Raw genomic sequence first — 72,089 nt, 5'->3', positions numbered from 1 at the left:
GCATGAAGGCTAGAATATTAGGGATATTGTGGGACAAAAAAGGGATGTAAGAACGAGGAGACATATTGTGCAGCTCAGATTGAGTGTGATATTCCAAGTGTCATGGAGGTAGAGATCCTTTTGTGTTTCACTTTCAGTTCATGCCCTTAAATGGCCACCTTGATGGGGTGTCATTTCGCACTTGCTCAAAAACATACTGTCTTCAGAGCTTTCCAAATTCTTAGGATCATCTTCTCGTGACATGTCACATTTTTCCAGCCTTTGGGAAGCTCAGTCGGATCTGTTTATCAACATGTCATAATGTCCTACAGTTTGCCTGAGTGAGCATGCCTGTGATTGCTAAACATTGGTTTCTCCTGGGATTACGACTATGTGAATAAATTAGACTTAACCACAGATCACCTGAGATTCTGCTTTATTCAGGGTTTTCCAATTTACGGGATCACTCACGAGATTCAGGCAATCGAGTTCAGTAAATTCACCTATCTATTTAAGGGTCTTGATTCTTGAGCAGTCACTGGAATTGTTCATAGAGGGTGGAGAGTGGTACCTTTTTACTGTTTGAGAGTGGAGCTTTTTACTTTACTAAAGGCTTTCATATTGATTTTAAGGGTGATATATCACAGAAAGGCAGGTTAGCCTGTCCTTGCAATGGCTTTCGGGTGTTGTTTGACAAAGAATTCACTTTGCATGCCAGGTGCATCACTAAGTGGCTGACATCATTTGCAATGGTGTGGCTTGATTGAATGCTTTCACAAATAACTCTGTAGTGATATATGTATGGGCCACTCTTAAAATAGGGATTTCATTCCCTCCCCAATCAAAAGCGCCACAAATAATACACCAATGATGTGATTCAATCTAGCCCTATGTATAACCCATCTAGAGCCACATAGATCGCTCCTCCTGTGCCACAGATAAACCAAGAACCAGGCCGGTGCACAGAGAGAATATATATATTTATTAAATGATATGTCCAATTCATATTTACACATAACAAAGCTTTAATACCAGGAACTCACTTTTTAGGAATATACATTAAGTAAAGATCTGAAATTACACCACATGTGCGTTTTCACTTTTGAGTATCATGTAAATAGAACACAGGTCAAATAAACAGTTCAAACCTTCTATCACACAAAAAATCCCTTAATAACAGCTATGATGTAGCACCTTAACACATGACAAGATCACACGTTTGATATTATACTGTTATGAATCTAGGTTTAAATAAAATGCAACATGTTTTGTATTTGTCAAAAACAATTTTACACATGCAGTCCTCTTTACTTATAATCTCCCTGCGTGTGTGTCAATGCTAGCAATGTAAAAGCTCAACAGCCTTTTAGTACAGCACTTTTTATATGGGTAGAACCCTTCATCCTACACCCCTGTGCAATGCAGAATCTCTATTCTATTAGGAGTCATTTTCTCACTCTCAGTAGAGAGTATGCTTTCAATTAGGGACTTCACTTTATTTAATGTAGGCAAAAAATGTTTCTCCTCCAGCACAAAAACCCAGACATTGGGCCTCATCACACGGACGGCGGTGGACCAAGGTGCTATTAGCACCTTGGTCCATGCCGGTAAAATACCGGCACCGCCTTGGAGGAAAGGGGAATTACCGCCCTATTCCAAGGTTGGTGGGGCGGTAATTCCCCCTTCCCTCATTGCCCTTCCCCATTCCCATTTTTGCCCCATAGGGCATAATGGGAATGGGGAAGGTGCTAATTACGGCACCGCAAATTGCGGTACCGTAATTAGCTCCCTGGTCTCTTTGCGGGTTGGTTTTTAATGCCTGCAAAAAGGGGACATCGTAGCAAGGCGCTAAGGGTTAGCGGTCACCAGTACCATTAACGGTGACCGTTAACCCTTACCGCCGTCCATGTAATGAGGCCCATTCAGTTACATTCAGCACCCCTCTGCTTTTCAGGCAAGTTCTGAGGAATGGTGAACAGTTATGAATTTCTTTTTTTTTTTACTAGGGCTTTTGGGGTGCGCAATTCAATATAGGAATATCCACATACTATGTGGGAGTTAATACAATTATTATTTTGTAAAAAGCTAAGGGTCTGCTCAGTTTGCCCCCACCCACTAATTAAGGGGAAGGGATTCACTCAAACAGATCGTCCGTCTGCACATTTGGTTCTATTGGACACATTTCTTAAATAGAATGTCTCTGCTTTTGGTGTTCAGGAAAGACATCAGCATTTCTGGACCCTTTTTTGGAAAAAACAGGGATCTGGTCACGCACCTCAGTCATGGATAGCCACCAGCATTCATTCCTCTATTTGGCTTTCCTTGCAAAGATTGCAGCCTCTCTGTTTCCTGGTTTCCCAAATCTTGTTTCCCAGGCAATATTAATTCTGCATCCATTTTTCAGTAGTTCCACCCAGATGACTTTAGGCAGCTCTTTTTTTTCTTTCCCATTGTGCAACACCTTATAAAGCGATAATCACACATCACATTATTAAAACTAGGAGTTGCCAGCTTATTGGCTCTTATTTGGGATTGGAACCTATGGTTCTCTCCTCCCCCAAGGCCTAGACCCTCTCCCCTCTCTGTGGATATGCTCCTGCAGTTATTAAGCTTAAATTGTGGGAGGAATCAGTCCACCCACTTGAACTGACATGTTTAGGCAATGTAACGGTTGAACCAAAATCCACAATGTGAAAAAAAAATGTATTTGCAAATAAGCCTGACAATATAAATATGGTTATGTTTGTCTCATCATGCCACACTTAATGAAATGACTCCCATTTTGGCACAAGGTTGCAGGTTCAAACAGTAGTTCTTCCTGAATTACGCACAGATAAAAGTCACTGTCTCACAATTTTACATACTGTTAACTAACTCACAAGGCTACTACCTCCCAACATTTCTGCCTTATGACATTTTTTGGGGAGCCATAAACACATTTTAGGTTGTAGCTCTTGGTTCCCAAGGTCAAATCTTGATGAGAGTTGAATCAACGGAAAGTCCTTGTTATGTTATGTTAAAGTTTGTTATATCTTGCACTGTCACCAGCTGCGTGGTCCCTTGCCACTCTGGTGGAACTGTAAAGCAAGAGGGTAAGGGGGTATAAGTTAGTAGGAATGAGCAGGAGAAATAGCAAGGGAGCTGTGATGTGCTGTTGGCAGCTTCAGTTCGGTTTAGACTGTTCACTGAGCGTAGGTGTATTTTTGTGGTTGGTAGCCGTCATGTGCTGTTGTAGATTGTTTTGTTGGTGTGGTGTGGTGAAGTGCAAGCATTTTGTTGTGCTGTAGAGATATGATTGTGTTTAGTTCAGAGTTTGAGAGGTGTATGCGAAAGGGTGACATTTTCTAGTAGGGTTGGTTAGTGGCGGTACCCTATCCTATGCCTATACCTATCCTTTGCCAACTGTTTTGATTGGCTGTGGCCTGTGTCCCTTCCCCTGTTGTGTATGCTGGTGTGCTACACTTACCACTCCTATGTTGTGTGCAGAAGAGTGGATCCTCAATGGGCTATTCAATGGTGGTACCTTTCCATCCCCAGCGTTTAGACCAAGTGCTGCCCATATCCTTTCTCGCTTAGCTCAAGCTGGTGCGCAACAACCACCACACCCCATGGGACCTCCAAGGGAGGGTGCCCCCTTACACCTCCCCCCTTCATTCTCCCACATCTTCCTAATCATCTACAGACCCCCTGGCTATGATAGACACTTCTCAAACAACCTCTGCGACTCTATTGCCACCATCCAACTAAACCATCCCACCCTCACCCTTCTAGGAGACTTCAACATATGGCTTGACATCCCCACCAAACCTATGACCCACTCTCTGGTTGACGGCCTAGACTCGATTAAACTCCAGACCCACATAAATGTGCTGACTTACTATAAAGGACACACACTTGATGCCATCTTCAGTTCCCACAACCTGATACATTTAAACCCCCCCACCGCTATCATCTGGTCTGATCACTTCATTGTTTCTTTCACCATTCGCTCACCCAACCCGCTCCCATTACCAGAACCAGAACCTCCGATTCTACGCAAATGCTGGAAGAAACTGAAAATCCTTCCAGACCTAGCAGACGCACTCCTTCAGTCTCCTCCACCTACCCGCCTACCCAAAGAACCACTAACCTCTGACGCCTTTGACTCATGGCTCAACACCTCACTAATTCCACTTACCCCCTCCTGCAAACCATCAGCTCACCATGGCCTTTTTGCTAGATGGTTCACACCAGAACTGAAGACAACTAAACAGCTATATAAATTCCTAGAACGCAAATGGCGGAAAGACAAAACTGCCCTGAGCAGATCCTCCTTGGCCCGGCACCATCGCCTCTACAAGGCTGAAATCCGGAAAGCTAAAAAAGCCCACTACAACTCCCAAATCTTAAACTGTAAAAACCCCAGCAAAGAACTTCACAAAATCATCGCCAAATTCACCAATCCATCATGTACCACCACCCTCCCCACCCCCTCACAACCACTGTGCGACTCACTCTCTCTACACTTCTACACCACAGCTCTCGAAAGAACAAACTCCCTAACCAACAAACTAGATCTTCTACACCCACCACGCAAGCCACCCACACTACCTGCCATCCCACCGCCTGCAACTGCTACCCAACCAACCTTCAACTCATTCACTCCAATATCAACTGACCAATTTCTCAAACTTCTCTCTTCTGAGGTGTGGAGAGGGTGTGGAGTGGATGAAGAGTGTGGAGCGGATGAAAAGTGCGGAGCGGATGAAGAGTGCGGAGCGGATGAAGAGTGTGGAGCGGATGAAGAGTGTGGAGTGGATGAAGAGTTTGGACGGATGGAGAATGTGGAGCGGATGGAGAGTGTGGAGCGGATGGAGAGTGTGGAATGGATGAAGAGTGTGGAGCAGATGGAGAGTGTGGATCCCTCGGCCCTCTCGAGCCCAAAAACTACTGCCCCATCTCAAACACCAGGTTCCTTGCCAAACTCATTGACCAAACCGCCTACTCCCAACTAAATGCCTTCATCGAAGCCAACCCCTCTCAATCAGGTTTCAGAACCCGACAAGGAACCGAAAACACCCTAACCTCAATCTGGGATGACCTTAAAAACACTGCTGATTCTGCCGGATGCGCCGCACTAATCCTTCTCGACCTATCAGCCGCCTTCGACACAATCAACCACTCAATCCTCCTTGACGCCTCCACTCCCTGGGAATCTGTGGAAACGCTCTCAAAAGGATAGCATCCTTCCTCGACAATAGGAACCAAATAACCCTACTCTCCACCTTTGCTTCACATGCCCGACCAGTCAACACTGGAGTTCCACAAGGAGCATGCCTATCAGCCCTCCTGTTTAACCTCTATATGTTCACCCTCCCACAAATAATCCACTCACACCATATCCTGTGCTATAACTACGCTGATGACACACAACTAATCCTAAAACTCCTGAATTCAAAACCCAACTGCCAACCCGACCTTGCTTCCTGCCTCCTCGACTTAGATCACTGGATGACCACAAACCACCGCTTGCTAAACCCCTCCAAAACTGAAATCATAGTATATGGCAACACCAAACTTCTTCCACACCCACTACCCTGGCCATCTGCCGTGGGCAATTCCCTGACACCCTCAAATTCAGTAAAAAACCTTGGATGCAACCTAGACTCAGACCTAACCCTCTCGCTCCAAGTCAACAATGTCCTCCCACTACCACCTTAAAACTCTTAGGTGCATTTTTCCATACCTATCCTTTCCCAACAGACTCTCCGCAGTTCAATCGATTGTTATGTCAAGACTGGAGTATGCTAACCCCCTCTACCTCAGAGTCAACACGTACCAACTGACTAAACTACAAAGAGCACAAAACGCTGCAGCCAAACTGCTACTAGCTCTTGGCCCAAGAGACCACACTTCCCCAGCCCTCAAAACTCTGCACTGGCTTCTGGTTGCCTGAAGGGTGACCTTCAAAACCTTATGCATATCCCAACAAGCAATGCATAAAACCGGACCTCAATATTTTGAAGACAAACTAAAACCCTACCATCTTCCACGCACTCTAAGATCAAGCTCTGCCAGCCTCCTGGTCCTACCTAAAACCAACTCAGTCAGGTTAGGTGGATCATCATTCTCAGCCCTGGCCCCCACTCTGTGGAATACACTTCCACCCCACACCCGACTCACTAAGGACCTCATGTCTTTCCACAAATTACTGAAAATATTGCTCTTCCCCTACAATCGACTCCTAACTAAAACTGGATAACAGCAATCAATGACCTTAGCCCAAAGCTGCCTTATCATAAATAACAGTCCAGCATCATGATCCGAGCGAGAAATCGAAAACTAATAACCACCAACCACAAATGTGAATTGAAACGGGTAAACTGAAAAGCACGAGTGAAGTGGACGAAATTATTAAAGTAGATAAAGGAATAAACTCGATGAAAGCAGTGAAGTGGATGAAATAAAGGAAATGGATGATATCAATGAAACAGAAGAGAGGATCGAAGTGGACGAGAGGAATAAAGTGGACATGAGGATGGAAAGGATGAGTACAGAATACGGATGGTATGCACGGAATAGATAGAGTGCATGGAACCGATTCCTGGAATGAACGGAACAATTAGAATAGATAAATCAAGTGCATGACATGGATGGAGTGCATGGGACGGATGGAGTGCATGGGACGGAAGGAGTGCATGGGACGGATGTGGTGCATGGGACGGATGGGGTGCATGGGACGGATGGAGTGCATGGGATGAATGGAGTGCATGGACGAATGGAGAGCGTGTGACGGATTACGTGGGTAGAACAAATGAAGTGGGTGGAACGGGTGAAGTGGGTGGAACAGATAAAGAGTTGTGGAGCGGATAAGGAGTCGTGGTGTGGATTGCGTGTGACGGATGACGTGGGTAGAACAAATGAAATGGGTGGAACGGGTGAACTGGGTGGAATGAATAAAGAGTTGTGGAGCGGATAAGGAGCTGTAGAGCGGATAAAGGGTGTGGAGAGGATGAAGGATGTGGAGCGGATGAAAAGTGCGGAGCGGATGAAGAGTGCGGAGCGGATGAAGAGTGCAGAGCGGATGAAGAGTGTGGAGCGGATGAAGAGTGTGGAGTGGACGGAATGCGTGGATCAGACAAAATGGTGGATCTGATTGAACAGATGGAGTGCATAGAACTGATATGATATGATATGATTTGGCATTTGTAATGCGCCTATACACAAGTGTTTCAAGGCGCGACAAGGCAAGGGGGGGAAACAAAGGGAGACAGACAACAATCCTACTAGGCCAGGCGTCATTCAGATCGCGCAAGTGCAAGGGTAGAGGGGAAAGGGAGATGTGCAAGGGGGAAAGGGAGAGGGGAAAGTACATTACAGGGTCAATAGCATACAGGAAATAACAAGTGCCAACTAGTGGCAGTGCGAGTAAGTGCAGATAAGTGCTGGGAAGGGGGGGCTGTGGGATACAGACACAGTCCCGTAGTGCAGGTGGTGCCAGGGAGGCAGTGCAGGGGAGAGTGGCTGGGCCAAGGACCGAGAACACCGAGTGGCCCAGTTGCAGATTCAGTGCAGTTTCAGTAACTTTAGCAGGGGAGAGGGGGAGAGAAAGTGGAGGCGAAGAGGACGTTTTTGAGGTGCTTCCGGAACCGGAGATGGTTCTCCTCAAGTTTCAGGGAGGCAGGAAGGCTGTTCCAGAGGGAAGCCCCTGCAGCGGAGAGAGATCTGCCACCAACCCGTTGTTTGGAGAAGCAGCTGACCCTGAGGGAGTTGGAGGCGGATGAGCGAAGAGCTCGAGAAGGAAGATATTTAGGAAGAGAGTGAAGTGAGTACATGCGACAAATGGAATGCTTGGAACAGTTAGGGGACACGGAATGGACATTGTACAAGAATGGTTGGAGTGCATGGAACGGTTGGAGTGCATGGAACTGTTGGAGTGCATGGAATGGTTGGATTGCATGGAACGGTTGGAGTGCATGGATCGGTTGGAGTGCATGGAACGGCTGGAGTGCACGGAACAGTTGGAGTGCATGGAATGCATATAGCATGGAGCAGAGCATGAAGACGCTCGATCTCAAGCACCTACTGAAAACCACCATATCACATCACCAAGCTTACTCTCTTCTATACACCACCACTCAACTAAAACACAGTGATACTATGACACATTCGGTATAGCTGTTCTCATACCAACACCTGCCACATACTGACCATCATCCTAACTAAACACAGCGGGCTGCACACCCGCCAGCCTACGCGTTCTCTTCAGGCCTAACACAGCCCGAATCAGTCTAGTATCACCCTGTCAGAATGAACACATACTCTTGATCTCCCAACCACCACACCTACCGCTAAGAAGCAGCTATCATACGAATGCCACACCTGCTGCACACATATCCAGTGCACACACGCACCTTATGGCTCTCTCTCTCGCTCTACTGACTCGAACTACGGTTCCCGAGGACGTTCAACCTACCAGCGCCTTGAGATCATACCATTGGTACATAAGGCGCTATATTTATAATGCAAAGTAACATAACATAACATAACATACAATGTCAGTCTTTTGTATTACATAAATAAACCCATTGGCTATCTTTTGGCATCTTTCCTTGACCCCTGCTTTCAGGTGACAGTGGCTGGACATGAACAATAGGAAAGCACATTAAGAAGATAGCCAAAAGGGGCTTGCAAAATAATTTGCTTATACAATAAAGGTACTAAGGACAGTGGATAATTGATAATTGAGCGTCCCCAACAGTCAGTCAGAACTTTAGCAGCATTTATGTATGCAGCTATCAACATTCTACAATTCACCCAGCCACTGTGCCATCAGAAAGATTTTTTTAGTGCTAGTGCTTGTATCTCTGACCACATGATGAAGAACTGACATTCATTAACAAGCATTGGCAATGCCAACAGGTTAGGCTTTTGTGTATGCATGGGAAAGGCACTTGTCAGCACTACCATACTGGTATTAGCTGGGCAATGTTGGAAGCAAGTGCAAAATGGTGCGAGTACCGGGGCATCTAAGAGCAGTGCCTGCAAAATGCCTAATACTTATTCACAAGCCAAAACTGTTGGCTTTGCCAATGCTTCTTTTTAACAGGACTTCAGTGAAGGTACTCACGTAGTGCATATAAATTGAGAGGGTGAAGGCAGACCTGTTGGCAGACCTGTTTAAGACAAGTTTGTTGACAACTCCATTTAAGTTTTTAACTCTCAGAAGACTGCTTTTTTTGATAACACATTTTATTACATTTTGTGCAATAATACAACAACTTACTAACTACAACCGTAAAGGTTTGCATACAGGTGGAAGAGCAGCAGCGCGAAAGGACATAATTGAGCAAGTTGAAATGTAAGCAACCAGAGGGACACACACGCTATAAGGTATATTGGCAGTGATTACAGCAAGCAGTTGCAAATCCTGGTATTACTCGGGACGCCCCAAGGGTTGGTATTGTCACATACAGTTTAACAGGGTTACATGATGGTACACAATAATCATATTACAACAGTGTTATAATGTCTGTTCCCATTTTCCCCAGATCTTGTCTGCTTTGCCTGGGCAGCCTCTAGCTTGATAGACTCGGCGTTCCATTAGGATGACAGTGTCTATATCAGTTTCCCAGTGATCATATTTCGGGGTGTTTTCAGAGCCCCACAATTGCGCAATGTTCCTTTTGGCAATTCCGGTGGCAGTCGAGACAAGTAGTTTTTCAAAGCGTGACAGTTCCACTGTGCTGTCAATCCCCAAGAGGAAGAGTTTAGGGTCTGTCGGGATTGAGCGATATAAGACTTTGGAGAGCCTTGCGCTACATTTATGCCAGAAGCGTTTGAATACGTGTGCACTGCCAGAGAATGTGATAGAAGGTTCCCTCCTCCTGTTTGCAGCGTAGGCATCTGGGGTCGGTCGCTCTGCTCCAATTATACAGGGCTATTCGGGGATAATAAATCCTATGAAGTATCTTGAGTTGAACCAGTCTGATCCGAGCAGAGATTGCACATTCTCTAGGATACATTAGAGTCACAATCCAGTCTTCAGGTTCTATAGGGCCAATATCATTTGCCCATTTTGTCTTCAGAGATAGAAGTTCCTTCGTGGCAAATGAGGAAATAGCGTTGTACATGGTGGATGTGACTTTTTTAGTTACACTGCCAATAACTATATTCCTTTCTATGGGCGTGCATTCCGAGCTGGGCTCTGTGCATAGTGATTGCGTGCTGTAACTGTCTGTAGTGATAATGTTCAGACTCAGGGAGGTTGTGTGCTGCAACAAGCTCGGGAAACTGAATCAGTCGATCATTCACGATTATCTGCTGAATTAGCTGTATCCCAGCTGTAGCCCAGTTTGGCCACTTCGGAAGATTGCATAAGTTTGGGAGGTGAGCATTGTTCCAGATGGGCTTGACTGGGGTAATTTTATTGTCCCAGCCTAGGTGTTTGTGTACTTCTCTCCATATCCGGACTATGTGTGATGCTATTGTGCATTCTGATGAGCGGGTCTGTTTACAATAAAGGCTTTCAATGGGGGACATCCCATGCCTCGCAGCTAGTTCAGCTCTTATATGAGGGGTTAACGGGTCTCCGTGCAATATGTCGTTGACTGTTGCCATCTGTGTCGCCCAATAGTAGATCTGTATGTTCGGAAGTCCTATTCCTCCCTCCCAAACCGAGCGTTGTAGGGTTTTGAGGGCAATTCTCGGGCGTTTCCCACCCCATAGGAGTGTGCGTGTTGTGCCATCTATTCTATGAAACTCTGCGGAGGGGATGTGAAGAGGGGCGTTTTGGAAGACACATAGAAATCGGGGTAAAACCACATCTTGAAGAGTGCCGCCTTTCCTAGCAATGTCATTGGTAGTGTATCCCAGTGGGCTGCGTCCTGCTCGTATCTTTTAACTAGTGGGTGCAGATTTTGTTTTACGTAGTTATCTAGTCCATTGGTGATTAGGATGCCCAGGTATCGAAACTGCGTGTTTTCAACCATATATGGGGATCCTGTCGCCGGTATGCAGTCCACACCTTTTACCGGGAACAGCACAGATTTGGACCAGTTTACTTTTAGTCCGCTAAAGTTCCATATTCTATTAGAATTTGGGTGACCACAGAGCAGGATGTCGCTGGGTCGCCCAGATACACCAGGAGATCGTCTGCATATAGGGATACTCTGTCTTCCCAGTTTGGCCCCCATCTGAAGCCAGACCATGTGGTAGAGTTCCTCAAGAGGACTGCCAGTGGTTCTATAATTAGCGCAAACACCATCGCCGATAGCGGGCAGCCCTGTCTGGTTCCCTTCCCTAAACTGAAAGTGCGCGATGACCACCCATTTACTTTAACCTCTGCTACTGGATTATTGTATAGGAGTTGCACCCATTTTATGAATGGTTCCCCGAAATGCATCCTACACATTATGGCCCATAATGCCTCCCAGTGAACTGAATCGAAAGCTTTTTCAAAGTCTACGGCCAATAGAGCTAGTGATTGCTGCAGGGTTGGTGCTCTCTCCAGCGCCAGGTGCAGTCTACGAATATTCATTCTGGTCGACCTTTGGGGCATGAAGTCACATTGGTCCGGGTGGATTAACGATGTGATGACTTCTTGTAATCTATTGGCCAGTATTTTGGCTAGTATTTTGGCTTCACTATTGATGAGGGATATGGGACGATAGGAGGTGCATTCCTCTGGGGGTTTATCTTTTTTGGGAATCACTATAAAGGTGGCTTTGCGGAGATCTGGTGGAAGCTCGCCTTGATTTAGGGAATGCTCAAACACGGCGAGTAAGTGAACTGGAATATCTAGATGATTTAGCTTTTTCCAGATGTCAAGTGGGAAGCCATTCGGGCCTGGAGTTTTGCCTGTCTGGAGTTGCGCAATGGCAGTCGATATTTCGTCAGTAGTTATTTTGCTGTCTAAAGTACTGGCTTGCTCTGCGGTGAGAGTTGGAAGGGCCATATCAGCTAATAAGGCGCTATTTATGGCATCAGCAGGGGGTTTATATAGGTCCTCATAGAATTCAGCAAAGCGGTCCGCAGTCTCAGCATCGATGTGGACAAGGTTAGTGTTCAGAGTTCTAATGCATTTCACCTTCTGTTGTCCTTCGTCACGCTTTTCTAGCCACGCAAGCATTCTGCCCGCTTTGTCTCCTGTTTTGTAAACACATGCCTTCATGGCAGCATGTGCTTTTTGGGCACAGTCTAGGCTAAGATTGTGCAACTTCTTCTGTGCCAACACCAAGTCTCTATTCGTCTCCGGAGTGTCGCTGGTGATGTGCGTCAGCTCTTTGGACATGACTTCACTTTTCGATTTCGTTAATTTTCTCTCGATGCTCCTTCTTCTTGTGGGATGTCCAAGATATGATTGCCTCCCATAGTGTACTGGGATTATCAACTCAATCTGCATTAAGTTCAAAGTAGTTGACATTGGTTGTCTCCAGCAATTCTTGGAATTCCGGGAAGCCCAAGTAATAGGAGTTCAGCCTCCATGAGGGGGGGGGTCGCGGTCTCTCCGTTTCCAGTTCTAGCAACAATGGGGAGTGGTCGGAGATTCCTCGTGGAAGGAAGGAAGCATTGCTTATTTTATGAATGATTTGGTTTGGCAGGAAGAAGTAGTCTATTCGTGACATCGAGGCATGGGCTCCCGAGTGGAAAGAGTATTGTCGAGACTCAGCATGAAGGGCCCTCCATGCGTTACATAGGCCTAGCGCTGACGCAAAGGAAGCCAATTTGGTCGTGATGGAGGGGTTCCTGGCTCTCAGGTGTGTGCGGTCAAGGGTATTATCCATGACCTTGTTAAAGTCTCCCCCCAACACCCAGGTATCTGCCGGTCTTGCTGCCAGGATGGGGGAAATTTCATTTAGCAGGTCATTGAGGAGGGTTGGCAGGGAGTATACTGCCATGAGTGCCAGTGTTTGGTTCCAAAGAGTTGCTTGAATATGTACAAATCGGCCTCCTCTGTCTTGTATGGTATGGGTGATCACCAGCGGAAGTCTTTTGTGAATTAGACGAGGACTCCCCTCGCTCCCATGGAGAAGCCAGCGTGTACCGCGGTGTGGTAGTTTGATCTTTGGAAGAATTTGCATTGATTTCCAGCTAAGTGCGTTTCGGTCAGAAGGGCTATATCTGGGGAATGTCTATTTAGATGTTGGAGAACCAGTCGTCTCTTGATGCTGGCACCAAGTCCATTCACAATCCAAGCCAGAAGTTTGAGCTTTCTTTGGGACGGAGCGGTCTCAGCTGCCATTGACATTTTGGGATTTACTTTCGCAGGTGTGTGTCCCCTGTTGCACACGCGGAGGTCCGGGAAGAAAGCAATTCTAGATCCATTGTACGTAACTGTTCCCTAAGATCTTGCTAATTGCAGTACTGTATCTCTATCTCTGTAGTTTAGGAACCTTGCAATGACTGTACGTGGCGGTGCCCCTGATACGATCTTGCCTGTGGGGATGCGATGGGCTCGCTCAATAGAAAAAAACTTAGAGAAGGACTGTGAATTGTATATGTCCGCAAGCCAACTCTCAAGGAACAGCTCCATACAATCTCCTTCTGCTTTTTCTGGAAGACCGATTATGCGGACGTTGTTGCATCTCGATCTACCCTCACTATCATCTGCTCTTGATTCCAGGAGCTTTATGCGTGCCATCATGCCAGACATCTGACGGTTCACCCCGCAAAGATTATCAGAGATCCGCATCTCCGCTTCCCCTGTGCGTGAGGTCAGCTTCTGCAGGTCATGTCTTAGCAAGGATACATCTGCACCTATACTGTCCATCTTTTTCTCCATGGAAGTTCTTGAACTGGCAATGGCACTCATGATATCTCTGAGGGAGATGTTCTCCGCCATGCAGTCAGTGTCTTGTTGCAACGGCCTCTCCGGGGAATGAGACATTGGTGTGGACACGTATTGTTCGATCCTGCTTTGCGTGGAGGTCTTCCTGGGTTTCTCTTTCCCCATATCTGGTTTTCTGGTAGGGTGACTGCGAAGATCCAGGTTGCTTCTGGAGGGATATGCCAGGTGGAGGGCAGAGGAGCAAGAGTTATTGGAGGGAGGGGGAAATTTCCAAGTATGACCACCTCGTATCTTCAGGGCCGTGAGCCGTGGTAGTTGCCGCTTTAGTGTAACAGTGCGTCACAAGGGAAGGAATGTCTCCAGGCCGTAGGCCCTTGTCTGGGTTCGTGAGGAGGAGAAGCCCACTGTTATATCTGAGCCTGCCGTAGGTCGAGCAAGCCGCACACTGTGTCGGCATGGGTGGTGCACCCAGCGCAGTACGTATTGTTGAGTAGTTGCCCTTAGAGCGCGCACTATGAGGAGGATAGCAGTAGTTCATGCTGGCCTGGGCCTAGAGAACTACCAGCAACAGTACGCCACAGGCGGCGGAGGGACCCAGGCGGCGTCCGTGCAGGGCTCGGCTGGCGCAGTGTGATGGTTTCAATTCTCTATAATGCGGCTAGATTGGCATAGTGTTGTTCGTTGTAGCTTGCTAACAATTATCTCAGCGGTGATACCCCTCCAGGCTATAAAGCTGATCTTGGGTTGTACTACGCCTGTGCTGGAGGCCGGAAACTTTGGCGTAGTGCAGTGAGTTCGCCCAGAGTGCAGTAAATGTTTATATGGAGCCTGGGGATGGCGCCCAAGGGAGCCGACTTTAGTCAAACGTCCCCCCTGCTCCTTACCGCCAGTTTGGTCCACCACGATCAACCCAAGGAAGTGGATAGAGTCCGCACACAGGGGATATCAGGCGCTCAGCGTCACGCAGGAGATCTGCGGCGCCGCCGTGGCTCTCCGCGATTCGATGGGATTGCTCCTCCCCGCTTGCCGCAGCCTCCAGTGAACCACGGGCCCGGCAGCGGTGGAAGGCAGCCACTCCGTGCGGTCGCAGTCGTGGATGGATGATGGAGAGCCCTCGGGCTCCCGCCAGGGCACCCCGTCCCCGCGCCACCATGCACGGGCACACTGCCGGGTAGGGAGATCCTCCGATCCTGGGGGAAGCATCGGGCGGGAAGCGGGGAGTCCCTGGTCAGGGTCCGCTTGGCTCCAGTCGAACAGGAAATGTCGCCGGCGTCAGCACACATGCGCCACTGCTCGTACCTCCACAGCCCTCACAGGCGCTCCCCACCCTCCGGGGCGTCGCGGATCCACAGGGCGGGCACGTTAGTGGGATACGGTACCCGCCGTGGGTCCGCGATGTGCGGCGGCCATTTTGTTGGTCATACGGCGCCTAGAGCCGCCGCCTGCAAAACTCTCCAAAGTGCGTTTCAGCGCACCGATTTCCTCCGGGAATTGACGTGAAGGTGCCTTGCCGGTTCCCACAGCAGGGAGGCAGTTCAGGTGCACTCTTACGAACGAAAGAGAGGCAGGATTCCTTCAGCATTTAGCTGGCGGCACGGGAGCAGTGCGGGCTCACGTCTGCATCAGCCGCCTGCTGGCCACGCCCCCCGCCTCAGAAGACTGCTTTGAAGAAGCACTGGCTGGCATTTGCAGTGCAAACTTTGATGGTAAGGCTTGTTTAAAGCTCAATGAGTTACCATGAGGAAGTGTTTTGGGTGGGGAGGAGCAGAAACTGGGTGGGAATGGCCATAGGGATTAACATGGCCATGCAAAGTCAACCAAACACCACCTACAAGCTTTGTATCCCTCCTTATATGCCATTTCACTCCATCTGTACTCTAATGCAAGAGATTTGGTTTATAGGTGGCATATAGCCCAAGCTAAAAGCGAATAAACACCAAATATCAGCAAACTACGGAAGATACCAGTGCTTTCACAAGCAACAGTATCTTCATGCTTAGCAGCCATTCATATTCAAGTTAGAGGATAACTTCTGTCCCAGTGGAAGGCAAGTCAGTCAGGGAAGTGGAGTGGTGGTTACTGTTGTTTTCATAAATACTACAAGCTCAGGCTCTGAGATTAAACAGTAACGTGATGGGGAATCGACTATGGTGATCAGGATTGCCAATTCTGATGATGCTTTAGGGAGTGAAGTACCAAGTCATTTACATGTATATGTCGTTGATAGAATATAATGCATACATATGTTCACACCCACAATTTTCGTTACTATCATGTTCAATTTCCAAAGGGATGGTAGCACAGCCACACAGTCGTTGTAGCTGCACTCCTGCAGTACAGGCTGCACACATTCATTTGACTGCACTCATACAGGGAATGAGGTTGCACACAATTAATGATACATTCTCAAGGGAGAGCGGGAACACACACACACACACACACACACACACACACACACACACTTGCTAAAGTCCTGGAGGCATGGGGCAGAACACGCACATTTTCTGCTGCACTCACACAGGAAAAGGGTCGTAGACTCAATTTTCTCAGCATTCCCACAGGGAAGGCACATAAACACCGTTTTTTCTGCTCTCCTGCAGGGAAGGGGTGCCTCATTTCTGCTGCATTCCTGCAGGGTAGGTGTGCACAAAGATGTTTTGCCTGCACTCATATAGGGAATGGAGTGCGCAAACAAATGTTGAGTACATGCATAATTTGTTCTATACACCACTATAAAATGGAATCAAGTGCACAATTTATCTGCACTCCGAAAGGGAAGGTGGAGCACTCCCACAATTATTGCTGCATTGCTGCAGGGAAGGATGTACATGCACACACAATTTTCATGTCTCATTGGCATGAGACACGTGCCTGAATGGAGAAAGGAGTTACAATGGAAGAACGCTCAGTTTCAACTTCATAACCAAGATATACTCATTACTGAGGGAGGGCCTCCACAGGCTAAAACATACAGGATGGTATGGGATTCAAATTCTCGTCATTATATATCATGGAACTAAAGGTAGTATGGTCCAAAAAATAAACATTAATTGAAAAATCTTCAGGTGAGCGAAAGCTTCCAACTGTACATGGAGCTAAGAGAATGGGATTGGCACCCCTCATTCACAGTAATTTCTTGAGAGTCCAGTTGGTCAGGGGACCACAGTGACCGGAAAAAGTGACTCGTCTTATTTTACGCCTCCAATATCTGTCATGAGTGGCTCTGTAAACAAGGTGCAGGGGATTGCAGGGTGTGGACTTTAAATGGACTGTTGGCCATTCTGTGAACCTGTCAAGTTCTATGGTTAAAATGGTTTAAGTATGGAAGTTTCAAATGCCTGCCTCCCTTTTTCCAATTACTGGCTCCAGTGGTTTTCAGAAAAAGCAAGCTTTTTATGTGTGTGTGCATGCCATGTTTCTGAAAGGAAGTTCATTGTTCACCTGTGCTGTTCTGGCTGCAGTGAGAAGGGTGTGCTATTGTGCTGAGAGGGTAGTGCCTGGTATGTCTTTCCTTTTCCTCTTATTGGTGGTGGGTGTCTCGTCCTTTGTTCCCCAGACCCAAATGTTGGCGTTCCATTGAAAGCAATGGAGGTCTTTCACGGATATTGGATTTGTGGGGAGGGGCTATCCCCCAGTTTATCTGGATCTTGCAATGAATGGGAAGAATCTGAGGAATTGCGTCTGCTTTGCCTCTTAGGGTCACCGTTTCTGAGCAGGTGAATGGAAGTATTAACCCCGACTTCTTCTCCAGTGGGTTTCTTGAAGGTCTGGGCTCTCGGTTGGGGCTACAGTCTTGAGGGAGTCTTTTCTCAGCTTGCACCCACATCACCGGGTCTGTAGTCTCTGATCCCCGGGTCGTGGTTTACATGCAGTCTAATGGGATGTGATGTACTGAGGACCCCATTTTGTTTCCTGTTTCCATGTGGTGTGTGTTCCAGGTGCTTTGGCACCTCCTCTGTAGTCTGCATGCTTCCCAGAGGTCCCCCTTACTCACAGGGTTAGTGAAAGAAGATGCTCTAGTGCATCCTCTTTAGACACACACCAGGGTTCTTACTGGAATGCTGGCAGCTTCCCTCAACCCTCATAACCTTTTGGTCCCCCACAATGGGCCTCATTATTAGCTTGCCGTTCCGGTAACAATGGTACCGGTAAGCTTGCAGGTACCGTTGTTACTGGACTGGCAAACTGCAAGGTCTGCTCGCTTGTTCCTTTCCGCCCGCCATGTCTGACCTGACGGGCGTACCGGCACCCGCAAGCAGACCATGTCGGATGCTCCGGCACCATTCAAGAAAGGAAAGTTTTTAGAATGCTCCCCATTCCCATTGACTCATATGGAAATGGCGAGCAATATTTTCCGGCACAATTACCGGGTCTGCCAGGGCCATAACGCCCCGGTAATTGCTCATTCCCGGGCGCCGGTAAAAAAAATGATTCTGGCATTACCGGCACAGCTAACGCCGGTCTCATAATGTTAATGTTAAAGGCATTTGTATAGCACACTGTCACCAATGGAGTTGGTTCCCAGGCGCTCAGGCGGATCTGTAAAAGAGAGTGGAGGGGGGGCTAGGTTAGTCGGGTGAAGAGCGAGAAGGAGAGTGAAAGGAGGGGTCTGCTGTTGGCGGCTTCAGTTCGGTTTTCACCGTGAGCTGAGCTTTGGTGTAGATGCCGGATCGGAGCGAGGCCTCGTGTGCTGTTGGTGTAGTTTATGTGTTGTTTAGTGTGAGGCCTAATGTGTTTTTTTTTTCTCACAGAACCAAGTGTTTGTCTCTGCATTTGTTGTTTTAAAGGTTCTTTCTATTTTTGACGGCCATGCTATCTATCGGGTTATGATCCCACCTCTTACACACACATAACAGATTTGGCTTCTTAACTGTTGATCACTCATTAAAAAAATGGCAAGAGATTGTTTATCTGTCTAAACTGTTGTGTTGCCTTTCAAGAAAGAGGTTTAAGGCTTCAATGTATCATATGTATAGTTTATTCAATGTAATTACAAATAAAGTAACTATGGACAGGGCCACCAGTGGCAAATTCATCTAGGCTCGGAAGCTCCAGCTGTCTTGACGCAAATCTCCACAGAGCTCTCGAACATTCTACAGACCGGCATCACACAGTGCAGACACATCACAGCAGGGAGAAACAACTAATGATTACACTTGATGTGCATCGCTAAGACACTGAAAAAGCACCAAACAATAGTTGACGTTCTGAGACGAACTCTCTGTCACCCATACAGGGACTGGCACAGTGTAACCCAAATTGAACATAACATACTGACTGGGTATTGGATAAGAACGAGGTAAAGTAGCAAATGGAGTGACTTGCCACTTCCCACTGACTCAGAGCTGGAAGGATAGTCCTCACATACTGTGGAATTAGAACTTAATTTGATGTGGGGGTGTGAAGTAGTGAAGGAGAATGGAGCAAGGGTGAAGGCAGCACAGAGCACCACGGCAAGGAAAGGGTGGGAAGTCGACTGGAAGAGGAGGAACAAAGGAGAGTGACTGATGGGCGTTACTGGGAATCAGATACGGAGGAGGACTAACAGTGGTTTTCTCTTGATTTTTCCAGAAAAGCGCGAGGGTGGGAGAGAAAGGGGACAGTTTAGTGTGGGCATATTGAAGGAGTGAGGAGCGGATTCGGTCAAGCCCCGCTGGTCTGAAGGAGTGAAAAGCTGATGTGTAAGAGCCCCATTGGGCAGAAGGTAGCCAGAGTTGTGAGGAGAATGGCGGACCACCAGGGGGCCTGTACCACTCCTCACATTAGTTTTCAGAGCAGCCGCATTCCGGGCTGCTGCACAGTAAGCGGAGGTGCCAGCAGAACTCATACATTTCCCGCTTGATAGCGTAGGGAGGAGCCAGTCCCTTCACGTTAGTTTTCAGAGCTGCTGTGCTCTGGGCTGAGGCACAGTAAGTGGAGGAGCTGGCTGAACTCATACATTACCCGCTTGAGAGCGGAGGGATGAGCCAGTCCTAAGTGCAACTCCAATGATGCTTGAGGAAGTGTTGACAGGGTTTTTCTTCTCCAAGCCTTGATAGGGCCTTCCATCCACCTTCTGTGTGCCGTCCAAATACCCGGCCCAAGTTGCCAGTTAACCAGCGCAGAGTCACAGAGAGAGAGAGAGAGACAGAGAGAGAGAGAGAGAGAGAGAAAGAGAGAGAGAGAGAGAGAGAGAGCCAATAGCCACAAGCAGATGAAGGCTACCGTGGAGAAGAACCCCTAAAACAATAGAGAGAAGACCAAGAAAATGAAAAGGGGTTAGTATAGAAGCCTGCCATACAAACACCATGGCTGGGGAAACAGGGGAAAAAGGAGGGAGAACTGGTGTGAGGCACATCAGATTGATACCTTAAAGGATTAGGGTTGAGAGAATTGATGGAAACGTTAAATAAAGGTTTTGATTGAGAAGGCAAACAAGAGAGTTGCCCTTATTACCCTTACCTTAATCTCACAGTGGGTCACAATGAGCTACACAAGCTATTTAGCTGCACTGCATAGTTGAAAGGAATGGAAAAATTGAGAAAGGATTTACGGAGCTAATCCAGATTGGAATCAGATTGATCTACCACATGTTTGTCCATGGTGGCAGATGTTTGTGTTATTTCGAACCTGCTATACCATCAGAAAATCCTCTAATGTCAGAAATCTAATGAATAATGTTGCAGCTGTTCTTAGTCTACATAGTTGGATTTTTATTGCAGAGCATGCAACACATGTCCAGCTATGAAAGGGCCCCTTGGATTATTCCATCTTCGATTGTGAATGGAAGCTAGGACAATGGGGATAATTTTGCGATCCCCAGGGATTTAAATTAAGTGCAAAAGCCATGCATATCTTGAGTATGCATGGCTGCACACTTCATTGTAGTGCCACAGTGACACAGAAAGGAGTCAAAGTCTCTGTTTCCCCTATCTGCTCTCCATGCTAAAATCAATACGCCTACGAATATTCATTCTGGTCGACCTTTGGGGCATGAAGTCACATTGGTCCGGGTGGATTAATGACGTGATGACTTCTTGTAATCTATTGGCCAGTATTTTGGCTAGTATTTTGGCTTCACTATTGATGAGGGATATGGGACGATAGGAGGTGCATTCCTCTGGGGGTTTATCTTTTTTGGGAATCACTATAAAGGTGGCTTTGCGGAGATCTGGTGGAAGCTCGCCTTGATTTAGGGAATGCTCAAACACGGCATTCAGAACATAATGGGATTTTCCTGTGGGCATTAATTAATTGTATTCCTTTGGAATACGGAAGCTTTGCATATTGGCTAAATACCTCCCACCATACATACATGGTGTGAGGAATTTACATTTGTTTGCAAAAAAAGTTCATATAGTGCAGGTAAGCATAGGTCTATCCAGATTTGATTTTTCTGCATTTCACTTCATAGTGTGAACAATCAGAACTGCAAGGAGAGGATTACAATGCACATAAGTGCATATGTTGACCATCCCCTCTGTGCAACAGACAGCAATATGCATTTGCAATAGTGGTGAGGTAAGGAAAAACATCAAGCTGCCATTGAATTCAATATCCATTTTACCTGTGATGAAATTAGAAACCAAAAATGTAAGACTTTGAAGAGGTTGTGATGTGATATTGCCCAACAGATATATAGAAGGCTAGTAAGACAGCTTGAGCACCATGCTTATGAATGTGCAATCCTAATATCACTAATTGCATGTGGCCGATGGAGTGCTTCTAAAGGAACTGTTTGCACGTTTGCATTTTTTTATATTTTGTTTTCTTTAATTAAGTGTATGTAGTTATATTTAAGCCTTTAAACCATGTATAAAAATACAAATATATAATTTTAAAAAAAGAAAGTGAAGCCAATCCAAATTAAACAGACATGAGTGCCTTCAAGTATTAACATAAGCCAATAAGGCAATTACTAAAATAATTCCAATTTCGTTAATATCACTTTCCAGACCAAGAAAGACGCATTGTCATAACTCCTGAATGAGCTCCCAGAATGGTGGACCAAAACTGGTCCAGTCTAATATCCTCAATATGAGTTGTAAGATTAAGATAGTCAGACAGGTATATATTGCAGTGATTCAGTAAGTGTTTGTTCGTCTCCAAAGAATCATGAAAAAGGCGGCATCTCCACTCATCTCTAGGGATCTGCTTTCTTGCTCCAAGCACCATAAAGGCTGTCAAGAGATTAAAATGCAAAATCATAATAAAACATCTTAGACCCTGATCAATAGTGTAGATTAAGTAATTTTCTGGTTTAAGAATGGGAAAGGCTTGTGCAGCATGTTCAGTGAGCGATCGCTTACTACACTCAAGTCGTCAACACACTGGGCCCTCTGCCACGAGTTGGCCTTGTCAATTAAAGACTGTATGGCCAACGTATAATGAAAATTGTTATCATCACGCCATTCCCAGCCAATCACCCAATGGAAATCCTAGACGCCTTCCTCATTTTTTCTATAGGACTGGGGCAGCCACGATCAGCAGAAAGCGTTGGAGGATGGCGCCTAGAAATAATAGTCCTCCCCCCATCTTGTAAGATTTTAAATAACCAGAGTGATCTTTTGATCTTGACTTGGGTAAGTAGCGACTCAAAGCCCAATTCCAAGCATAAAGCAGTCACTGGAACCAATTGAGTAAGGCTGAGATTGCGACACCACAGCTTACCCTCCGAGACATCCAACCAACGTAATTGATACGGAGTGTAAATCTCCAAACCATAAATGAGGTCAGGAACCACACAAATGTGAAAATACACAAGAAAGCAGCCAATCCCTGAAATTGCACCATAGCAAAATATTGCAGATGAAACTGACATGCTTTCTGGAAGTCATGTCCTTACATAGAAGGGACTTGAGTAGACATCAACAAAAATATCAAATCCCTGCAGCTCCTATTTCAAAGGTAGAACTTAAATAAAATGCTAGGAAAATGCTTTCTTGGCAACTGCATTACTGTGTTTGCAAAATTGCAAGAGAAGGACTCAAAAATACAATCATAGTAGCAATAATGACATGTTTAACTAGCCAGGTACACCACCCCTGCAATCCATCACTAGATTTATCGAACAACAGATGGAACATTTTCTGGGGTTACACTATGGTCTGTAATGGTATGGTGGCTCTCTGCTGGTGAGAGGGCTGCAATAGAGGTCTTCTGGGTTCCTCCCTGACCGGCGCAGTGTGGTGGAACGACAAGGATGCAGCACCCATCTTGGTCCCTACCTTTCCCTGGATAGCAGTTTTATTTCACTGACTGTAGATGGTGCGATCCTGTTATTTTTTGTACTGTAGTATAAAGAACTTCTACACTTTGGATTGTCCTTCTGACCAATACAATGTTTCCTCCTTTGCTATTGTGAAGACACTGGTGGCGGCAGAGTTTGTACTGTGGCTGCCACACATGGACACATGTTCAAATGCAGAGTAGCAGGATTTCTTTGAAAGCCCCTGAAGGAAGATGGAGGAGCAGCTTACCCTTCTTTCTTATCTCTGTAACTGTGGTATCCTCCACCTTCTGCTCCTCTTCATCGCTGGTTTCCAAAACCTTGTGTTTTGGCCTGGGTTTAGATGGGTCACTGCCTTCAATGTGGGAATCATCATTACCATCATCATCATAATTACCATCCCTAGAATCTTTACCAGTGGGGGTGGGTGCTGGAGACCAGGCCGATCCCACATCCTGCACGTCTGCACTTGGTTTTCACACCTTGTCAGTAGATATAACCTACCAGCTTCACAGGCCAGTTAGTTGAACTTCGCTAGCCTCCCCGTGGCACTTTAAGGTTCAACCTACGCAACGGCATTAGTAGCCATAGGATGGTGCCTCAGTATTTGCAACTTCACAAGAAACATGTCTCTGGTCAGGTCACTAAAAGATGGCACACTGATTTACAGTTGCTGAATGTAATCTCCTCTTGTCTATAATAACATTATAACACTTTTTCTTTGCAACTAGCATTTTCTCTGGGCACAAAATATGACACACTCACTTACACCTGTGGAATCCACTCTTGTGTCGAAAATGAATCCTACGATTTGTTATTCACAACTTCGCAAGTAAAACTTATCTGGTCTGGTCAACAACAATAACATTGCACACTGCTTTACAAGCACTCAATGCAATCTACTCTGGCCTATTAAAAATAGATTTTTTTCTTCTTGAAAATAGTACTTTCTCTGGGTAGAAAATGACAATACTCACCGTTACATCCACTGAATACACTCACATGCAGGAAAAGAAAGCTTGCAAGAGGCACCGGAAAGCTGCTGCAGCACCTTACATGTAATGTTTTGCAAAACATAACCAGTACTGCTTATGTACATTGGTATGTTTTTATATATGTATGTTTGTATGTATATATGTATGCAGTAATGAGCTTTAAAAAACACACACCGACCTGGAAAGCAAAAGGACACTTTAGATAGGGGACAGATGCAGGCAACTCCAAATAAGTTGCTATGGTAGCAGAAATAACTGGAATGGATAGGGGTAGCCGGGGAAGAGGGAGCAGTAGGGTTGAGTGGAGCAATCTGTGATATGTGAATTGAAGGATGGAGGTCGTCCGTTCTATATACATTGATAACTTAAATGTTCCAGAGACAGGGTACAGGAACATTGCTGTTGTTTACTTTTTCCCTCTTGCACTTCTCTATTTCCAGTCCAGTGATGTTATGGCTTCAGGGGGTGAGTTCGCTTCCAGAGAAGGAGAGTTTCTTGGCTAGGTAGAGTGGTATTTTGATTATGCAGGCTGTCTAGAACATGGTGCATGCTTGAAGGGGCAGCCAGTAAAGTTCCTTGAGGATGGGGATGGTGTATTCAAGTGTTCTTAAAGCTGTGATGTGGTGCGCTGTGGCATGCTGGACTCTTTTGGGTAGGGGCCATGGGACTCCTGCAGAGGCGTTGCTAGGTGGGTGTGAAGGGGCTATAGCCCCAGGTCTTTTGGTTGTAGCCCTGGATAGAAGCTCAGGAGCTACAACCAAAAGCCTAGCCAGCCCTGAGTCCTGACCGTCCCAACATTAGAGTAGCCCCAGATCTTTTCCAGACCTAGCAACACCTGTGGACTCCTGTGAGCAGGGTGTAGCCTTCGTCCAGGTGGGAGATGACCAGGACTTAGAAAACGGCTCTGGAACATCGGTGTCGGGAGGATGTCATTGATGAAAGCGATCTTCAGGTAAAGCTCTGTGTCATTTGCAAATGTATGTATCTTGACTTCAGTGTTGGTTTGGCATTCCCCCAGAGGTTCCATACAAGGGAAGAAGTATGGAAAAATCATTTTGCAGAATTATATTCTGAAACTAGACCCTCTTTCTCCTGTGGAGCAAACGGAATACCTTTTCCCACAAAGAAGCGGCCATAAATACTGGCCTGCTCCAAATAAGAATTGCACAGGTGAGAAAACCAAGCAGCAGCCGAAGGAACAGCAAAGCACCAGGACCCGATAAAATCCCATACGATCCATTTAATTAAGGGTGAACTAGATATCTGGACGCAGATTCTTTTTTGCTTATTTAACACGATATTGCAGCTATCAGTTGCACCCGTAGCATGGATATGGCGGAAATAGTTCCACTTCTTATTTAAAAAAGTGGTAGAGAAGATATAGCTAATTATAGGCTAATTTCTCTTCTAGATGCAATGTTTGCTAAAGTCAGACTCTGGATTGGGTCATGGAATTTTGAGTCATCTCCAGACGGTTTCCAAACGGGGCAGAGCGCTGTTGGCCATGCTTTCGATTCTTCCTCTGGATACAGAAATATGTTGTCTTGCGGAAGGTTAACCTTTACACTGCTTTCAAGGGTCTGAAAATATAATTTGATGGGATCCCCAGAGTTGAACTATAGGACATGCTACATGATGGTGAGATCCCAACAGGCCTCCTAAGTGGGATGCAATCCCTCTATTGTAACAATGAGGAAAGAGTGCGGTGGAATCTCGCAGGAGGTACAACCCTTCCAATGAAGGTACAGACGGACCTTATTAACAATGTGATTGACATGATTGCTGTAGCAAAACTGGGGGGAGGCGAGGTTCCTGGCCTGCTTCATGCGGACAAAGTCCTTTTAACCTCGTTAACCTCTGCGAGCCTATAGAAACAAACAGCTTTAATGAGCAGTGCACAACATATGGGCTGACCATTAATCGAAATAAGACAAAAACGATGGTCTTTCACCTGCCATTTAGAAAACCAAAATTCTTGCGCTTAACAATCGATGAATTACCTCTCGAAGAAGAGGCTAGATTTGACTACAATGCTATACGGTTAATGGGTACCTGCAAAGGGACCGAGCTACTGGGAAAATCCTGCCTAGAATTTGAAAGACCTTTTAATGTATTCCTTAATTTCGCAACCAGGCATGGGGTTGCTTCCATGCTCTCAATATCTATAACACTCAGGCAACAGCAGGCACTCTGTGTGGATCGGAGGTGTGGGGCTATATAGAATCTGTGAAAGCTAGCTGTTGTTGAAAATACATTCCTAAAGAGAATATTACACTTGCCAAAAAGCACATCCAATAATATTTTACACAGAGAGCTGAATCTAAAACATATCAGCAATAAAAACTACACCAACCCTCTATATTATTTTATCCAACCATCTAATTGTTTATGTATAAGTCTCTAAGTGCGGACTTGGGGTTCGAACCTGTGCGCCGTTTTGGTTCACAAAGGGAGCACGTTGCCCCTGAGCTATTCTCTTAGCGCAGGAGGGTGTCTTCACCTCATCTGGTAACATTAGGGAAGCAGCCATTACTGATGTACTATCACTAGAGAGTGGACAATCCATGCTATGGTGTAAACATGTAAAAACCGTTCTGGCGAATTTGTGGCATGCATATGCGTGGGCTGACACACCAAATATCAGGAAGGAATATTAGGAAGTATCTTGATGCAATCGAACCACTTTGGCAACTTAACCCTTGCAGTGCTGTTGCAGAAAGGGGGCGCGACATATCCACAGGGATGCCTGGCGTGTACATATACTAAGGAAACACCCAAGTACTCTCTGTTTCTTTGCCCAGAATACTCTCATTTTGGATCAGCCTATTTAAAGCCCCTTCCTTATATGCATGAGAAAAACATTGAATGCATAGCTATGGCACTGGCTTTCTGCATATCAACCGAAGACATCAGGACGGCAGAAGAAGTGGTCACACGTTTACATAGAGCTCGGCCGAAGAGGAACTTAATTATCAAACGTGAAGAACGTATTATTCATCAAATGTTTATCGCTACATGGATTGTTGTATTGTTTTAAACTATGATAATAATGTTTGGAATGTCAATGTTTACTTAAAAGGTATGTTATGTTATGTTATGTTATTTTGCATTTATATAGCGCCTTATATACCATTGGTATGGTCTGATGGCGCTGGTAGGTTCAACGCCCTTGGGAACTGAAGTTTAGGTCAGTAGAGAGAGTAGGGAGAGTCAACGGCGCGTGTGCACACCGGGTATGTGTGCAGCTGGTGTGGTATTCGTGAAAAAGCTGCTTCTTAGCGGTAGGTGTGATGGTTGAGATCAGGGGTATGTGTTCGTTCTGGCAGGATTTATCCAGACTGACTATGGCTGCGTTAGGCCTGAGGAGAATGCCTGGCTCCGGGGTGGTAACCAGCAGTGTTTACTTAGAATGATGGGGAGTGAGCGGGAGATGTTAGTATGAGAACAGTTATACCGAATGGTGTCATAGTATCTCTGTGTTCTTGTTGAGTGGTGGTGTAAAGAAGAGAGTAAGCGTGGGGTGTGATATGGTGGGTTACATGCTCTTTCAAACGTTACCTGCATTTCAGACCATACTATGTACGTTGCGCAGTTCTATGCGCTCCAGAACGTTCTATGTACTTTTATTCATTCAATGCGTCCCCGTCTGTGCTACACACTCCGGTCTGCTCGACGCACTCATGAACTCCAGTCTGCCGCGTGCACTCGTGTCTGCCCCATGCATGCAGTCCTGTCTGCCCCACGCATGCAGTCCTGTTTGCCCCTGAATTTCGTATTCATCCACCCTATGCAGTCACCCGCTCCTTGCATTCGCTCTCTCCCGCACTCATGCGTTCCCGGCACTCATCTACTCCCCGCACCCACCAGCTCCCCGCACTCACCAGCTACCCGCACTCATCCGCTCCCCTGCACTCATCTGTTTCCTCACTCATCAGCTATCCTCACTTCTCCGCTACATGCAATCATCCGCTCTATGTACTCATCTGCTCAATGCACTTGTGCTTTCCACGCATTCAACTCGTCCGCTCCCCTGCACTCATCTGTTTCCTCACTCATCACCTCTCCTTACTTCTCCGCTCTATGCACTCATCCGCTCTATGTACTCATCTGCTCAATGCACTCGTACTTTCCACGCATTCAACTCGTCCGCTCCCTGCACTCATTCGCTCACTTCATTCATCCGCTCCCGGCGCTCATCAGTTCCTCGTATTCATCCACTCCCGATATTCATCCGCTCCCCGTACACATCCGCTCCCGGAATCATCAACTCTCTTTTCTCATCTACTCCTCGTACTCATCCACTCCCCGTACTCATCCACTCCCCGTACTCATCCACTCCCCATACTCATCTGCTTAATGCATTTGTGCTTTCCACGCATTCAGCTCATCTGCTCCCCGCACCATCCGCTCCGCACATTCATCCGCTCTAAGCACTCATACGCTCTATGCTTTTGTGCTTTTCCCGCGTTCAACATTAATAAGCATTCATCAGTCCCTTAGGGTCATTCGGTAATATGTAGTAATCTTGGTCTATAAATTCATCTGCTCTGTATCCTCGCCTCGTTCGCTCTGTAACCTTGTTCGCTCTGTGACCTCGTCTGCTCTGTGACCTCGTCCCCTCTACACACTCCTCCGCTCCACGCACTATTCCGCTCTACACACTCTTCCGCTCTACACACTCTTCCGCTCTACACACTCTTCCGTTCTACATACTCTTCTGCTCTACATACTCTTCCGCTCTACATACTCTTCCGCTCAACATGCTCTTCCGCTCTACACGCTCCTCCGCTCTACACTCTCCCCCTGTCTACACGCTCCCTCACTGTACACGCTCATGCGTTCTGTACATTCATCAGTTCTACATCCGCTTCTCTGTAATTATGCACTCATCTGCCATACACGCTCGTCCGCTCTTCACACCCAACCACTCCAGTACACTTATCCGATGTACATACTCATTCAATTAACACACTTATTTAATCTATATAGTCATCAGTTCTTCCACTCATGCATTCTTTCACTCAGTGCATTCACCTGTTCTACGGGCTTCGTCTATTCTAACTATTTCATCGACGTCATTCATTTTGTTCCCTCTTCATGCATTATGTGTGTTTCAGCAGTTTACATCTCATTACAGTTTCACTATGATTTATTCTTATTATCCGCTTCACTGTTTTGAACTACATTACTCGTTTGATTCAGTTTGTCTTTCTAGGTTATATTCCGGGACATTAGCTGTCAATTTCTCACCTCAGGTAGTTTGTTGGGTTGGTGTCGTTGAGATGCTGATTGTCTGTTTGGGTTAGTTTGGTTACTGGTTGGCTTTTAGGAGAAGAGCCAGGTTTTCAGCAGTTTGCGGAAAGATGTTAAATCCTCAGTTTGGCGGATGTGGGGTGGGAGTGAGTTCCACAGGGTGGGGGCCAAGGCTGAGAATGCTGATCCACCTAATCTGACTGAGTTTGTCTTAGGAATGACTAGGAGGCCAGCTGAGCTTGATCTTAGGGTGCGAGGGGCGTGATAGGGTTTTAGTTTGTCTTGAAGATATTGAGGTGCGGTTTTATGCAGTGCTCGATGGGAGATGCATAGGGTTTTGAAAGTCACCCTTCGGGCTACTGGAAGCCAGTGCAGAGTCTTAAGGGCTGGGGAGATGTGGTCTCTTGGGCCGAGCGCAAGTAGCAATTTGGCCGCCACGTTTTGTGCCCTTTGGAGTTTATTCAGTTGGTACGCATGGATTCCGAGGTATAGGGGGTTTGCATAGTCCAGTCTTGACATAACTATTGATTGGACCGCGGCGAGTCTGTTAGGAAAGGAGAGATATGGAAAGATGCGCCTAATGGTGTTAAGGTGGTAGTGGCATGATTTTGAGACGTTGACTTGGCGCGAGAGTGTTAGGTCAGAGTCAAGGATGCACCCAAGACTTTTCACTGAGTTGCAGGGGTTCGGTGAGCTGCCCATGGTGGATGGCCAGGGTAGTGGTTGGGGGAGAAGCTCGGAGTTGCCACATACCATGATTTCCATTTTGGAGGAGTTTAACAAGAGGTGGCTTTGGGTCATCCAGAGTTCTATGTCGAGGAGGCAGGAGGCCAGGTCAGGTCGGGAGTTGGGATTTGAGTTAATTCGTTTTAGAATTAGTTGAGTGTCGTCGGCGTAGTTGTAACACAGGATGTTGTGTGAATGAACTATTGGAGGGAGGGTGATCAAGTAGAGATTGAACAGCAGGGCAGATAGGCATGCTCCTTGTGGGACTCCCGTGTCGACTGGTCGGGCTTGGGAGGTATAGGTGGAGAGTATCGTTATTTGGTACCTATCTTTGAGGAATTAAGCTATCCATTTAAGAGCGGTTCCGCGAATTCCTAGGGAGTGGGGGCGGTCTAGCAGGATTGAGTGATTGATTGTGACAAAGGCGGCCGATAAGTCAAGAAGGATTAGTGCAGCGCATCCCGCGGAGTCTGCCATCATTTTAAGGTCATCCCAGATTGAGGTTAGGGTGGTTTTGGTTCCGTGACGGGCTCTGAAACCTGATTGTGTGGGGTCTAGGAGATTGTTGGCTTCGACAAAGGCATTTAGTTGGGAGTAGGCAGTTCGGTCAATGAGTTTAACAAGGAATCCGGTGTTCGAGATTGGGTGGTAGTTTTTGGGCTGTAGAGGGTCAAGGGAAGGTTTTTTAATTAGTGGTTTGACCTGCACTGTTTTGAATGCGTCGGGAAAGATACCAGAGGAAAGGGAGGTATTTATGATGGATCTTGCGTGTTCTCCTGTGCAAGTGGAAGCAAACATTTCTTTGAGGGTTGTGGCCGGGCAAGGGTCCAGCGGGGAGCCAAATGGTTTGCGGGAAGATAGAAGTTTGAGAAATTGCTCTGGTGATATTGGACTAAAGGATTCGAACGTTGATTGTATAGTGGTCGCAGCTGGTGGGCTGGCCGCTATGGGGGGAGAATTGCCTGGTGTATATAAGAGAGCCAGTTTGGTGGCTGGAGTATTTGTTCTTTCAAGAGCCGTGGTGGAAAAGTGGAGGGAGAGTGAGTCGTACAGTGATCGTGAGTGGGTAGGGACGGTCGTGGTGCAAGCCGGTTTGGTGAATTCAGAGATGATTTTGTGGAGTTCCTTGCTTGGGTTTTTGCAGTTTAGTATTCGGGAGTTGTAGCAGGCTTTTTTTGCTTTCCGGATTTCAGCCTTGTACTCCATGGTTTTGACTTTCTGCCATTTGCGTTCTAGGTATTTATATAGTTGTTTAGTGGTCTTCAGCTCAGGAGTGAACCTTCTGGGGAAAAGGCCACGGCGGGTTGATGGTTTGCAAGGGGTTGTGAGCTGAATCAGAGATGCGTTGAGCCATGAGTCAAAGGCATCAGGGGTTAGTTGTTCAATGAGTTGGCTGGTAGGTGGTGGAGATTGGAGGAGTGCGTTGGCTAGGTCCGGGATGATTATTAGTTGTTTTTTCCAGCATTCGCGTAGATTAGGTGGTTCAGATTCGAGTACGGGAATGGGGACGGGTGAGCGAATGACGAAAGAGAGAATGAAGTGATCGGACCAGATGATGGGAGTGGGGGGGTTTAAAGGAATAAGGGTGCTGGAGCTGAAGATGGCATCAAGAGTGTGTCCTTTATAGTGAGTCGGGCCATTTAAGTGGGGTTGGAAGTTAATTGCGTCTAAACCGTCAACCAGGGAGTGTGTCATAGGGTTGGTGGGGATGTCGAGCAATATGTTGAAATCTCCAAGAAGGGTGAGGTTGGGATGGTTTAGTTGAAGGGTGGCAATTGAGTCGCAGAGGTTGTTTGCGAATCGTCTATCATAGCCTGGGGGCCTGTAGATTATTAGAAAGCTGTGTGAGAGTGACGGGGAGAGGGATAGTTTAACGAGGAGTGATTCGCAGGAAGGAATGGAAGGTTGGTTGTCGCTGATTGAGGCGTGGAAGAGCGACTTGAAGACGAATGCTACTCCCCCTCCTCTAGAGGGACGGTTCAGTGGTATGAGGGAGTAGGCAAGGGGAAAGGCTTCACTGGCGATTGGAGCGAATTCGTCAGGGAACCAAGTTTCGGTGATGAAGACCAGGTCTGGTTTTTCAGAGGTGAGGAGGTCAGGGATGGAGAATCTGTTTTTTGCTATGGAACGGGCATTAAATAGGATGCAGTTCACATCGACAGACGAGGTTGGTCTCGTGGCTGCAGCTGAAGGAGGTAGTGGCGGGGAGAGAGGAAGCTGGAGAGGGAGAGGGTGGGTGATGATCGGTGGGAATAGTGGGCGAGCAGAAGAATTGGCGGGCTTCGGTGGGATTGGGAGGCTGCGTGTGTTCGGGTGATCGGGTTTGACTTGGGGGAATTGAGGATGGGGTGTGGGCGGTTAGGAGTATCCATTTCAGTTGATGAGAAGTCGAGGGAGATGGGTTTCAGAAAAGGTGAAGCTACGGGGGACGGAGTTGATTGGGCGAAAGTGAAAGTGGGTCGAGACAAGGGAGGCAAGGAGTGCTGACAGATTGAGGGGGACCAGGTGCAATTCCCTTTTAGTTTCTTTGTTGCGATGGGAGTGTGAGAGAGGGAGGGGGCTCCGAGGGGGAGAGGGATGCAGCTTCGGTTCTTGCTAGGGCTAGGCGTGCAGTTGTTAGGGATGGGAAAGGGTGTGTTCGGGGGGAAGTTGGTGGGGGTTTGTGGGGAGGGCGGGGGTGGATGCTTGCAGGACAAGGTGGGCCCGCTGTGATAGTAGGGAGCGGGCATGGTTAACGTGGACTGGCCGGTGGTGAGCTTCGGGGAAGGAGTGGTCTTAGGGTGGTTGGTTCGCCATCCTGCCCCTCTGGCTTGGTGTTTGGATAGGGGAATGGTAGGGAGAGCAAAGGAGGGTGGGGTGATTTGGGAAGGGGGTACGGGACGGCTGGGACACCAGGAAGTGAGGGCGGTCCACGGTGGTCGTTTCCGACAGGCACTGTTGGAGTGGGTGCACTCATGTTTAGTACGAGCTGTTAGGTGTGGTTTCAGTTGAAACTTAAGTTTATTGGATTTTATATGTTAGACTATATCACTGGCTGTGAGTAGTCTTGGTTTCAGGGTTGTAGTAGTTTGTAGATATTAGGCCATTTTGAGGTGTAGCTAGACCCTAGGATATGCTAGTTAGGCAGTCTATTTAGTTGTAGCTACAGCGCTGCTATGATGTTGGTAGACTTTCTTCTAGAAAGCTAGCATTCTTCAAGTAAGCTGGAAGATAGGTAAGCTATTTTAGGAGAAGTTGAATGTAGCAACTAATTGTAGTTCTAAGTTCAGTAGAGGCCCGCTATTTGGCACACTTCCAAGTTCAATTTGCATAGAGATGATATTAGACTATTAGGTGCACTTCTAGCTTCAACTGTACACAGAGATGATATTAGGGTATTATTACACTTCTGGGGTATTAGGTAATATTAGGCACACTTCTAGATTTGACTGTACACAGTAGGTGGTATTAGGTCTACCTCTAGATTCAGTTTTGTATAAAAGGGATTTTAGACTATCCGGCACAGTTCTAAATTCTACATTGTACAGATGATATTAGACTATTAGGATATTGGGTATAATTCTAAATTTAACATTTCTCAGAGAGGCTATTGGGCACACTTCTAAATGCAGCTATTCTCAGAGAGGTTATTGGGCACAACTTCTAAATGCAACTTTTCTGAGAGAGGGTATCGGGACACTTCTGAATGCACTTCTAGAAGCAACTTTTCTCTAAGAGGCTATTGGCCACAACTTCTAAATACACACATAGGCTATTGGGTACACTTCTAAATGCAACTTTTTTCTCAGAGAGGCTATTGGGCACAACTTCTAAATACACACATTGGCTATTGGGTACACTTCTAAATGCAACTTTCACAGAGAGGCTATTGGGCACAACTTCTAAATGCAACTTTTCTCAGAGAGGCTATTGGGCACAACTTCTAAATGCAGCTATTCTCAGAGAGGCTATTGGGCACAGCTTCTAAATACACATATAGGCTATTGGGTACACTTCTAAATACAACTTTTCTCAGAGAGGCTATTGGGCACAACTTCTAAATGCAAGATTTCTCAGAGAGGCTATTGGGCGCAACTTCTAAATGCAGCTATTCTCAGAGAGGCTATTGGGCACAGCTTCTAAATACACACATAGGCTATTGGGTACACTTCTAAATGCAACTTTTCTCAGAGAGGCTATTGGGCACAACTTCTAAATACACACATTGGCTATTGGGTAAACTTCTACATGCAACTTTTTTCTCAGAGAGGCTATTAGGCACAACTTCTAAATGCAACTTTTTTCTCAGAGAGGCTATTGGGCACACTTCTAGATACACACATTGGCTATTGGGCACAACTTCTAAATGCAGCTATTCTCAGAGAGGCTATTGGGCACAGCTTCTAAATACACACATAGGCTATTGGGCACACTTCTAAATACAACTTTTCTCAGAGAGGCTATTGGCCACAACTTCTAAATACACACATAGGCTATTGGGTAAACTTCTAAATGCAACTTTTTTCTCAGAGAGGCTATTAGGCACAACTTCTAAATGCAACTTTTTTCTCAGAGAGGCTATTGGGCACAACTTCTAGATACACACATTGGCTATTGGGCACAACTTCTAAATGCAACTTTTCTCAGACAGGCTATTGGGCACAACTTCAAAATATACACACAGGCTATTGGGTACACTTCTAAATGCAACATTTTCTCAGAGAGGCTATTGGGCACAACTTCTGAATGCAACTTTTCTCAGAAAGGCTATTGGGCACAACTTCTAAATACACACATTGGCTACTGGGCACACTTCTAAATGTAACTTTTCTCAGACAGGCTATTGGGGACAACTTCTAAATGCAACTTTTCTCAGAGAGGCTATTGGGCACAACTTCTAAATACACACATTGGCTACTGGGCACACTTCTAAATGCAACTTTTTTCTCAGAGAGGCTATTGGGCACAACTTCTAAATATATACATAGGCTATTGGGTTCACTTCTAAATGCAACTTTCACATGTTTAGGACAGGATTTCAAAAATTCAAATATACTGCAGCAATAATGAATTTACATGTTTTGTTAGATGAGTGGTAGGGTAGTATGGCCTGAAATATTTGCTTCTGGCCCTGCCCTTGGAGCGTAAGGCATGCTGAAATGCATGCTGAATAAAGCACATGTGATGATGGTAAACGTAGCATGTGACCCACGGTAGCAGAAGATTTCTGTACATAAGGGGTTCTCTATTTTTCATTAAGTGGTTGATCTATACAATACAGATGCTTTAACGAGTAAGAGTAACGGTTAGAGAATGAAGGGCTTCATATTAATCACTGAGTGTACTTCAGAGTGAACGAGTGTACAGAACAGATGAAGGTACAGAAAAGATGTGTGTAGAGATGAATTTATAGGACAGGATACTGATGTTGAATGCATGAAAGACACAAGTGCTTAAAACAGGTGAGTACGGGGAACAGATGAGTGTGGGGATCAGATAAGTGCATAGAAGGGATGAATGCAAAGAAGAGATGAGTGCCTAGGAGGGGTGAGTGCGTAGAGGAGGTGAGCGAGTAGAGGGGGTGAGTGAGTAGAAGGGGTGAGTGCGTAGAGGGGGTGAGCGCGTAGTGGGGTTGAGCGCGTAGTGGGGTTGAGCGCGTAGAGCGGCGAGTGGGGTAGTGGGGTTGAGTGGGTAGAGGGGGTGAGTGGGTACATGCTTGACACCGACAAGAGTCCACGCGCGGGGCAAACAAGAGTGGGTAGGGGGGCATAGAATGGACTGAAGCGCATTGTATTGCGTAACGTATAGAGTATGGTTTGTAACCCAGATAACGCTTAAAGAGCAGTTAACCCACAATGACTGGAGTGCGCATCTGGAGCGCACGGAACGAACTCGAGCGCACGCGGTAAGCCGAAACGCATTAATGCGGGACTGAAATATCTGGAACAGACTTGGATGCATGGAGTGGATAGGAGTGCATGGAACAGACTGGTGCACGCGACGTATATAGCATGATTTGGAATGCAGAAGAATATCTGAAAGGGTATATAACCCATCTTATCCCACCACCACGCTTACTCTTTCCTTACATCACCCCTCAACTAGAACACAGTGATACTATGACACCATTCGGTATAACTGTTCTCATACCAACACTCGCCGCTCACTCCACATCATTCTAAGTAACCACTGCTGGTAACACACCCTCCAGCCAGGCGTTCTCCTCAGGCCTAACGCAACCACTTCCGCTCTGGATAAATCCTGCCAGAACGAACACATACTCCTGACTTCTCAATCAGCACACCTACCACTAGAATGCAGCTATTACACGGCTACCGCATGAGCTGCACACATACCCGGTGCCCACACGCACCGTTTTTACTCTCTCTACTGATATGAACTTCGGTTCCCAAGGGCGTTCAACCTACCAGCGCCTCCAGACCATACCAATGGTATATAAGGCGCTATATAAATGCAAACTAACAATAACAATAACAACGTTAGTAATTCAATATACAATGGTCAAATTCATATATAATAATACTTGTTCTTTTATAACTTGCTTAATAGCCAAGAGTAGTTTTTTCAGCAGGGAATCGGTATTCGAACCTAGGTTGTTCTGCGTTTTCTTGTTTCTAAGACAAACATGTTGCCCCTGAGCAATCCTTCCTCCCTCTGTCATATCCAACCAATATGGGGGCGCCATGTGCACTCTGTGCATATCCTTTGGGAACCTTGTCCACACTATGGGACAGGCACGGGTACTCTAGTGCTTTGAAGACCAAGTGAAGCACTTCAAATAAGATCCGAACTGGGTTAGGGCATGGGAGACATCCCTGGATTGCAAAAATCCCTCAGGTGGGTTTAGGCAGCAACCCTTTTCCTGGTGGTATACTGAAGGAAGTGCCTATATGCAAGTAATCCAGGGTTATACATGCACACACAAATGCATGCACTGTCTTCCCTTTTGGTATTACCCAAACTGACCGCAGCCAAATTGACCGTTTGTTTTGCGACCGAATTGACCGAATATATTTGTGGGGGTGGGGGGGGGTTTGGGGTAGTAAATAATGTAGGTGGATTTGGTGGGGGTCTGTGGGGGGTGTGCCCCACATATATTTTCGGCCAATTCGGACGCAAAATAAAAGGTCAATTCGGCCGCGGCCCGTTTTATTCGAACGATTCGTATACAACCTTCCTTTCTCCCAAACTCTCTCTCTTCTGCATAATGGGGACGTAGAGAGCGGAGATGTGAAGGCTTTCAAAGCGAATTTAGCTCTTGAACTTTTAAAGCAATACCAATCTATTAGGATAGCATATCTGTCAAAAAATCCCACATCCATTGTTGCGCAAAAGAAATAGTTCAGGAAGCACTGCGGGCATGCAATTAAGTGATTAATTCTGAGCAAATGAGCACATTAAAGAGATAACGAGGGCCATTGTACATCTGAGTGCTTGTGACAGGCTCTCAGGCTGTGCTGAAAGACATGTCATAGCTTTTGCATCACTCGTTGAAAGGTCACTAATCAGATGCAAATGCCTTTGTACTAATTTGCCGTGTCATCTTTTATCACAGGCTTGTGTTTTGTGCTGATTAAGAGATGGGCTCAGTTTTTCGTGGCTCGTTCCAGTGAGCACTCAAAGAGACGCTGTTGGCATATTCCATCTACTGCCCACTGCAGTTTGGGATCCTGCTGATATGCTGGAGAGCTTCTTTAGAATGTACTGTGTCGATACGAAAGGTCACTAATAATACAGAGGGTTTAGATGTGCATTTGAGAAAGGAAATATCCAAAATGACTGAAAATAAATGAACGAATGCGTGATTTGGCCGAATATCGGCTGTTTGAAAATTCAGAACGGCCGAAAAGTTCGACCAGATCACGCATTCTGTGCTGGGGGCTGCCGTGGTGTCCCCCGCACCCTTGTTCACTGTATTGTGAGCGGGGTTTGCAGTAGTCTTCCCCCCCAGCCGATCCCAAAAAAGCCCCCCAAAAAAAAACGAGGGCTGCAGAGGTGTCCCCCTCACCCTTGCTCACTATACTGTGAGCGGGGGTTGCGTCTTTGTCCCCCGCAACAATCCCAAAAAAAAAGAAAAGGACCACAGAAGTGAAAGGCAACAGGCGTTGCAGGGACACTGCGAGTCAGAGGCCGCAAGGTATGTGAGGAGGTGGGGGTGTGGTGGGGGTGTGGGTGGGGGCCAAGTTGGAAATGCTCAGAAGAGAAAAGATTGAAGATTATTTCGGAAAAATAATCTTTGGTCTTTTCTCCCTCGAACATTTGGATCTCTGGCTTTCAACCCCGATCCCTTGGGAAACAAAGAGGTTGATTGCTTTCTGAGCCTAGATACCTGTTGCTGTGTATTCTGGGACTAAACAAACTGAATGCAGGATAGAGTCACCGACTAGCCTTTTGATGGCAGAGAGATGTTGGCCTGCGGTGGACTTTAGTGGTGCCATTTCACTAGACAGAACAACTTTATTTTCTAAATTATTCCTATGTTCTTAATCCCTGAAATTGACTAAATATCCCTATACATAATGTCTTGTGGTACCTCACTTGGTTAATTTAGAACATTTCAGGGTGCTGATTTTAAGCCTCCTCAAAACAAGTGGGACTGTCACGCAAAACAACTTTCTTTCCCTATCCTCTCTCACTACTTTCCTACTGCTAAAAATACCTGCACACTTCTTGGAGGTCGAGCATATATTTTATTGTTGTCATTTTTATTGTTGTCGCCTCCGGTCGATGTGTCTTATTACTCACAACTACCTGATACATCAGATCAAGTTTTTCTTAAAAAACAGACAACTGCAATTGCTTTTCGCTGTCTATAATAAAAGATGTGATGTTTCTAGACCAAGCCCACTTCTCTATTGTGGTGGCTATCACTCCCAAACTATCGGGGTTCGGCTCATTACTCCAAAACCATTTAAATTGTCGACCTGTTTCAGCGGTTATCAATATCTTGCCACTTTCTTCAGGACATGTAAAAACAATCGTTCATTACAAATCATTTAAAAAAGACAGTTTCATATTCTTGTGTGCCCAGTTTGTGGATCCTGGAGGATAACTCTGGGTTTTGACAGGCAGTGTGGCTTCCTTGTCACAGCCCTATAGGGAAAATGGGAAAATGGAGAACAGGTTACCATCAATCTCCTGGTTGCAATTATCATTCCCATTAAATTTCACTGGGAGAGTTCTTATAGAGTTTCTCACCTGTCTTCTTGTATCAATATGTAAAGCCAATGTTTTGTGGGTTATCTCCGTATACATGCCAATCTATTCTTCATTCAGGTGAATGTTACAGATCCAGATTCAAATATTAGCATCTGTGAACCAATGGAGCACTCTTAATATTTGTATATACTCACACGTCGTGGCTACACTTTCTATATTTAGTTACTATATCACTACATTTAGTAACCCAGAAGTCTGTTACCTGTAGCTCGCAGCATGTTCTGCTTCTTAGTGACACTATCTTCCCACAAATTGTATGTTTACTCTCGCTCTCCCTTTTGGGGATATCACCTAAATAGAGACCAATGTACATGCTCAGATGTTATGTTCTTCTAACGTACTTACACATAGTCATGACTTATTTGGCACTGTGACTTTAATCTGAATTCTAATTGCTAGGCAACCATTGAGGGCATCCATTTAGGGCATCTGGGCATCAGAGTGGTGCCTCTTAGTAATTAATTTTTGTCAGCTACCATATTGTTATATTCATTAGGGCAAGTAGTTTTAACTATAATGACTTACCTTCTTGTCTGGGTGCTCCTGCATTGTGGTATCTACTTACAGTCGCATTCCGGCTGCCATTTTGTAAATGCTGTTATTTATATATGCCCCGTTCACGTGATCGCAAGTTACTATATCGCAGGAGCAAGTCCAGTTTAATTTAATGTGCTCTGCATATCTGTGGCCTGTATATCATACATCGTGCAGTTAAACCCAATTAAAATTCAATTTTGTGGACCTGGACATAATCGCCTGCACATTGCCGAGTGTTCATGGGAGATGTAGTGCTGTATGCTATGGGACCATCTCCATGTATATATATACGGTTGTCATCCTATTCTACCACATTGTTGTGTGTTGTTCCACATAAATCTAGGTGCCTATATGTGTCCAATTCCGTACCCCTTATGCGGTAACATTTTTATGTTTAATTGTGGCATGGACTACAAGCCACCTCCTGTAATGCTGGGTAATATAGTCCATCGTGTCTCAGGCTATTACATATATTTTTGGTCACTTTCAAACAGTGATGCTATCAATACTTCGACAAGTCCATACGTCTCTATCTCGCATTGCTAAATTGCGCCAAGTAATGATTCACTTCTGCGTCAATAGACATCTATTTGGCAGCCTAATATTACATGTTATGCAGTCACCTCTGTGTATCGGCATGATCATGATCTCTTTCACCAAATTGCTACAGATCATTTGTCCTACATCTATGTACCTGTATACGTACAATACCCTCATCTAGGGTGATTAAGATATATGGCACACTACTTATTGTCACATGAACAGCTGATCAGATATATGTGGTGTTGTAGTTAGTCAGTGTCCTCTGCTCCCATGGTGTCGGCCACTCTATATCAATAGAGGTTGTTCATCTGGTATATTGGCAAACTTAGCAATTTCCACATGGTGTGTGTCCAGTGGCTTTGTGTACCTGCCATAGTCTTGATTGATCCTCTGGTGTTTTTTCTTTTTCCTTGGAAGTGTGTACCAGTCCATCTCTGATATTCTTCCTTCTCTTTATGGCAAATAAAGGAGTATTCAAAGTGGTATCACCCGTATTCAATATATAACAAGCTCTCCTTATCTCTTTCTTCAATCGATTCACCACCGGTGAGTGGCTGAACACAGCTGTTAGCACCTCCTCAACTCTTTTGCCATGTTGCATAAGAGTAACCTCCCTTGGTATATTCCTCGCCTTTTCCGGGCTTGTCTGATAGTTTTTTTCTGGATAATTCCAGTCTCAAATTATTTGTCAATATTTCTGCTTGTATGTCTTTTGGTACAGTTTTTTCTAAACCGTAGGAATTGTCCAAATCGTAGGTTCTCTTTCAGCGTCCTCTGATGGAAGCTGTTGTATTCTAAAAGGGAATTCATATCTTAACTTCTCTGATGTACCGTGGTTTCCAAATTATAACCATTTCTGGTGATCTTCAAATCCAGGAAGGTAGCTTCTTTCTTACTGGCGTCATGGGTGAAGTTTAGAAATAGGTTCAGGTCATTCAGCCAAGTCACAAAACTAGCAAGTGTTGACTCATCCCCTCTGAAGGACATAAGGATGTCGTCAATGTATCTACGCCAACTCAAGATGTTCTTTGAGTAGGGGTTTGTTTCTTGATAGATGTATCTTTCCTCGAAGTCTGCTACATATAGGCTTGCCAATGTGGGGGCATATGTAGCACCCATTGCTGTACCGGATATCTGTTCATAGTAGCTTTCTTTCACTAGAAAATAGTTCTTAGTCAACACAATTTTGGCGACTTGCATAATGAGCGAGGTGGGCATCTCAGTTGGTTGCGGTCTACTTTGCAATATCCTTTCTATGACTTTCAAGGTTGCGGTCTGAGGAATCTTTGAGTAGAGAGATTCTATGTCCATAGTTACAATGAAGATATCTTCACTCTCAAGGAACATATTGTCCAAATGTACCAGAACAGCTGTGGTGTCTTTTGTATATGATTTCATCCGTGGAACTTCATTTTTAAGAGAGAAGTCCATGAACTGGGACAGTGGTTCCAGTATGGATCCTATCCCTGACACGATGGGGCGTCCAGGTGGTGGTGTGATGCCGTTATGGATTTTGGGCAAGGAGTAGAAAGCCGGACACTTCAGATGTTTCTTGAAAAGGAATTGTGCTTCTTTCTGGCTTATGTGACCTTCTATTTCAGCTTCTTTATTGATTGGATTGATGAGGTTTCTAAGCTTCTCAGTTGGATCACTTCCCAAATTGTGGTAAGTGGTTCTATCCTCAATTAGGAGGTTTATCATCTTCTGATAGTCCATTTTGTTCATAAGGACTATTGCCCCTCCTTTGTAAGGGGGCTTTATGATTATTTCATTATTAGTCCGTAGCTCCCTTAGTGCTGTCATTTCCACTCTGCTCATGTTTGAGAAGTCTTTGCTTTCTTCCACTTCTATTGCCTCCAATTCCTTAAGTATCAATGTCTCAAATGTGGTTGATTCTGTGGTGATCGCATGTGGAGGTGGATAGAAAGTGGATTTATTGTGTAAATTGGTCTCATCATGGGCTCCTAAATATATATTTTTGGCAAAGTGTTGTTTTAATCAAATTTTTCTCATCAACTGAGTTAGTTCAATACTTGTCTGGAATGGTTCATGTTTGGTGGTTGGTACAAAAGAGAGTCCTTTTTGTAATACATCCAAGTGTTCTTGGTTAAGTTTCATGTCTGATACATTTACCACCAAAGACTGCCCTCTGTTTCTTATGTTTTTTTCTTGTCTTTTTCTCATTGTGGTGGGGCATTTCTCTCATGCCAGCCTCTCCCAAAGTTCCTGGTCACTCTGGGTGATTGTTCTTGCCACCAGCCTCTTGGTCTGCCTCGTCCTCTTGGTGCCTGAAAACCCTGGGTGTTCCCTCCTCTATTTTGTTCCTGGTCCTCGAAGCAGAGGTTCCTGTTGGTCCTCCAAGAGTCTTCGTCTGAGCTACCGCTCGAGAAACTCTAATTGCTGGGCTTGGGTCTATTTCTGTGTTGGTATGGTCTCCCTCTCTGTGGTCCATTATCCGTGTACTGGTTATTGGTTTTCTCTTGTTCCTCATAGTATTCATTAGTTGTATTTGGATATTTTGTCTCGTGAGAAAAAGCTGTAATATCTTTCTTCAGTTTGGTTTATTTTTTTGTTGGCATTAAATTCATTTAATTCTTTCATGGTAGCATCTAGGGCTGCCATGCTCTTCAGGTAGTTCCCAACTATTGTTTTGGCTGCAAGAGCATCTTGTTTAGTTATGATTTCATTCATGAGTTTCTCTGAAACTGTTTTTGCTGTGTTAATTATCAGTATTATCTAATCCCTTGTACACTTATTTGCTATGAAGCTCCAGTGCTTCCTAAATTGTATCTGGTCAAGGAAGATTCTTGGTTCAATTTTTATAATCAGATCGTTGGGAGCAATGTGGGACTGTACGTATTCTGTCATGATGGCCCTGTCTAGTTCTGTTCGTATGAGCTTTTTGCCTAGGGCTTCCAGCTCATTCCACTCATCGCCCTTGGTCTCTAGGACTGTCTGTTGTTCAGCTCCCAAAATAGATGGATTTGCTAATAGTCCCTCTACTAGTTCCTCTGCAAAGGCTAAGTATGTAGCCTCGGCCATTGCTTGCCTAACGTGTTGCACACACTCCCACACAGACAAATAAAGGTTGCCACCTGTGGTTTCCCTTTCCCTTTTCCCCCTTTCCCTTTTTCCCAATTGTGCTTTCCTTTTTTTTTTAAATGTCCTACTGGTACACTGACTCACGGTGGTTCACACCGCTAGAAGGTATGCAAAAAGCAAAAATGGAGTCTGAATGGAACAGCCTTCAGACTCCATTTTTGTTTTTGCATGCCATTTCACTAGACTCATGGCTTTATACGTGACATCACTTGACTGTGAACACCCCAGCCTTTGCCCCATCACAACACTGGATGAGGCAGCACATGCCTTTTGACACCAATGAAGAACCATTATATGTCTTTAAGTAATCTTCTTGAGAGTGTGAGGCTGCAGAATTTGGAAAAAAAACATTGATTGATAAAAGGCACTAACGTCCAGCTACTACCCCACTAATGAATCAGTAGCTCTAATGGTTAAAACCCAGTTGAAAAGCTGTGTTCATGGATTGCAAAGAGCAACATAGATGAAACAATTGCTGCAGTGCACCCAGCTATCCCTGATGATTTACGTTGGTGCATAGGAAAGTATCTTAGATTACTTTAGGGTTGAATTTGGGAATATTACAGGCCTGGGCATCAAGACCTACAATCGTGTTTGCCAATTTTCTTACATTTCCTGAAAAACTGAATACTAGATAAGGGGTTGATGATAGTAAAGTTGGTTGTGAATCGTGCATTTTAAAGATCATTTGGCGATAAACATTGGCTAAAATGACTAATTGCACATTGGAATAACTCATCATTCTGGTCCACTTTGGCCCAGAAAACACTCCCACACTAAAAGGTAGGGCCAATCTTCTGGCCATGGCACCACTGCCCCATAGCCCAGTCTGAGACTGGCTTAAAATATGGAGTGTCAAGCTTATGTTTGATGTCAAGCAAGCTAGCACTTGATTACACAGTCACAAGTGAGTGTGAAAAACAGATATTATGTTATGTTATATGGAATTTGCAAAGCACCTAAAGCCATTATTATGGCCTCAAAGCTCTGAGCCAATAGGTGTGGCCGACAAAGAGAATTGCGCTGGGTGACAATGAAAGGATTTACAGACAAATTCAATGTCATACCTGGGGCCAGATTACAGAATGTTTGCACCAGTGTAAGTGCAGTTTGCCATGGTATTAGCACTAGGGCAAGCTTTGCACTGGTGAGAAAACACGTCGAAAAAAGTATCTTTTTTGCACAATGGCTATTTTTGCCCTGGTGCTTATACCATGCCAAACTGCACTTGACATGGTGAAATAGTTGTCTTAAATGTCCCAGGGTTTTTTGAAAATAAGGCACACTTTGCCCTAGTGCTATTACTCTGCAACTTTGCACTTGCACCAGTGTAAAGTTTCTGTAATCTGGCCCCAGGAGTTAAGAATTCCAACAAAGATTAGCAAACTGTATGCATGAAGCAAGGTGTTAATAAGTTGGCATATATACAAAGGATATGTCTGAATTATTTTTCCATTGAAACAAACAAACTGTTTACTTTTCGCTATTACAGGGTGCTAAAAGCACCATCTATAAAGCTGAAACTATTGGCATGAGAATCTTTATATATAAAGCTGACTGTATGTATGTGTGTGTGTGTGTGTTTGTCCGGCTATACAAATCCACACAGTTGAACCCACTGCTACCACATTTTGCATGGATTCCTCTTTTGTCTGGGGCAAGATTGTAGGCTATGTTTGGATGCAAATAGGTCACCTCATAGACACCCTCATTTACTGATGCTCACCCCGATTCACTACAGTAGGTTCTTGAAGGAGGCAACATTTGGAAAAGTGTCTGAAGCAAAATGTTCGATGTGTTGGTTATTCCTTTGACATGTATTACTACTGTATACAGTTTGAAAGTCTTTATTAAAGCATTTTTAAAGTCAATAAAAGAAATAAGTAAAATGTGTTTTTATCACGCCACTCCAAATATGGGAAATGGCAAAGTTACAGTTTACTTAAATTCATTCACAAGAAGAGAGCTCAATCAATCTTTCTCAAACATTTTCTGAAATGTGCTGAAGCCATTGAGTGACTGAAACATGCCACACAAAAAACGAACATCACTCCACCTGATGCAAAGCGAAAATCAATACTAAGAGCTTCTGAAATGCAACAAACAACAGCACGGCTAGCTGACCAGAGGGCAAGAGCAACTTCCTCCAGGGCAAATGAGACACCAGAGCAAACAGAAGCAAGACTTGCTGACATGAGGACAAGAGAAACATCCTCCAGGGCACTTGAGACACCACTCGATCAGGACATGGGCAACACCAGGTACCCCATCTAGTAGAATATATGAGGAACATGACATGTAAGTAGGGACACAGCCTGTCGATGCAGTTTGTCTTCCTCATCAATGGCCATGGCCATGCTGAGGCTCGTGTGCAATTCCTCCCCATTCCTGCCCCTTCAATATCAAACAAAACCATTGCAGACTGTCCATGTTGTCATTTACTGCATGTCTCACAGGCTACTCCGCAAACCTGAGATGTGAAGCTGATTGGCATTAGGGGAAAAGGGAATCCGAAGCATGACCTTGAAGTGTCGATCAATGACTCCGCTCTGTGAGGTCCCTGGTTAATGAAACCCAGCAATGGCAGGCAACGTCCTTTTCGTTCTAGTTTTTGTTTTGTTTGCTTCATTGTGTGGAAATGGGTTTGTTTGGGCATTTTTTTGGACTGATGAACCTTTATACATTTTTACACAAGTCTTTGGATTGTGTAGATCAAGGAAGGAATATGTGTTAATGTAAGCTGCTTCCATCTCTTTATTTGTGTGAATGGTATGTTCCAGTGACATTGTGGTGATAACTTGTTTCACACAGGAAGTTGCACTTGTCTCTCTGCTGGGGTCTTGCCTCTAGGAATGTTTGCTGCTTTCTTGTCTGCTTAGTGTTTTGGAGGCAGGAGATCAGAAACGCCTAGTAAACAATTTCTCAGTATAACCCACTGCATGTCATCTGTTACTCATCTGTCTCACACAGATATGTCAATTCACCAAAATGCCAGTGGTAGCGGAATTGACATCATGCAGCACTTGACCTCTGATGACATCATAGGAAGTGATGTCATTTGACCCCACCCCCAAGTGATATCATGGGAAGTGATGGCACAGGACCTGTCACCCCTTGACAAAACAGGAAGTGGCATCACATAGCATTGTTCCAGTACACTAAGAAAAATATGGTTACAATATCCCTGTATTATGATATACATTTCATACAAGAATGGATCACCATATGTAGCATTAATATCAGTTTGTATTGTACCTACAACCGTAAGGCAATAATGCACTGTCAACTGGCTGGTTACAAACTGTTGCTGCTGTAACGGAAAACAGTGTATGAACAACCAATATAGTGAGAAACACTAAGTTCATTATATGCCCAGAACAAAACAGCTTTTTACAGTCTGTAAACTCAGCTTCTTCCTAAAGAGAGTACAGAAGTTGATTCCAGATTCGGACGCCCGGTGATGGCAAGCTTTACCACCTGCTAACAGCAGACCTGCCAACCAAGTCTCCCGCAACTCATGGGAGTTTCCAACAAAAAGAGGCTGTCTTTCGCACTGCCACAATTTACATAATTCTACAGCACAAATAATCTGGAGGGAATCATCCTGTTGTCCAAGCAAATTTCAGACTTTATTTGGATAAGTTAAAAGACTTGCCCAATTAAACACTTATATTTGCTAGAAAAAGCTTTCTTGATGAGTTTGCCATACAAAATGGTGGAGGTGACTGCTAATTTAATCTTGGAAAGCGGCATGGAGGAAATCCGACGCGGTCAGAAAGCATAAGATACAGAAATTGCAAAGGACATGCGGACTGCTTGTGCCAATGTGTGTTTCTACCCAGTGGTATTGCATACTTCAGTTCATCCATGAAAATATGCTCCATTCAATTTGGAAGATAGTAACATAGCCCTGTTTTTTTCTTTGCAATGCATATTGGGAATTCTAGGCCTGTGTTTTGAATGGAGGAATTCAATACTATCAGTCAAAGAATGCACGTAAAAACACATGACTGGACTAACATGTCCCAATTGGAATGTAGCAGGTATGTCGAACATTCTGTGACAGTCATACGCGTGAAGAGGCAAAAGGGTCGATGCTCCTCCATTTTGGAGGAAACATTTAGATTGGCAGCCCTCCCCTTAGCAGCCTAAACATATATATATATATATGAAGAGGCGAGTATCTCTTTTAGGCATATGTACTAGTTGAATCTCAGCTGAAAACATGTTCTCTTGTTTTTCACTCTGCACACATGACCAACTAAATGACCAACAAAACCCATCTTTGCCCCTAATAGAAAAAGAGAAGTGTTGACTGCCATTGACCTATGTTCGCATGATTTGCTCCCTCAGAATAAAAACAACATTTCTGCATTTCCCTGGAGTGCATGGCACGTAATACATAAAGAATTGGGCAATCAACATATTTTTAAAAACAAGCATTGGCAAAGCCAAAGGGTTTCGCGTTTTAAGACTGGGCAATTTCCGGGGACTGCCAAAATGGCATTACCTTCCCAAAAGATGGTATCAGCTGGAAAATGGTGTGACTACCTAGGCATGTGATGTCAGTGCCTGGTAAATGCCCAATACCTATGCACAGCCCACAACCTTGCCAAAGCTTACTTTAACAAGACTTTAGTTAAAAAAAACACAGGTACAAGGACACACAATTACTAATTTATCAAGGGGCCAAAGGCATATTTGGTTAAAACATGTTTTATTATGACAGGGGCTCATTTACATCTGCAATTAAGCTGTCAACTCCCAGAAGACTACTTAGAAATACCACTGGCAGGCCGATACAGCACCAAGAGTGATGTTACTGCATAATAGAGCTAGCTCAAAGTGATCCCATGAGGGCGAGTTTTGGGTGGGCAGAGGCAGGCCATCGATGGGAAAGACCATAGTATTTTGCATGGCCTTGCATGGTAAATGAGTGGGTAAATACCCAAACAGCATCCACAAGCTATGACCCTTCTCACATCCCATCTTCTTCCCTCCTTTCTGTACTCTAGTCCTATGGATTCTGCTTAAAGGCAGTGCTAGGGCAGTGGTAGACCACAACCTTTTGGCCAACGCGAATAAATTCCCAAACAAGATCAATGCGAAAACCTGTATAATGTTTTTACTTTGTCATTTGGATACACACATGTAATATGTTTATATGCAGATGTGTTATACAGTCACTTGCTATTATTTATTTTAGATACATCAGTTATATTGATGTTAATTTGTAACATTAAATGCAGTTCATCACAGCATGGTTCTATGGAATAAAACACATTCTGAAATACATTCTAGGGCAATGATAAAGGCAGGTCATTGTATACATTTCACTGCCATCTTTCTGGATTGTTGTCATAATTCTGGCTGTGTTTTTTGTGAGCTGTAAACTAATGCACATTTGTTTCTATTGCCCAACTCACTGCTGCATTTTCTCAGCAGACTTTACAAATGGCTTACATTGGCACTCTACATCTAGAGACTTCTGGGCAAGTTGGTACTGGTTGAGGCCATGCTAACCCATTCATACATATTACCTACACTCTTGCCACTCACTCCTAGAACTTGTATGCTCATTTTCTTTGTCTGCGTTTCAAATGATCATCCTCGTGAGTTGTACATTCTTCTTTTTTTACTTGTCTGTTGATTTGCTGGTAAGGGGTCCTCCTTGCACTTCGCTCCACTCCCTGACAAACATCCCACAGAGCAAGCCCCACCTGCCTGAGCGGCACTAGCCTACAAGAAGAGTTCTGGCAATACTAGTGTAGTCTCACTGCATGTTTGGAGACTTTTCTCTCTGTTGCTTTCCCTGTGCCAAACTGATAACACCCCCGTAAATAGCTGGGCTCTGTACTTGTAGGTGCCTCACCGCTATCTTAGAAGAATCTGGTAACAGGTCTGCATGCCACTTATGAACTGGAGACACACCTGAAACAATGGAACAAGCACAGTAGCACTACTCATCATTGGGGTTTATTGCTAAATTCATCACTACCATGCTAGATGCTACCATTCTATCAAACCCTTCCAATGGCATAACAGCCTATGACAAATACATTGGAGAAGTATTGGACTCCTTTGCAATGTAAAAATACCTAGGGCCGCCCACAGTCATGGGTAGCAAGGTAGACAACAGCGGTTGCAGCCGTGACCCCTAACGCCCTCCAAATGATGCCCCTGGTCTCACAAAGCACTTGCAAAGGGAAGCAGCAGGAAAGGTCTATAAACAAATCATCTTTCTGGGGTAGATAGCATGGTCATTTTAAATTGTTAAAAGTATGTGGTATTCCTATCTGGTCTAGAATACAACAATAGAAGAATGGTACTTGTGCACATAATATGGGACTGAAACTGACTCACCACATACACACACACACACACAGACACACACACCACAGCTCCCTCACACACACATATGCTGCCCCCACAAACACACATACTGCCACACACACACGCAGACGCACGCATGCTGACCATCCACACACATTGCCCTACCGCATCCACTACTCAAACACACACTGCCCCCACATGCACTGTGCTCACACACGCATGCTCATTTCCTCTCTCACATGTCAATGCAGCAACTTGATGAGTCCTCATCAGATATGATAGTAGCTTCCTGTGACCCCATGAACCTGTGGAAGCATCTCTTGACCCATGGCATAGCAGGTGCATTCTTCGCCCCCTATAAGTGATAGTGATTCAGGCAACCCCAAAAGAGGATCTTTGGCCGCGGTCATGAATAGATTATTTGCTGACACAGAATATGCCAGCTGTGTGTGTGTGGCTCTGTGTGTGTTTGTATAAGGAATTGTGTTTATCAGTGCTTATGACTGTACGAATCATGTTTGTGTGCATACGGGTGTGTGTGTCATTGCATGAGTGCCTGTTGTTTTGAGTGTGTGTTTGCAAGTGTATACATGTATTTGGTATAATTCATAAGTGATTGTGTGTGTGTGTTATTTCATATATAGAGTTATGTGTACAGGCGAGTGCCTGCCTGTATGCACATGTGAATGAATACTGATATCTGCATGCGAGTGCATGTGAGCTCATTCATGAGTGCTTGCTCCTATTTGTATGTGCGTGCATGTGTGTGTGTGTGTGTATGTACACCTGTGCATGTGATGGTAGCGCATATATGAGCCATTTACGTTGGCATATAAAGCGACTACTTGACTGTATGGTGTTAATGAATATCAAAATGAGGGGAGTAAACGGATATATTAAGGAATAAAGCTATATGATGAGATTACCTGGTCATATGAAGGTAATACCTACCATATTGCGCTGGTTCTTGGTCATATGATGCCAGAGCCTGATAATGTGGTTTAAAACTTTCTAGTGTTTGCAGACAAATAACATTAGTGCATGCAGTGCCCAAGTATTTACTGCATTCATGCCTATAAAAGTAAAAGACAATAAACAATTGCAAACCCCAAAACTATTGGCTTGGACTAAGAATATTTCTATCAGGGGACAAGAGGCCCTTTGAAGTCACCTGCCATTATTAGCCTGACTGTAGAATACAATGAACATGTTTCTGAATCATCACAGTCCATCACGGTTTGAGCCGCAACTGATTGATAAAAGCTTGCACTATTGGCCATCTTCCTAGCATGGCATTTAGTGCTCCGAATTCTCAGCAGCATGCCCTTTGGACAAAATATTGCATAATATTGCAGTACCTCGTAGCTTTGGCAATACAGTTTTACACGCTTAGCTTCTTAGCTTCTCCTGCAGTGTGGTGCGATTCCTGAAAAAATAAAATGACAATAGTGTGTTATCCAACTGTAAGAATATGTTCACCTTTTTCATTTTAATCCTTTATACATGAATATTCGATAACAGCAAGAGCTCTATTTATGTAGTTCCCTTTTCTTTGTTTCCCTCAGTGATGAAATGCTTGATCAGTTGCACACCTGAATATGCTTTACGGAGCACCTTGTGATCTTTCATTTCCTGTGAAGCTATTCCTTTTTATCCACTCCGGTCTTTCTTATTATTTCCCAATTTACCTCTACTGCTCTCCCGTTCTTCTTGTACAAAGTGGGGGCGGGCCTCTGGTCTCTATTTGCTTCTTGGCAGTTTAGGAATTCAGGACACTGCGTCATCCTCTATATACAATACACATAGTTTGGCTTAAGGTCTGTTTAATTATAACAAAAGCTGCTCTTCCTTAATGAATAAGCTCCGAAAATGGCAGTTATCGATTACCTTCAGCCTGTCTGGGCCATGCCCAACTCCCATTTTATGAAATGTACTGAAGAACTGAACAAAAAAATGCTGTCTTGTCTCTGAGGAGACTTTATTGATGACCCCCCAATGTTATTGATGTTGTTTATTTATATAATATGTGACTTGTTTGGTCTCATCGGGCTCAGCTGTCTTACCTTCAAAAGGTAATTCCCTAGGCAAAGTTTAATAAGACAATATCCCTTTTTAATTGTACACTCGATTATGCTGCGCTCTGAGGCCTATGGGCATGTAGCACCCTATAAAAACTGAAATAAATAATAAATAAATAAATACAATTAGCTGTTTTCTGTGTGTCATCTAAAAATCCAATTGAAAGGTGCAAACTGGCTTTGTGAGGTCTACCCTCACCGTCAGACCCACCCTCCAGTCCTTCTGGAATTTCCCCAAATCTTGACTGTCAATCTTCTTGAACCATTTCCAAGTAATTTACTTTGGCTTTCAGAAACTGACCTTCCTTCTGCTGGTTTCTATTAGTTTCGTCATTGCTTCTTTATGGTTTTTCGGTGACTCGCCTTTCCACTTCCTCCTTTCACTCAGACCACTCAATGGCATCCCTTTATTTTGTAACGCAATCCTTACTCGTTGTGCTCTGAGGAGTTCATGCCTTGTCATACTCTGACTTCTAGACATTGATTCTGTTCCCTTTTTATACCTTCAGCATAACAGTGAAAGAATCTGCCGATATTGGTACTGTGTTTACTTACTTACCTGCACCAACAGTAGGGATGATACACGTATTTTCTAATTTGCATTTACTTTAACTATGAACTGCTGTGACCAATTTTAATCCCGATAGTCTTATGTTTTTATGTTGAATATCCTCAAAAAATGTATTTCTCTTGCCCATCCACTCATTGAAATCTAAAGGCTAACTATTCAAGTATGTGCAAGTTTGCTTGGATAAGATGCCTAGATTTTGTATAGGGAGAATTTGAAGAAGAGTGATAAAAGCCCTGTCACATTGAATATGTGGCCTGCCATCCCCAGACATTATTATTCCCCCTACATTTTGTCATATCATTCACACAATGTTCTTTGGTCTGTTAAGGGGATTTTTTGTTGGATATTGTCACTTCTTCCAGAGTCCAGACTGCCGAATTGCCATCTCAACCCCACCTTCTCTCATAAAGGTCGAGATGGAGGCCCTTGTCCTCTTCACCTGAATATGTTTTGCAGAATGGGCCAACATCTATTACCTTTTTTGGATTAATTTCTACTTCACCTTCATAAGAACACTCTCCATTGTGTTTGTCAGTAAGGAATTTAACTGCATGCAAACAACAAGTAATTTGCTGTGTAGTTTAGCAGGGGTTGTGTTTTTTAATGTTTCCAAGTCAGCCTTTTTACTTCAATCAGCTTCTAGGAGTCCGGTGACAGTTTAAGTTGCTGGGGTACCTCCATAGTACATACACCACATGTTTGGTTTTGAGGCTGTAAGCCAAGCAAATAATAATTGGCTGAGCAGGTGATGTTTCTGATGCTGAGCTGGGCTAATATTGGATACGTGGCGCAGTGCAGACTTGGGATTCATCCTATGAGCACCACTTTCATGTCATCCCAATTTGGGGTGGTCAGGAAAGGACCCAATGAGAAAGAGGGGTTCACATTGCATGTGCCATATTTGTGACTGGGAGAGCAGCGAAGTTGGCACAATGTTGCAATTCTATATGTATCGAGCGTGGTTAAAGTGAATGGGATATGTATTACTTTAAGTGTTACTTTGTGTTTAAGTTGATACATTTAAGATTTGCATGTGTGCAGCAAGATAAAATGTCAAAATCATCAATGAAAGATAAATACAATTTGGGCATGGTCTGTCACGGAGCACCTGGAAGCTGGGCAAGGAGGAGCTTCACAATGCACATGCGAGGAAGGAGATTTGTTATGAAGAAACCACTGTAAAGAGGACAAAGTCGTTGTTAAACATGCATGCACTGATATACATACATGGGGAATTTACAAATCTATATGCAGTGTGCTCTTTTTCATAAATTGGTTAAACTCTGCAGTCAGGGTTTTGCGAAGTGAATTCTGAGTGACTGGTAGACCTGGTTTTCAAGATTTGGAGGCCAAAGGAGAGGTAATGAGTTACCACGATATTAAGCAGATGGTCAGCCAATAAGCTATCACAGGATTTTTATGTCTTGGCAGTATCGTGAAAGGAAGATGCAATCTTTTTAGTGCATGGGAGCTTGTTATTTATTGTTCAGGGGGATCTGGCCAGTTGTTTTTTTGACCAGCAACAAATGTAAGGTGAAGGGATGCCCAAGGCCTGACTTGACCGATACTTCCTGGGTTTCAATTGTTTCTCAGGATGTGACTGGCTGCCATGCATGTTGAATTGGTAGTCATTTTGATTAGGGTGTTTCGGAGGTACCAGCAAGTCTGTGTGGGTAAAATGGTTATCACCAGTTCAAAGGGAAACTGTTTATTCTTCCTCTCCTCATATTGTTTGAATTACTTATGCAGACAATGTGCAATTACGTCCCAGGTTAGGAGGTCTCAGGCCAGCTGGGACTTGCAATAAATTAAGTTTGTATGTGCATGTCCAACTATGTGATGATGTCACAACCTACAATCGACAAATTCTAAAAGGGGGTGTGTTGTACACAGGAACTGTATATTGTAGTTAAAATAAGTGTGACCAATGAGAGTGGGGGAATTGGAGAAAGATTGTATTTCTTTTGTTCAGGCTTTGACCAATCACATGTGGGGGGTGGTTTGTAATAAAAAAATAGGGGAGTGTTTTCACTATTGCAAAAATATATATAATGTGTCAACTTATGTGGTTCAGGGAGACTCAGATTAGTTTGACTCTACAGCGTCATCTAGCCCCCCACCCCCGGCTGATTGAACAATAAACTTGCTTTACATACAAACATGCATTGGCTTCTTAAGTGGTGGGCCTGCTTTGGGTTCAGGTGATTAAAGACCCATCCACACATTTGGTGACCATGAAGGGGCCCCAGTCCTTTTGAGATGTTGGGGATTTCCTGTCCGCTCAACTCGGCTGCAGCGCCTCTCTGTGGGGGTCAGTCTTCTGTGTATGGTGAAAAAAGAGGGGTTTACTAGCGCCATATTGGTTAGAAAACTGTCTGTTCCCTCTGAAGCGCTGTACCAGGGTCCAGCTGTGCAGGACGAATTGAAGGAGCACCACTTCAGAGCACTTCAGGTTCATGTGAGTGCACTTTTAGGGGGTAAAGCAAGGGGAATAGGGGAAAAAGAGGGTTGTTTCTTTTAATTTAAGGGATTTGGTAAGGGTAGAATTGGAGTGCATGTGTAGAATTAGCTGAGGTAACGGGCATTGAAAAGGTGAACATACTTTGTATATATTCTTTCCTAGTTTGTAATTTTAGAGGTGTGAGGTGTTATTATTGCCAGCATGTCCATGGTGAGATTTTTCATGATACCCTTGAGTTTGCTTGTCTGTTTGGCTGGAGCCCTCACTTGGGGTGTAGTGGCCTCTTATGGTAACTCTAACTGTAGATACCTTCCTGAAATATACCCTTGGCACCCTTCATTTTATATTGACTGTGCTGACGGAGCCTTGGTTAGTCGAAGTGGTGAAGGGTATCTTCCTGTAGTCAGGAAAAGACGGTATTGGAATTGAGAATACCATACTAGTAATGAAGATATCGAGAGCAGCAGTGTTGTACTGGAAAACATTACACTCCTTCTATGCTCGAGTGAGGGAGATATCTCTGAGATATTGGTCGGCGTGTGTTTTTTGGATGAAGATGCTTTTGTGTAAGAGCGAGAAGTATAATTAAAGTAAATAGCCAAGCAAGGTGATTGCAGTGAAAGCGAGCAAGGTGAGTGATTGTGGGGAAAGACTAAGAAACAGGGAAGGGGAACAGAAGGGATTCCTTGGGTTGAAATATTGTGCCCAGGATTCAATTTCAGTGTATTAAGTCATTTATTTTAAAGTAAAATTGTTTCTATCTTATTGGTTTGGAGTATGGAGACTCATTTGAATCATTTGTGTCAGGTACTTCCTGGCTTTAAGGTGAAGATTTTAAAGTATCATCAGGAATGTCTGTGGGAAACTAAGGGTAGCATGCTAAATGCTTAGCCCATTAAAGGGACCTGTGATAAGGGGATATTGGGAAAACCTGCATACTTTTTTACCTGTAAAGCACAAGGTTTCGAAGTTAAATGAGTGGTTAAACCTCTTAGAACTATGGAGGATGTATGAGAAAGGCAGGAAGGCCCACAATGTTAAAGTCCCAAGGAAGGGACGAAAAAGGAGGGTTCAGGAATTCCTTCTGCACCACCCCCAGATGGATGCTATCCTTGATCGCCCGCAGAATGGTATACAGACCCTCCATTTTCTCCAGCAGCCACTCCAGTGGTTGTGACATGGACACAGGTAATGCCTCTATCAGCTACGATTCCTTGAAAATGGGATATTGAGGAAAGTGGAAAGATAACTCCTTCAATGGTTAAATCTGTAGAAAGGTTGAGAATGGTTATCAGAAAATGAATAACTAACCTGACTTCTAGGTTAGCATAGACATTACAGGTGGAGGAATGAGAAAGAATGAGTATGGCAGCCAGAAGAGTATATGAAGAATGACTAAGAAAGGGGAGGTTAGGCATTTTACCACTTGGATAGTGGATAGGCTGCGAATGGCAGTCGAGACACAGGAACGCAAAAAATTGGAAGAAGCACTGAGGCTAGCGGAACAAGAGGTAGTGCTGTTATGAAAGCAGAGAAGTGAAGAGTTGGAAGAAGGGAATAGACAGGTAAAGGACATAGACAAAGGAAGGCAGAGGCATGGCCAAGTTCTTGTTAGGTTGGATAAATCAAAGAGGTCAATGTGCATCTGGAGGACAAAGGTATTGCTATGAGTACAGGTTTTGAGCAGGCAGAACGGGAGCTGTCACCCTATAGTAGTGCTGAGTATGCTTCCATGCCCATAGAAGTATCAGGGGAAGTAATAATAGGAATAGGAGACAAAGGTGAATAGGAGTCTGATGTTGAACTCAGAGAGCAGGGTGTAGCAGGCACACCTCCCACTCCAGTAGTGGTGAGAAAGTTTACACCATGGAGTCTTGGGATGTGCTGTGGCACTCGCAGGACTGACTGTAGTATATAGTAGGAGAGAGATGGGGAAGCCCCAATAAAAGCAGATGTATCTCAATTTTCAATGCTCCAGGAGGGTCTGGGAAAGGCGTATTATGTCCCATGGTCACACATGGGCAGTAATAATTTGATGAAGACACTCCCTTCGTTCATTGCAGGGGCAGGGCAGTGGATTTATGCATTAGAGAAACACAATGACTGTGTTATGTTGGCCATAGATAATATGAGAAGCATATTATCGGCTCTAATTGGGGAACGGTCAGACGAGCTCTGGAGGAGAGCGGGGTATCTGGGAGTTCAGTTGGATACAAATACCTGTGATGGAGCAGCATTTAATAATTGCAGGGCGCAGGTATTGGGGGCCCTGCAGATTATATATCCCGATATGCCTGATATAATTTTGGTTAATTCAGGAGATGTGGAAGGCAGAGACGGGAGGAGCGTGGGATAACAATGTGGCAATGTTTTACCACATGCTAAGGAAGGTACTTCCTAAGGAAGTCTAGCATGATCGAGATACAGTATTAGGGATGGCAGCCAAGAGTTGGCTGGAAATTGAGGCACACATTGTGCATTTTTGTAAAAGAAGACAAGAGAAGGAAAAGAAGAGTATAGAGCAGGCACACAAGGCAGAGACCAAGCTTGTTCAGAAACAGCTAGCAATGTTTAGAAGGAGCAGTGATTACCTGCTCCAGGGAGGGACTGCAGGGACAATTGGGCGACAGGGATATAGTGAATCAGGTAGTACAATAGGTTGGATGGACGGGTATGCTCCCGGTCCAAGGCAAATGAGAGAGTTTCTGAGGGGTAAGAGAGGATTTCCATGAGGAAATGGGTCACTTGGCAGGTTCAGAGGATTTGGGGCACCAGTTATATGGGCCAATAGAAAATAACTATGGAGGGCTGTATGGGGTTCAGTGTTGGTCATGCGGAATGATGGGACACACAGCACAAGATTGCCAGAGCAGGGCACACTACTTTAATATAGGAGCTCAGCGAATGCAATCCCTGACCATGCCATATGCCGCAGGCTCTGTGCAATTGCAGCATGCACAGGTTGAACAGAACCCAGCCTCTGGGGCTGCACAGACCTATGTGATTCATCCAATTATGCCAGTGCAGGCATGGGTACAAACATGGGAGAAAAATCCGTCAAAGACCGGGTTGGATTCAGGTGCGCTGGTGCTAGTGTGCCTGGTCCCCTTATTAATAGAATGCTGGGGCTGCTGGGTAAGATAGTTTTTCCCCGCCCAGCATTTCAGGCTGATAATTCAATTCACTTCTAGATACTGTTTCTAAAGCAAGTTGCTAGCTCTTGCATACAGCGTGATTCTATATTCAAGTACACACAATTTCAAAAGTTGTTGGCAAATAAGTAATTTAACATTTCTGTTCTTGTAGTGACTTCAAGGTTCAAGGATCCAGGCATAGTTTAAATAATACATGCACGCGTAACTAATAAAACCACTCAATCCAATACGAAAAAGTTCCATCACACGCCTCCCAACATTCATTATAACTACCTTCGTGACTCGGGAGGCAAAGGCAGTATATATACCGACAAAGACCGGCCTGGACTCGGGTGTGTTGGTGCTGATGCACATGGTCAACTTATTAATAGATCACTGTGGTTGCTCGTAAAGATAGTTTTTCCCGGCCCAGCGTTTCAGACTGATAATTCAATTACAATTCTAGATGCTGTTTCGTACAGCAAGTTTCTAGATCTTGCATACAGCGTGATTCTATATTCAAGTACACACAATTTCAAACGTTGTTGGCAAATAAGTAATTTAAAAATTCTGTTCTTGTAGTGACTTCAAGGATCTAGGTTCAAGGCATAGTTTCAATAATACATGCACATGCAATGAATAAACCACTCAATCCACTACAAGAAAGTTCAATCACACGCCTCCCAACATTCAGTGTAACTACCTTAGCAATTACTAATATGTACCAAGAGTAGCACAGCCCACAGGGATCTCTGATGTGGTCAGTCCTGTTGGTTACAACTGATCCAGAAGAGGAACCCCGGATAGGTGTACATATAGGTGACCGTACGTATGTATTCCTGGTCAATATAGGGGCTGGAAAATCTTCCATCAAGGAAGATGAGTTCTCCTTGTCAGGCAAAACAATGGACACACAGGGATTCTCTGGGGCTATCCTGTTGGTGCCTTACACTGAAGATCTATGTATTAAGGTAGGTACACAAAATGTATCTGCTCCTTTGTTGTATTGTACAGATACTGGATGAATCTCTTGGGCAGAGATCTCTGCAGTTGACTCAACATGTCGATTGCGTTCACCGAGGAAGGTATAGTATGCTTGACTTGATGTTTATATACAGTAAGAGAAGTGGCACATTTGCATACATACTGTAGTGACAGCATGATAAGGGGGGTATCCAAACATTCAACTTTCTTTCTTTATGTGGTAGGGTTTTGTTGAGTTGGGTCCCGGGAATCAGAGAACAGACATGGTGGGTACAGATTCAGTTTTTGTTTTGGCCTGCTTTGCCGCAGGAGGTAACACCAGTCACCATTGTTACAATTCTCCTAGAGGCAATAGTCATGAAGAAAGACAGGGTGGTTATTGCAGGCACCGATAAGGAAGGCAGAGAGTGGCGCGCAGTTGTGTGCATCAATCCAACATATTCACCAAGGGACGTGTCTGACAAGCAATTGTTCAAAGATACTGAAGACACAGGAGAGCTGGTTTTTGCCATTGGGATACCTTGCCAGAGAGTGATTAGCAAAGGGAAGTACCAAAGACCATGCTCATCATTAGAAATACCCCATTTAAAGGAGCATTTGGAAAAGGAGCCGGACTACTTATGGACCAGCAATCCTCATGATGTGGGGCTTCTAAAGAGTGTTGGAGCAGTGCGGATATAATTGAAATCTGGTTCGATATTACAAACGGTTAAGCAATACCCCACGTCTAGAGAGGCAGACAAAGGGATTCAAGAGACCATTATGGTGTTGTTGAAGCAAGGCATAATACAACCTTCTGTGTTCATACTCTGTAACTATTGTAGATCTTGGATATTTGACTACTCTGATTACGTGAGGCCCTTACTGCAGGAACTTAAGGAAGGGCAGAAGGTGAAGGGTCTGATAGAAAGGTATGAATAAATGGTGACTTGCTTTCTTGAACTTAAGGCTGCTATCAGCAATGCTCTGGTCTTGGCGACTCCGAATGACAAGAAACCATATCTTGGAAAAATTCAAGTCGACTTTGATGACCCAAATAGTCTCGGGGTATGAGGTTATTCTATTGAATGGATCGATACATTCAGTATGGTGTCACCTAGTCAATCCTGTGAGGTTCGTAGCCGAGCCAGTGAAACCTGATGATATTGTCCACTATTTTACAAAATATGAGGAGACGAGAAAGAGAGGACGAGTGTTAAGTAGTATGCTTTGGAGGGAGGTGAAGTACTTTTTCTTGATGGATCTTCGATAATCAATCAGGACACTGGTGAGAGGCATACGGGTGCATCAGTTGTGGGCCTTGTGGACGGGGAACACCAGGTCAAACTGAAGAAATGGTTGCCTTCACATTATTTTGCACAAGTAGCAGAACTAGTGGCATTTATAGAGGTGCTAGAAATGAGTAAAGGGGAGGCAGTTGTGCTGTAGCAGCTTGAAGCATCTTTTGTGCTAGATGGAATTACAAATAAAGATCTCAGACCAAATAACAGGACAGACCCAAGGAATATGGCAAAGTATTACTTTATTCTCATTTAATAACGCAGAGAGAACTGACAGGCATCAGACTGATGCATGCACACACACAAAAACAATGTACGCCACCTATGACATCATCCTATGTGGGGAATCATACAACTTAGGGGAGGGATTATTTAGGGCACATATCTACTCAGAGAGGCACAGCTCCACCTCAGTGATGATGCCCAACAAGGCTGAAACACGTGTATGGGGTTGCTGTTGGTACTCTTGTTCAGAGGGGAATTGCCATAGCATTTTGTTGCTGGACTGCCCATGTGGGCGGGACAAAGACTTATATGCAAATGGATATTTCCCATCTGTGAAAGGTACAGTGAGCTCAAATGTGGCTGCAGACTCTAGAGTTGGTACCATCCCATAGAAAAGCCATTTTTGCCGTGTTCGTTCTCATAGAGGGGCGCCCATGACTAATTTTTGATTTTTTCAAGGGCCTTAGGATTAGTTATCCTAAGTGTCCTATGGTCATCTAGACATGGACCCCTTGCTCACTGTGCTCAGAGAGGCACAGCTCCACTTAACTCATGATGCCCAACATGGCTGAAACACGTGTATGGGGTTGCTGTTGGTACTCTTGTTCAGAGGGGAATTGCCATAGAATATTGGTGCTGGGCTGGTCAAGTGGCACAGCGAGTAGAGCGCTCGCTTTGACATCCGTGCAGAGCCTGCTAACGCAGGTTCGATTCCCGGCAGGGCCAAACTCAGCCTTTCATCCTTCCGAGGTCGATAAATGAGCACCACACAACGTGGGTAAATAATAAGCAGCGCTCAGATACCTGAGGGTTCGTAGCGCTATATAAATGCCAAATTATTATTATTATTATTATTAAAGACTGATATGCAAATGGATACTTCCCATCTGTGAAAGGTACAGTGAGCTTAAATGTGGGTGTGGACTCAAGAGTGGGTACCATCCCATAGAACAGGCAATTTTTGCTGTGTTAATTCTCATAGAGGGGCGCCCATGACTAATTTTTAACATATCTATTTATAGAACATATAAGGATTTGTACATCATTTGCAACCCCTTATCTGTAGGACACACCTTTAACTACCTCTAAATACGTATTATTATAGTGAACAAAATAGCAGTGGATTGGTCTATGCAACATTGTATGTTATGTTGTACCCTTAGACCTACTGATTGATTTGCATACTTTCCCAACCTTGGAGTTTCAGCTCTTTAGCAGCACGTATGTGAAACGAAACCCAGGTGCTTTGAATTGAATCAGATTACTCCACGTTTGCCCAATTTATCCATCATCCCTCATTGGTCGGCCAATAGCCAAAGTCTTACATCTTTAGTTGACCTTGTAGCCTGCTCACTGTCTTGGAACATTTGAGGGAATGTAAGCACGCCACTGTCTTTGTCTGTGGCTCTAATGAATAACCTTTGTCTTCGACTCCTGAATCACATGTGAAGGAACCATAAACTTGTCCATTTCACCTTGTATTTACTACTATTTAATTCAATTATGCTGGGTGCTGTTGCTCCTCTTGGCCTCTAGAGACTTGCTAACTCTATCTTGCACAGACTTTATACTCTTTTAATTGTACAGTACTTTGGTTGTTGCAAATGTTTTCTTCTTCCTTAATCTAAGAGGAATGTCTCACATTCAGGGCTTATCTGTGCAACTCCCCTTGTGCCTTGCAATTATTCTTTAAAATAGTATTGTTGATCCTAGGCCAAACTTAACTCATCCCTGTTTTGCACACAAGCTGTATTTCCAGCGTCTGCTACTCTACAGCTTTACTCTGTCTCTGAGGTAGCTTGGTTGAATTCGACATAAGCCGGTGTCCATTTTCCTATCATGTCCGTCCTTGACAATTTATATATTCCTCTATAGCAAGCTTCTATATATCTCATCTATCTTGCATTACTGCATATGTGCAGTTATTGGCCAGTAAGTTATTTCATTCTTCTTTATATCCATGATTACTTTAGCTTTAGGTACATATTTCTCTTGGTGCTTCATTTACATCATCACTCTTAAGTATTTTCATATTGTTTCAGCATAGGTTCAAATATTTTCTTCATGACATCAATCTGCCCTCATCAGATTTAAATTAGAGCTCCATGATGTCCATAGGCGCATGCTGACATCCTTCTATGTGGCATCCTTCCACACTTTTAGTGCAAGGGTACATTCTATATGGCTGGTTGGGTGCATAACATCTCTCATACACTCAGTGCGGTAGTGAGATTACACAAGGATTACCATAGCCCTTTGTCTGCTGTGTCAATATGATGGTTGTGAGGGGGTGGGAACTCGTGAGAAAGCATTCACCTACTTCTCTACACGGTCACTATTTATTCTGACTCTGCGTACATAATCTTCACTGTGCATGCAGGCTTATCAAGGTGGCAGAGAAAAGGGTTTAGGAGATCTGATGGGACCCCTGTCCAGCATACTGCTCTGCTATCCAGACTAATCAAAGTGCTAAAACTCTCCACAAAGGTAGGGATCAGTAAATGTGCTGCGCATACTAATTGTACTAACACAATAGCACTTGGAAATGATGCAGCAGACAGGACGGTGAAGGAAGCCATATATTTGCCATTCCCATGTCCCTAGAAAACAGAAACTGTTTCCCAGGTGCAGTTTCCAGCTCCGTACACTGTAGTCTGTTTTCATCAAATCATAGAAATGCAGGGGAAAGCACCTAAAGAGGAACAGGAGCTTTGGGCAAAGAGAGGATGTGCCCTCTCTTTGATGGATTTGCTGTGGAGACAGGAGCTCATGGGGAAGGTAGTAATGCCTATAGAACTGCTTCTCCTGGGGCTAAAACAACTACATTACCCACTGCACTCTTCTCAGTGACAAATTGCAGCAGAGCTCCTGGAGGAATGGTTCAGACCAAACCTCCAGGAACAGGTAAGTAGATATGTAGGAAACATGTGAGATGTTACAATTACCGTTACCTTATAGTAGTGGGTTTCCCATTTTCCTGGTAGCTTGAGGTTGGTCCCTGCATATTTGTGAGGTCTTGAAGTCCGACAATGGAACCCACTTTTTTAATACATCGTTCTCAGAAATAACTTTGCTCTTGCGGATCAAGCACAGCTTGTGTTCAGTATACCACTGCAGGCCAACAGGATCGTGGAGTGGTTACTTGGAATTCTTAAGGTCCGGTTGGCCAAAATGTGTAGTGATTTAAGTAAATAGTGGATATACTGCCTGCCATTGGTTTTGTTTCATTTGAGGAATCAGCCTGGGAAAGTACACCACCTTAGCCCTCATGAGATCATGATGGGGTGTAGATTACACACACTGTTACCGCCTGCACACACAGCACATCATCAAATGCACATAAAACAGCAGAGGTCCTGGGTGAGGAGTTTAGGGAGTATTTTAGGGCCTTAACCAAAAGTGTCAGAATGATATCTTCACAGGTTGTGTCTTCTCACCAACGGCCTACAGGAGGAAGCAGAAAAGAATTAGATGATCTACGCAAGCAACTATCGTTGCTCAGGGACCTGAGCACCATTCATACCTTTGTGCATTGCTTCAATGTGCAGCTTTTCCATGGGCCGCACCATGTAATTTTCGCAACTCCAACAGCTTTGAAGGTGGAGGGCAGCAAGACCTGGGTCCATATCAGTGACATACAAAGGGATACCAGTACCCCTCCACCAGCACAGGAGCAGGCTCAAAGTTAAGTATACCCTATTGATTTGCAGTTCATTGCATTGGCAAAGGAGGAAGGTGAATGAAAAACAAGAATTGTGATTTTTCAAATAGAAGAAGAACACTTTGGATTTATAATGTATATCAGAATTATTGTTTATATGTCTCTCGTTTCTTTTGTCATCATGTTCAAAGATGTCAAATAGTATGGATGTGTATGGCTTAAATGTATCTAGTATCTTAAAACATGATGTAAAATGGTATGACATATTATTGAAGTCACAGAGGAATGTTGATGCTGATTTCCTGGACAAAGAAGATAATGTAAATTTAGACTCCATAGTAGATGCTCATGGTTTTGCAGCAGATAATCTATGGTATAGCCATATAATATGAAATTATATGATATGATAAGATATGATAAGTCATTTATAACGCACCTGTACACAAGTGTTTCTAGGCGCGACAAGACAAGGGAGGGAGAACAGAGGGAAAACAAAACAAACAATCTTACTAGGCCTTGTGTCATTCAGATTGTGCAAGTGCAGTAACGCAAAATGCAGGGGGGAAGGCAGAGGGGAAGTGCCAGGGGGGAAGGTGAAATTGCAGTCAGGGCAGCATTGCTCCCAGTAAGTGCAGCCAGGGCAGCACGGCTCCAGGTAAGTGCAAGGAGAGAGAGAACTGTAGGGTTCCATTTGCAGCCCCTAAGTGCACTGTAGACCTCGAGACAGTGCAGGGCTACTGGTTGTGGAGGAGCCTGGTACCAGGTGAGACTCTGAGGGTAGCCTGGCAACTAGTCAGTGCAGCAGACAGGTAGGTCAGCAGAGGAGAGAAAGAGAGAAAGCAGAGGCGTATAGGAAGGTCTTGAGCATCTTCCGGGAACTTCAGGTGGTTTGGCTCAAGTTTTAGAGGGGCAGGAAGACCATTCCAGAGGGAAGTACCTGCAGAGGAGAGATATCTACCCCCCACTCTTTGCCTGGAGAGGAGTCTGGCCCTCAGAGAGTTGGAGATGACTGAGTGAAGGGCTCGAGAAGGAAGGTGTTTAGGAAAAGAGAGTTTGATGTAGTGTGAATGATGCAAAGGGTCTTAAACTTGATCTTTGCAGCCACTGGGAGCCAGTGCAGAGATTTCAGGGCTGTAGACATACAGTCCCAGTGCTTGAGGCCAAGGACAAGTCTTCCAGGACGTTTCTGGGTTAGTTTCAGATGGCAGAGTGTAGAGGAAGGCAGGTTAAGAAAGAGGCTGCTGCAGTAGTCCAGACTAGAGAGAACCAGGGCTCTGGAGACCGTGATCCTCTGGGGGAAAGTGAAAAAAGGAAGAATACCTCTGAGGAGATGCATCTGGTAGTGGGCTTTCTTGGTAAGGCCTGTGATATGAGGAGAGAAAGAGAGAGTGGAGTCGAAGATGACACCAAGGTTTTTTGCCTCACAGGAAGATGAAGGAAGAGGACCAAGCAGGGCAGCCAGAGTGATAGAGGGAAAGTGGGAGCAGTGGTCCCAATGAGAAGGTTCTAAGTCTTACTGGCATTAAGGGAGCGATCGTTGGAAGCAGACCACTTCTGAATAGTGGATAAACGTTCGGGAATGAGCAAGAGAGGAGAGGAGGCTCAGGGAAACCTGAAAGAGAGCCCAGTGCCATCCGCATAACACTGAAAGTTAGAGGAGATGATAGAGATAAGGTGGGCTAAAGGGGCCAAGTAGGCATTAAAGAGCCATGGTAAGAGATTAGAGCCCTGGGGAACACCACATGCTGAGCGAGAGGTGGTAGAAAGGACCCAAGTTGGACCAGAGAACGTTGGTCCATGAGGAAGGAGGTCAACCACAGCAGGGCCTCATCTGTGATGCCCAGGTTCTCACAGAGACGATTGATCAGGATGGCGTGATTGACCATATCAAAAGCATAGGAAAGGTCAAGGAGGATGAGGACAGAAGGAAGGCTAGAATCGATATTAGTGAGCAGATCTTCATGGGTTTTCAGGACAGCAGTTTCTGTGCCTCAGGCTGCTCTGAAGCCAGACTCATGGTCATGGAGACAACCAACAGATTCAATGTGGAGAGTAAGCTGGAAGATGGCCAGATTTTCCAGGTGTTTGTCCAGGAAAGGAGTGATAGAGATCGGGCAGAAGTTTGCCAGACATGTAGGATCGGCAGAAGGCTTTTTCAGGAAGGGATGCACAAAGGAGTGTTCGAGGGGAGAAGGGAAAGTTCCATTGGCAAAAGAGTGATTGCAGAAATAGGCCAAGGCTGGAGCAAGGGTGTCAATGTGGTACTTAATGGGTCTGGAGGAGCAGGGGAGCACCTGTTTGAATTACACTTTACTAGATCGGACTGGACTAGAAACATCGTCAGGTGTGATTGGAGAGGAGGAAAGAGGAGGAGGTGAAGGAGAGGCAGCCAAAGGGGCACCTAGAGAGGTAGAGGGAGAGGAAGAGGATAGAGAGGATAGGCTGTCCTGAGTTTTAATGGGGAAGTGAGAAGCCAGAGCCATGCAGAGGGCTTGGAGAGAACAGGAGAGGTGGAGACTGCAGAAGGATTGGCCATTTCCTTTCAGCCTTAAAGAGTTTGGCCGTGTTGGTAGAGGCCGCAGAGATGCAGGCATGGATGTGGGCTCTCTTCTTGGACAGGACATCCAGAGTGTTGGTGGTAGAAAGATGCAGGTTAGTGAGGGCTGTGTCAGAGTTGGAGTCAGCCGCAGGCATTGGAGGAGCAGAGAAATTGTGGCAAAGCATCCACTGACACACGCTTCATGGGCCGAATAACCAAGAAGGTAGGTGGCAGTGCTGGGGTGGGCTTGGCCTCGGGGACAGAGAGCTTCAGGTGAGAAGAGAGTCTACAGTGGTCAGTCAAAGAGAGAGGGGTGGTGAGAGGGTGTGAGAGGGGGATGACTGAGGAGTTGAGAACATTCAAGGTGTGCCCGGCAGAGTGCATCAGACCAGAGGGTAGAATGGAAAGAGAGAGAAAGTGTGGCGGAGGTTGCAGCAAAGCCCTGAGGAGGGATTAGAAGCATCCACTGACACACGCTTCATGGGCCGAATAACCAAGAAGGTAGGTGGCAGTGCTGGGGTGGGCTTTGCCTGGGGGACAGAGAGCTTCAGGTGAGAGGAGAGTCTACAGTGGTCAGTCAAAGAGAGAGGGGTGGTGAGAGGGTGTGAGAGGGGGATGACTGAGGAGTTGAGAACATTCAAGGTGTGCCCGGCAGAGTGCATCAGACCAGAGGGTAGAATGGAAAGAGAGAGAAAGTGTGGCAGAGGTTGCAGCAAAGCCCTGAGGAGGGATTAGAAGCATCCAGGTGGATGTTGAGGTCTTAGAGCTGGAGAGGTTGAGAGGTAGAGGCAAGGAGAGAAGTGGAGAGGTCAGCCCTCTCAGAGAGGAAGAGTGTGACCTGGCCAGGAGGCTTGTAAAATATGAGGAGAGTTGGGAGACAGAGATCTATAAGAATTTGCTATATCTGCTCTCTCATCCCCCATGCTTCTAGTGTCCCTACAGTTTTTACCCCAGATGAAACAGATCTAGCAGACACACTGTGTCTAGTGGACCTAGCTTTGTTCAGTGTCTGAGGTCAGTTTCAAGGGCAATCAGTCACAGACTCTATATTACCTGTTGACGAAGAATGTTCAGCTGCAGATCGTAAAGCTCATACGAATGTTTGGTGTATGCAAAGAGTCCAGTTGAGTTTGATAGAGGCTGTTATCATCAACAACCGAAGGGAGCAAGGCGTGAAGAGTTGCATAGCTGGAGGCATGAGGGGATTCTCTGAAGAAGGGGTGTCACGTGTAAACCGAGAATGTGGAAATGTGTGGCAGAAATATTTAAAATATCTGACATGGCCCACGGAGACACAAAAACCTGTTAAGATAGAGACACTTACTAATTTGTCTCTTTATTTTATGGGCAATGGCACAGTGCAATTAGCACACATGGGAACTGCAGCCACACACTTCAGATCACTGACCTGGCTGTAGGTACCACTGTGCTTCTTGATGTTTTTTGGAATTGTGAACAGTACGACTACAGGCATTTACCTCCAGCCTGGCGAGGTGGGTGCAGATTCACCACGTTACATGTACCTGTCCTTGTTATTCCTGAGGAACACTTAATCCTCGCCTGTCTGATGCTAAAAACCACATATGTGCACCCTTTGACCCCTGTGCCCCTTGCATCCCTTGTATCAACACATAATCCCCTCCAATCAACTATTTTACCTGACTGCTTTGTATATTAGTGTATATTATTGATTCCTATTATTGTACATTTTTGATTGTTATACCTTTACACCACTATGTTCATTCTAAGATTGCATTATCCCATTGTCTGTAACTACGCCGTGATACCCCCGGGTCTGGGCGTATAACAAATGTAATAAAATAAATAAAAAAAAATTAAAATAAATGGACACCTCAATGACTCTTTCTGGTCATGGGAAAGAGGTACTATTGCGACAGACCACGTGGTCCAACTAACTTTCAACAGCATCTTCAAAAGCTTTGATGGACATCCAGGAGCAGCATTGGTTATTTAGTCATACAGAAATGTTCTTTTCCTCCCTCCTGGCACCTGGTATCCACACTGCAGCAAATATGAAGTGGCTCCAGGTGACCCAGCATGAATGTCTGATATTTGTGAATTCCTCCGAATCAGCTTTCAGTGCCATCAAGGAAGAACTGTGGGCCCTGAGAATCATAGTCTTACAGAATAGCGTTATCCTTGACCTCCCAACAGCTATGGAGGGAGGGGTCTGTCAGAAGATATGGAACACTTGCTGAATGTTTCTGCCTCCTAATGATTTGGAAAATGGGACCCTGACTCCGACACTTAGCACAAGCTTAGGGTGGTCAAGGAGAATGAGGCAGGAATCACAAATGACCTTTTCTTGGACTCTCTTTTTTCTTGGGTGCCGTCTTGGAGGAGCCTAGTTATCAAACTTCTAATGCCAATTTTTGACTTTTTCCTTATTATCTTTTGCTCTTGTGAAATGCTGTTACAAGGCTGTTCTGCCCAGGTACCATAAGCAGATGCCATGATGACTGTGACCCTGTTCAAAGATAGAACCACTACTATTTTATATCACATGGGTACTTAGACTGAAGCTGTCTCATGTCCTCCACAATGTTGGGATTCTGTTAGGTAGATTGTGGAAATGGTTGGGGGACGAGTTGAGTTTGTTCAGCGGAGGAATATGCCCATATTGTGACCAATGTGAGAGATGGTTGTAGGTTTTTTTCCCGTGAGAAGTTGGTTTTAAAGAACAAGAATGTGGTTTATTAGTTAATGTATTAACTAAAGGGGGGAATATCGAGGTGGTCACGAAAGGTCCCAATGAGAAAGAAGGGTTCATGTTGCGCACCACATATTTGTGACTGGGAGAGGGGCGAAGTTGGCGGTAATGTTGCAATTTTATATGTATCCATCGTAGTTAATATTAATTGGATATGTGTTACTTTATGTCTTAGTTTGTTTTAAATTGATACATTTAAGATTTGCACATGCAAAGCAAGATAAAATGTCAAAATCATCAATGAGAGATAAATACAATCTGTGTACGGTGTGTCACAGAGTGCCTGGATGCTGAGCAACGAGGAGCTTCACAATGCGGATACGAGAATGGATATTTGTTATGAAGAAACCACTATAAAGATGACACGGTAGTTATTAAACATGCATGCACTGATATACATACATGGGAAATTTACAAATCTATATGAAGTGTGCTCTTTTTCATAAATTTGTTAACTCTGCAACCAGGGTTTTGAAAGGTGAATTCTGAGTGACTTGGAAAAACAGGTTTTGCAGGGTTTGGAAGACGAAGGAGAGGTAGTGAGTAACCACGACATTAAGCAGATGGTCAACCAACAGGCCGGCCCAGGTGTTTTATGCTTGGGAATATCGCGGAAGGAAGATGAAATCTTTTAAGTGCATGGGAGCTTGGTATTTATTGTTCGGGGGGATCCGGTCAGTTATTTTTTTACCAGCAATAAACATTAAGTGAAGAGATGCCCAAGGCCAGAGTTGACGGATACTTACTGGGTTTCGATTGTTTTCTCAGGATATGACAGGAGGCCATGCGTGCTGAATTGGTAGTCATTTAGATTAGAGTCTATCTGACATGCCAGCAAGTCGGGGTAGGTCTGTACTTATGCAGACCATGTGCATTTAAATCCGGGGTTACAAGGTCTCAGGCTAGCTGGGATTTTTAATAAATTATGTTTGTATTTGAATGTGTAACTATGTAATGATGTGACGACCTACCACAGAAACATACTAAAAGAGGGTGTGTTGTACACATGAACTGAAGATGGTAGTTAAGATAAATGTGAACAATGAGAATGGGGGAATCGGAGAAAGATTGAATTTCTTTTGTACAGGTTTTGCCCAATCACATGTGGGGTAAGGTTTGTTTTAAAAATGGGAGTGTTTTAATTGTTGCAAAAATGTATATAGTGTGTCTATGTGGTTCAGGGAGACTCAGATTAGTTTGACTCTACAGCGTCACCTCGACCCTCCTGGCTGATTGTACCATAAACTTGCTTTACGTACAAACATGCTTTTACTTCTTAAGTGGTAGGTCTGCTTTGGGTGAAGGTGATTAAAGGCCCATCTGCACCTCTGTGAAGGACTATCCATTGGTCTATTAGTGGAAAAATACCCTCATTGGCTTTTCTATACTTTCGCAGTACATTGCATACCTAAGCAAATTGCTATTTCAGTATCAGAGATTCCTGCCTCTTTTTGGCTTCCCCAAAAAGATATTCAGGGGAACTGTCTGTCAAAGTGAGAACCCACTAGCTGCCTCCCTCCATGTCTTTACCATTGTCTCTGATTTGAGGAAAATCATGTCTATTCTAGTGTATGTTAGTTTATGTGAATGTTGTAGTGCTTTTATTCCATTCTTACGTAGGATGGGTCAATTTGCTTTGACTACTCTGAGATATTTTCCAATTTCTTAATTTAAATGTTGTCACTAATATAGCAAATAATCATGGAGGTGTAGTGATCACGTTCGAACATTCAACCTTCAATGCTTGATTAATGCTGAGTCCCCTAGGAGAGGTTATTGCCGCACACCTCTAAAGTCCACATTTTGTTGCCCTCCTCTTTGGTTATACAGGCATACCCCCTTGTCACCTTAGCTGTCATTATACATGTTATAAGTGCTACAGGGATTATTCCTGAGAGATAAATCACTTCTGACTATTTGCCTATGTGTACCACTTCCCCTGTACTGATGTTTGTTTTCAAACGTCAAAGGTTTTGGGGCTTACATTTGTTAGAATGTAGTTAGTAGACTAAATCTTGTCTGAGTGAGTTTCTGTATCCTTGTGCATGATTTCTTTATGACGTTCAGGTTTGGTTTCTGTTGAACACAGAACTTGGATTAGCTTAGTTTTAGAATGTTTTCTAGGTAGGATTGCAGGCGGGACCCCTTCTGCTTTTGAGAGTACAAGTTCAACATGGCTCCTTATGCAAGTTGGGCTGTTAAATTCCTCAGTTCTGACATTTTGGTTGATCCTTACCCTGAGTTATATTCAGTAGAGCAATTCTACATTGACAACCATTAATCCAGTTAAAGGAAATGTGAACCTAACTCTCCCCTCTCTTCCCACCATCCACTTTGTTAATACCTGCAGATAATTGTTACATAGCTTTGCATTCCCTACCAAAACATCTGCCCTTTGGTCTGCCTACTTTTTTATTTTTATTTTATTCTTGGTTTAACTGTTCTTTGCAGTTTTTACAAGTTTCATGTCATCTTTGGTTAACTGTTTTTGTTTCTTTTCTTTGATGAGGAGCCTCTTTATGTATGATCCTGTTTTATTCTTATTCACAAAAGTTCTCAATTAGTGTGTCGAGATGTGGGCGGTCGAAGAATGTTACCGCTGCAATGACCCCTTTTGTCGATTTGCCAGACATCAAGTGGTCCCACCAGTATTGTACTTCTAAGATCAATACGTTTTTAAACAGGTGGCCCATGTGGGTTTCTCTGTTTTGCGTTGTTCCCTTGCATGTTAACAGTAAGTGCCTTATGGTTTCGACGTTTTC

Source organism: Ambystoma mexicanum, chromosome 1p (genome assembly GCF_040938575.1).
Source record: "Ambystoma mexicanum isolate Mex_15411 chromosome 1p, UKY_AmexF1_1, whole genome shotgun sequence".
In the NCBI taxonomy this organism is placed as follows: domain Eukaryota; kingdom Metazoa; phylum Chordata; class Amphibia; order Caudata; family Ambystomatidae; genus Ambystoma; species Ambystoma mexicanum.
Note: the sequence above shows the minus strand (reverse complement) of the source record.